The sequence below is a fragment of the Polypterus senegalus genome, chromosome 1 (genome assembly GCF_016835505.1).
Source record: "Polypterus senegalus isolate Bchr_013 chromosome 1, ASM1683550v1, whole genome shotgun sequence".
Classification (NCBI taxonomy): domain Eukaryota; kingdom Metazoa; phylum Chordata; class Cladistia; order Polypteriformes; family Polypteridae; genus Polypterus; species Polypterus senegalus.
Window position 1 is genome coordinate 99,461,266 of NC_053154.1, and position 72,089 is coordinate 99,533,354.

Sequence of the window (72,089 nt, forward strand, 5' to 3'; positions counted from 1 at the left end):
GTCATAATAAACTTGAACAGAAACATCTTATTAAAAAAAAAAAAAAAAAATGGAAAGAGCATATGTGGGCAAAACATTAAAAGACTAAACTGTCTTTTCTCAACAATAAAGGCATTCCTCCCAGGAGAAGCAGCAAACTCAGGAGAAACTTTTTGTGTGACAGATATTGCCTGCTTGTCTTTAGTAGGTTTTTAAGTTTGAAAATAGCAACAGCAGCAGCAACAGCAGCAGATTTATTTTTGCTCTCAGCTAGTTCCCTTAAAATAACTTAAAATGACCGAAAGATGCCAATATCATTCCTAATCTCCATTCATTCTGATATGTGGGCTAGCAAATTATTTTTAAAATGCTGAGTTAAGGATTCTCACTTACAGATATAAATAAATATCCTTGCTGATGATGATGCTGTTTGAATATCACAGCAAGGGAAAAACAAAAAAAAAAAATGATGGAGCAAGCACCCTTTGGCAAAGACACAATCCCCTTTCCCTGATTCTAAAACTTTCAGGTGTCATAGTGAGCACAAACTATTTCAGCTCTAAAAATATTTCAAATGCAGCTGGCCTGTTTTTGCTAGCTGCCTGCTTATATTATATTCACTCCATCTGTCAATACATGAGTCACGCACTCAGCTTTCCACATTTCTAAGTTACTCAGAAAGGCAGGCTGGTAGCCTATTCAGGCACCCGAACACACATCCAGTCAAACAGGGGCTTGCTGTTCTCTTTTTAGCAGGGGGCAGCCAAGGATACCTAGTTTGCTTCTTTCTTAGGACCAGTCTTTGTGTATCTGATCTATGATGAATACAGGTTCAAGGAAGGAGATATTATAAGTGCACTCAAGCAACAGCTATGGTTTATTAAGATCTAGATATTGCATACACATCTGCAGCCGACAGGGCTCACCTGCCCGTCACGGCCATCATCAGTCCTTTACAGCTCATAAACAATTATTCATGGGCACTCACAGGGATTTCCTTCAGTAATGAGATTTAAACACCATGCTGGATGAAAACAGTAAACACATACTCATTTCTCTTAATAACAATAAAGTCTATAATTAATGAATGCATAATGCCTAATTCTTGTATTGCACTGGAATTTAATTACAAGTGTCAACATCCATTCATTAAGTGCCTTTTAAAGATTGTGCTACAGCTTAATTTTTTGCTACTATAAGCATAGAGTTCCTTATATGGTATTAACACAGTATATAACTTTGCCTATAAGGAAGTCTTTACTCATTATTGGGGTCAGTGCCCCATAAACCATAGAAACATCATCCCCAAAAATGTGTTTTGGGTTAATTGACTACTCTAAATCTATAGAATATATACTTGACCAGTCAAACCTTTAGAACATCTTGGTTTTTCCAGTTCTTCTTCAAATTTAATCAGGTAAAATTTAATGAATGACCTAATATGGTGAAATGGTAAGCAGTAAATTGTAAGAGGTTTAAATTTAGCAAAAACTGAAGAAAATGAAATATCAGAATATTACAAATGGGCCTTCTTCACAGAGCAACTAAAAGATTATGAACTACAGATGTTCTGCATTAATTAAAGTAAATTAAAGCTTCAAAGTTGAAGCAAACAATTTGCACTGGTGTCCCAACTTCTTTTGATTACTTAAGAACCCTCTGTGAGTCTTAAAGTAGTGTTGGAACAAACTGTGTTACTACACCCTCTGAAGTACTACTTGGGCAATATTCAAGTGATAATGGCAAGAAAATGGCAGTTAACAAATGAAATAAGACAGACCATTATTACCCTTCGAAGTGTATGCCTTTCATTAAGAGAGATGTCGAAAAAAAAAAATTAGTGTCAGTGAGTACGGTGTCTTACATAATCCAGAAGCAATTGGAAACTGACGGAAAGAGATCTCGCAGACCCAAAGTATTAACCTAATCAGAAGGCAAGTTTCTGAGGGTCACCAGCTTACAAGATAGGCACCTCACAGCACAACAGCTTCATCAACGAAAACATTATTTCCCATTTAGGTAAAAAGCTGAAATTTGCCAGAATGTTAAATCTATGGTTGTAGTTATCCACTGCGAAAGGATATTTCAATATATTAATATTGTCACAGTTGAGCGCATGGAAGGCAGCTAAAGGGCTTGAGTAAGGGCAATTCCGAATCAGACTGGGATGTGGCAGAGTACACCGATTCTTTTTCTCCCTTTCCTGCAGACCATTCACGGGAGATTCCACCTGGCCCTTTTGACATCACTTCCAGGTTCGAGCCTATGGAAGAATACCTTGCTGGCTCCATCCCCTGTGATGTCATGTCTGGGCTCGAGCCTATCGTTGAAGACCCTTATGAGCCGCACCCCCTTTGACCATTTCCTGTCTTCCCCTTTAAAAGCCTCGACCTTTTCCCTCTTCCCTCATTTCTGTTTTGGACTTGGTTTTGTGCACATCAGTGTGGTGTAACATATTCACGACTTTGCAGCCAGGATACCAATTATACAGGCGGCTGCCCCAAGCCTTGCAATGGCTCTGTGTTAAGTTTCTGACAATATGTAGAGTAAACCTGCCACAATAGAAAACGAAAAATCACAAAATCTCAAAAAAGCTTTAACTAATTTGATTCAAACTTGATGACTTCAAATAGAAGTTTGAAGTTGTTGAAGTTTAATTAGTAGACATGCATTTTTTTTGTTTGTCGATATTTATTGATAACAATGTGGGCTATTCTTAGGCACAGCATCAGTTTTTTGTCTCAGTGCAGAGAAATGGGGTTTGCTATTCATGCAAATGAAAGCCACCATCAGAAGTAAAGTGAAAGTTAGAAAGTTTGTTGAAGCTCAAAGTAGACATGTTTATCAAATTTCATCATTAGGTACACATAGTACTTTCTACTCTGTTAGCTTCTTCTGACAATTTATGATGCGGTATAAAATACATTCAAATTCCAAGGGGTTGGGTTCTGCCCTCTGTATTGTCAAGTGCTTATATACATATACTTCGAACAATGGCTGAGGGACAACAGGTTATTTGCGATGAAATAGAAATATTGGAGAGAACTAGGGTGTCCACTTGGTGGTCAGACCACGATGAGCTGCTGCATTCCAGTTTGCAAAACAGAAACAGAGAAGTGCTACTAAAGTGTATCTGCTCACTTCAAGCCCAGGGTACAACATGAGCTCGGAGCAAAGGTATGTTTTGGTCAGTTCAAACACTTGCATAGCTCACTAAAGGGTCCTACATGGACACAATATGGAGGATTTGGACATTGTGCATAGTTCACCATATTATTTCTTTTCATATGTTCTTTCCTGCACAATGCTTAAACTGTTCAATTCATTCCATTACCAGCATAAATTTACTGCCTATATACATTAATACTGTATGTAATAAGTTAAAGTTGACTATGATTCAGTATATATTGCTTTTGATCTAAATCATCCAAAACTTTGTAACAGTAAAAAAATTCAAACCTGATTGAAGTTACCATTTTTACAGTATGTGCTGGAGGGTGAAATTAAAGTTATACCCATGATTCCCACTAGTTTTCTGGTTCAATTCAAAATAATACAGTTTCCTATAAAAGTGTGGTTTCCCATGACCATCAAATAAAGCTAAATAAAGTCAATATGAAAAGCAGGAATTCATCTATGGCACAATTTTTTAAATCATGGACAATAGTAAGTAACTTATTCATGCCTAAGGAGTTCCTATGTGCTAAAAATATTAGCCCATAGAAAAAAAAATAGAGCAAAAGTAGTGAAAAGTCTAGTAATCACAAAAACAATCAAAAATAGCAATGAACACAAGAGAACTCAATACCCACTTAGTACATTCAATAAGCCACAAAAGACTGGGCTTTCCTTAACCTTTAGAGTGCTGAGGGCAGTCCCTTGCAGTGATGGACAGGTGACCCACCTCTTGGGGGACCACCCGCAAGTCCCATGGAGCACAGCAATAAATACATAAATGTAAAGAAATGACATGATGAACACAACAGTAGATTACTATTATAGAAACAAAACAAATGGACTGTTTATGTCCTGAACTTACAGTTAAATTATGAAATAGTCCTCCACTTCAGCTTCATATTAAGAAAACATCTCTCAATGAGAACATTTTAAAATGCTGTTGGCTAAATAGTTGTTTGTTAATTTGCATTATGGTATGTAAAAAGTCTTGTCTCACTCTTTTGTACTGAAACTTGCTTTAAAGATGTAGTCACCATTCCCCTAATGCACACCTCTCCTAACAAGCTATGCAAAAGTTAATTTATTTGGTCCTAGTATGGTGACCTGGTAATGTGCACAGCACCAAGTAAGCAAATTAAGCCATAATGAGCCATAATTATTATGATTCGCTTCAAGTTGTTAAAAATATACATTCAATTGTTAACATTTTTAAACCTGTAAGTTTCTATCAGCATCGGGTAAATACAGTATATGATAACAGTTTTAGTGAAGCTGAAATTATCCAAAATCCACATATTATCTTTTTCATATGCAGCAAACATTAACCTCTCACATTAATTCACTATAAAATGTGTACTTTCTCTGACTTAGAAATATAGCAGATAGATTGTATAATCAAGCAGTTTGTTATTTAAAAGCTGTCCAAATAACCACATTTTCAGTTTTTTTCAAAATGAGTGAATGTGTTCCCATAAATAGAATAGGAAACATGATCAAATAATGATATATGTGTAAACTTTGTAGCCAGTCTAATGAGACCATACTATATAAAATAAACCAAACTAAAACCACACCACCCGGATTTTCATTAGAAAGTAACTGAAGTAAGTAAACTGATAGGTGTACTGAGAACTTTTTGGCATGAGCTGCAATGTAAGAAAATCTATGATTAGTGATTTCTGTAATTGGCATTGATTGTTTTAGTTATTTTAATGTTGTTATTAATTGTTCAAAGGAAGGAGAACCGTCAGTCCCCAAAACAGGCTTAATTTCAAATGTGTTTATTAAAGAAGAATATACGATAAAGAAGGTTCAACTTTTCATAGGCCCAGGAAATCAGCAAATCATATCTTAACAAAAAGGTCCAAATTATAAACAAAATTAACAAATGCTAAAAAATACACAAATGGGGAAAACTTACAAACGCAGGACTAATAAATACAAAAAAGGAAAACATTTAAACGTACAGTCTACAAAAGCAAACTGACCTGAAGAAACCATAGCACAAAAACTACGAAAAGTCTCGTCAGTTAGCTTGAGGTCAGTGTAATCTCTAATGAGAGCTGCACAGCTAAGGGGCCCCACCCCCTAGGCTGAAAATCTCAACCAATCAGTCTTAATTCAGTACCTTTTAAAGTAGTGAAAGAAAATAAATGATAAAAAGAAAATAAACTTGATAGTAGCTCTGCTCTCTAGGCTTAACAAACTTAACTACTCTCAACAAATCAGTCTTACTTCAATAACTTCTAAAGTGATGTAATAAAATAAACAGTAAAGAGAAAGTAAACTTAGAAGTGAAACAATACAAACTGTTTCCAAATTACTTTCTTTAATATTATTACAAGTGTAATAGAGAGATCATCCTCTAATTTTGAATGTCAAAAAATTTCAAAGCAAGGGTTTAATTTTGTGATGGGCTGCAACCTCCTTTAGCTCCTCTCAAAATTTGATGAGATCTGGGGCCACACAAACCATACTTCAACAAACCTGATTTCTGATTTGACAAAGCTCAGGGCTGAGGACAGAGTCAAAGATTTTCATTTCATTATATTTATTTTTATATATGACTCCATGCCTCTGATATGGATCTATTGGATGACTTTTTAGAGGTCGTCAAGAAAATACTGTTTCGTTTTTTTTTTAAGTTGTGAATTCCTGTCTACAATTACAGTGACAGACCAGCTGGTGCACAGTGAATGAAGTTTAAGAGACAATTAAGGTTCACAAAAGAATAAAAGCCTCAACCTGTCATCTTACTGGGAGCTGCAGATCACAGTGAAGAACAAGGTCCCTGAAGACAATTGTTTTCTCTATTCCTTTTATCCATTAGCAGTGATGCAGTGCATCGTTTTCTTGTTCTGCTTTTTTAATCCAGTATAAAACTGTTTTTGCCATTTTTAAACCTGTATAGTACATACTCTATTTCAACTGACACCACATTTCTTACAGTAATAGGTATATTCTATCTGATTGCTCATAACAAAAAGCACTGCTTAAAACAAAAATTGATGTGATGGCCTAATCCTTTAAACGTGTTTGAAAAAACTTAGGTGGACAATTAAACCAAGTGTTCATGGAAGAACTGGAGTTTTCTATGTCAACAGAATAGAGGAAAAAATAAATTCCTAATTACAGGCAGAAGATGTAATGCCACTGATCACACTGTGACAGCAGTGCTAATAAAATCACAGACAAATTTTTAACAAAGTATATCCTGCTGTATCCCCCTGACTCCACAGTTTTACATTTAAATTAAAAGGTAATAAAGAATGATTGGGGGAGTATTATCCTAAGGTGTTGAAATAAATGATTCTTCCCACACTTAATATTAAAATAAATTTAATTTTGGTGCCCACACTAAATTAACCTTCTGTAATTAATTTCCTGATATAAACACATTTAGCAAGTGGAAAGAAAAAATGTTCTTTTCCACGGTTCATTAAACAGTGACTCCTGTCAGAGAAAAATGCCAATGAACGTGACCACATAGCAGGCTGAGAGCTGGCGGGCAAAGCTGCCGTTTAGCCATTGCTGTTTATTTTAGCCGGAGTTGCTTTGTCATTCAAGACTGGCATGACTCTATGCTGGTGATCTTTACAAATGAAGTGCTTGACACAGTGATAGATGGGCTTAAGCTGGATGAAGTATTAGTTAAACTTATTCTTAAAAAATATGAAATGTGACACTCAAATCAATCAGTTTCAAGAAAAAAAAAATTGCAATATATTTTATCAAAGTCTTTAACTAAGACATTCTATTCAAATATAAGGAAATACTTTGAAAATGCTACTGACTCATCCATTGCTGGTATGAATAGGAATTCACAGAATCTGAACAATATTTAAATTTCAATTCTTTATTGTCATGTGTACAAGTACCATGTACTGTACAGTTAAATGCTTGCTTGCATGTGCCTCTGCAGACAGTGAACCTAGACAAAAAAATCCCACACACAATAAATAAATGAATATAAATAAGTAAATAAATAAAACCACAATTCTAGGAATAAATAGAGACAGTGGTAGAAGTATATGTGCAGGTAGCAGTGGAGGTGACACAAGGTTACTGATTATTCATGAGTCTGATTGCAGTTGGGTAGAAACTGTTCCTGAACCTGGAGGTGCCGTCCGAATAGACTTTAGTCGCTTCCCAGATGGGTGGAGAGTGAAAAGTGACAGTGCAGGGTGGCTTGATACGGTTCACTTTCCTGAGACAGCGTGTAGTGTGGCTGTCATGGATCGCAGGGAGCTGTGTGCTCGTGATCTGATGTTCACCAATCCTGAACTGAGCAGTTTCTGTACCAAGATGTGATGCATCCTGTCAGGATAGATTCCACAGTACACCTGTAGAATCTGCACAGGGTTGTGATAGACATCCAGACTTTACTCAGTCTCCTGAGGAAGTAGAGGCGTTGTTGGGCTTTCTTGACTACTGCCATAGTGTGACTTGACTATTTAAGGTTATCAGTGAGGGTGACTCCGACGAACCTAAAGCTGCTGACCTGCTCCACGGCCTCATCTCCGATATAGATGGGGCCGTGCTCTGTTGCCTGTTTGCGGAAATCCACAATCATCTCCTTAGTTTTGCTAACGTTGAGGGTGAGGTTGTTGTCCTGACACCATTCTGCCAGGAGTCTGACCTCCTCCCTGTAGGATGTCTCATCGTCCTCGCTGATCAGACCTATTACATTGGTATCGTCAGCAAACTTGAGGATGGTATTAGAGCTGTACTTAGCTATGCAGTCATGGGTGTAGAGAGTGTAAAGCAGGGGGCTCAGCACACTGCTCTGCTGGGTGCCAGTGTTGATGGTGATGATGGAGGAGGTTTTTCCACCAATATGAACTTGTTGAGGTCTGCCGGTGAGGAATTCCAGTACCCAGTTGCACAGTAAAGAGTTAAGCCCAGATCCAGGATTTAGTGATGAGCTGGGATGGAATGACGGTGTTAAATGCAGAGCTGTAGTCCACAAACAGCAGCCTAGCATAACAGCTCTTGTTCTCCAGATGAGACAGGGTGGTGTGAAGTGTTATGGAGATGGCATCCTCAGTGGACCTGCTGCAACAGTAGGCAAACTGGAGGGGGTACAGACTGTCAGAAATGGTGTCCTTGATGTGTTCTAGCACCAGCCTCTCAAAGCACTTCATGGCTATGGGAGTAAGTTCTACTGGGCGGTAATCATTAGGGCAATCTACGTTATTTTTCTTTGGGACAGGGATGATAGCTGTGTGTTTGAACTGGGTGGGGACAGATGAAACTCTGAGAGATGTGTTCAAAATATCCGTAAAGACAGCAGCTAGGTGGTAGCAACATGTTTTTAAAACGCATCCTGAGACTCCGTCTTGGCTGGGTGCTTTGCAGATGCTGAATCAGGAAAAAGTCTTCCTCAAGACGTCCTCAGAGAGCCTCAGGCTGGAGTCTTGCGCCGCTGCCAGGGGTCGCACGGGCCTGTCCATGTTAGCGAGCTCAAAGCGAGCGAAAAACATGTTCAACTCATCCGGGAGTGAAGCGGCGGTAGCTGTGGCTGCATGTGTCCAGGGTTTGTAGTCTGTGATCAGCTAAATACTCTGCCACATCCGACGAGTGTCTGCTGTGCTGTTAAACTGAGAGTCCAGTTTGTGGGCGTTCTGGCGCTTTGCGTATTTAATGGCTTTTCGGAGATCATACCTGCTCTTTTTGTATGCCTGTGTATCTCCAGAGGATCCGTTGGCGTACTTCAGCACACATCCAGGGCTTCTGGTTTGGAAATATGCGTACAGTCTTTGTGGGTACGCAGTCATCCACTCATTTCCCGAAGAAGCCTGTTACAACTGTGGCATACTCGTCCTGATTCTCAGAGGACTCTTTGAAAACATCCCAGTCCACATATTCAAAGCAGTTCCTAAGTTTCTCCTCAGCTTCCAGGGTCCAACAGTGCACCTCTCGCAAGACCAGCTCTGTGCACTTCAAATGCTGCTTGTAAACAGGGAGGAGCAGCACAGAGCAGTGGTTTGACTGCCTGAGGTTCAGCCGTGGGAGCGAGTGATACACGTTTTTGTGTTTGGTGTAGCAGTGGCCCAACGTATTAGCACCCCTGGTGGGACAGGAGACGTGTTGGTAGTATTTGGTGTAAACAGACCAGAAGCTTGCTTTGTTGAAGTTCCCGGCGATGATAACCAAACCTTTGAGGTATGTGTTTTCACAGTCTGTAATGAGGCTGCACAGTTCCTTAAGTGTAGTGCTGGTGTTTGCTTGCAGGGGGGATGTAACAGCCACCATGTGTACAGCTGTAAACTCCCTATAGGCAGGTGTAAACTCCCTATAGGCAGGTAAAGCGGCCGGCACTTGATGATCAGACACTCGAGGTCTGGTGAACAGCTTTGTGAAATGACTTCCACATCCGTACACCATGCATTGTTGATGAGGAAGCAAACCCCGCCACCTCTCTTTTTCCCAGATGAGACCGACGGATCAGCATGGTGGATAGAGAAGCTGTCTGGCTGGACAGCCAAATCCGGTGTGCAGGCGTTGAGCCATGTTTCTGTGAGGCAGAAAACACAACAGTCACGCAGATCTCACTGAAAACGAAGTCTACCACAGAGATTGTCTAGCTTGTTGTCCAGACACTGGGCATTGGCCTGGAAAATGCTAGGCTGTCTTATTTTGCAGTCCTCGGTGTTTCGTCCTCGCTTGGATGGCACGCCAGCCATGTTTTCTCTTCTGTGTCCTCTAGGCGTGATCGGGTGGGTCGCGTCTGCCACCTTAGTCTCGAGTTTTTGTGGCGAGCAGCCCCTGGTCGATAACTTCAAAAGTAGCAACTTGTGCCTTTGTTGCTCCGATGTTTACCAATGTTGTACGATTGTATTTAATAAAACAGTGACAATAACAAAAATACAGACACAGAAACGAAAAGTCTGCAAGGAGCAGAATGCAACACGTCGCCTCTCTCCAGCACCATGTGTCTAACAATATGAAGGTTGACTAACCTGACAGCATGCTTGATGCCATCTATGCTGCCTATAAAATGCATTCATCCCCTTAGAAGTTTTAAAATGTTATTGTTATGCATCATTAATTCACAGTGGATTTAATTTGGCTTTTTGACACTGATCAATAGAAAAAGACCCTTTCTTCTCAAAGTAAAGACAAATCTATGCAAAGTGGTCTAAATTAATTACAAATGTAAAACACTAAATTAGTGATCCCATAAGCATTGTCCACCATTGTTATGACACATTGAAATCAGTGCTGGTGTAGCCAGTCAGTTCTGAAGTCACATAATGGTGATGACCTGTTTGTACTCAAGAGTTTAATTTGATTGTACTGTAGTATAAATGCACCTTATGTGGAAGTTCCTACTTGTGTTTGCTGTAACTTAGGAGTGCCAAAGCATGTACAGTGCATCCGGAAAGTATTCACAACGCATCACTTTTTCCACATTTTGTTATGTTACAGCCTTATTCCAAAATTGAATAAATTAATTTTTTTCCTCAGAATTCTACACACAACACCCCATAATGACAATGTGAAAAATGCTTACTTGAAGTTTTTGCAAATTTATTAAAAATAAAAAATATTGAGAAAGCACATGTACATAAGTATTCACAGCATTTTTGTCATGAAGCTCAAAATTGAGCTCAGGTGCATCCTGTTTCCCCTGATCATCCTTGAGATGTTTCTGCAGTTTAATTGGAGTCCACCTGTGGTAAATTCAGTTGATTGGACATGATTTGGAAAGGCACACACCTGTCTATATAAGGTCCCACAGTTGACAGTTCATGTCAGAGCACAAACCAAGCATGAAGTTAAAGGAATTGTCTGTAGACCTCTGAGACAGGATTGTGTCGAGGCACAAATCTGGGGAAGGTTACAGAAAATTGTCTGCTGCTTTGAAGGTGCCAATGAGCACAGTGGCCGCCATAATCCATAAGTGGAAGAAGTTCGAAACCACCAGGACTCTTCCTAGAGCTGGCCAGCCATCTAAACTGAACAATCGGGGGAGAAGGGCCTTAGTCAGGGAGGTGACCAAGAACCCAATGTCAGAGCTCCAGAGGTCCTCTGTAGAGAGAGGAGAACCTTCCAGAAGGACAATCATGTCTGCAGCAATCCAGCAATCAGGCCTGTATGGTAGAGTGGCCAGACGGAAGCCACTCCTTAGTAAAAGGCACATGGTAGCCCGCCTGGAGTTTGCCAAAAGGCACCTGAAGGACTCTCAGACCATGAGAAATAAAATTCTCTGGTCTGATGAGACAAAGATTGAACTCTTTGGTGTGAATGCCAGGCGTCACGTTAGGAGGAAACCAGGCACCGCTCATCACCAGACCAATACCAACAATACAGTGAATCATGGTGGTGGCAGCATCATGTTGTGGGGATGTTTTTCAGCAGCAGGAACTGGGAGACTAGTCAGGATAAAGGGAAAGATAACTGCAGCAATGTACAGAGACATCCTGGATGAAAACCTGCTCCAGAGCGCATTTGACCTCAGATTGGGGTGACGGTTCATCTTTCAGCAGGACAACGACCCTAAGCACACAGCCAAGATATCAAAGGAGTGGCTTCAGGACAACTCCGTGAATGTCCTTGAGTGGCCCAGCCAGAGCCCAGACTTGAATCCGATTGAACATCTCTGGAGAGATCTTAAAATGGCTGTGCACCGACGCTTCCCATCCAACCTGATGGAGCTTGAGAGGTGCTGCAAAGAGGAATGGGCGAAACTGGCCAAGGATAGGTGTGCCAAGCTTGTGGCATCATATTCAAAAAGACTGAGGCTGTAATTGCTGCCAAAGGTGCATCAACAAAGTATCGAGCAAAGGCTGTGAACACTTATGTACATGTGATTTCTCAGTTTTTTTATTTTTAATAAATTTGCAAAAACCTCAAGTAAACTTTTTCACATTGTCATTACGGGTGTTGTGTGTAGAATTCTGAGGAAAAAAATGAATTTAATCCATTTTGGAATAAGGCTGTAACATAACAAAATGTGGAAAAAGTGATGCGCTGTGAATACTTTCCGGATGCACTATAAGTCCACCAAAGCACTTCCAAATAGAGGAAAATGGTCAAACCCATCTAGTAGCAAGGGAAAATACTGAATTTTATAAAAATAAAAAGGATTAATTTCCTCAAAAATGCTCTGTCAAACAGTGAAGCTATGTAGTGCACAAAAGGCACAAATGATTTGTCCAGATAATAAGACAGACACAGTCCCAACATTCACAAATCCAAAGCGATGGCAGAATGTCAGAAATCCATAAATATCAAAAAGCACATTTAGAAACACAGAAACTTACTTAAACTCCCAAAAGCATGCAAATGAACCACCAGGAACTGTGGGAGAACATCCAGATTTAAAGGCTGAAATATTACAATGGTGAGTCAGTATGATGGTCCAACCCACACAATGATTGAAAAACACAAGTAAGGGGATGGATGCAAAGAGATATCCAAGTTGCTGAGTATCCCTTGTAGTCCAGTTAAATAAATCATGAAGAAATGGAAAGAGCACAGCAGTAAATTGGCCGAGAGCAGGCTGTGCACAAAAACAGAAGACTTCTGAGAACACAGAATCTATCATCTATATTTATTGAGATTGGAGGGACTGTGCATACAACAACTGTGCTCTTATGCTTTACCAGTTGTAGCTTTATGGTATGGAGAAAGTCACCGTAGAAAAAAAAAATCTCAACTAGAGTCTGTCAGAATGCACAACGGAGACTCTAATGTAGGTTCTATGGTCTACTCTAATCAGGTTCTACTCTAATCAGGTTCTGTGGTTTGATCAAACCAAAATTAAGCTTTTTGGCTCATGGACTAAATGTTATGTTTGCCGTATGTCAGATACTTTTCATCATAAAAAACAAACCATGCCCACTGTGAAACATGGTAGTAATGGTAGTGTCATCCTGTTGTGATCCCTCTCTTTAACAGGAACTGGAAGTCTTGTTAGGGTAGTGGGTCATAGGAATGCAGCAAAAATAGGGAAATGCTAGAGGAAACCTGATGTAGTCTGCAAGAAACATGCACCTTGTGAAAAGACTTGTTTTCCATCCACAAAGCGACCCCAAACATAAAACTACACAAGAGTTAAAAACAAAAATGTTAATGCCCTGGAGTGGCCAAGTCACAGTCCAGACCCAAATCCAATTCATAATTTTTGTCTAGATTTGGAACGGCTGTTCACTCATAATCCCCATGCAACCTTTCAGAGCCTGAACAAAGAAGACTGGGAAAAAACTGCTGTGTCCAGTTGTGCCAGGCTAATTATGACCAGTGCACATAGATTTAAGGATGTCATGGCTGCCAATGGTACATCTACTAAATACTGACTTGAAGGGGCTGGATACTTACAGTATATAATCAAGCATTTTTATATTTTATATTTGTGATCAAATTAGACCATGTCATTAAAGAGTTTCAGCTGATCTAAAGCCAGATTAAATCCACTGTGATTCAATGTTGTCTAACCAAAAAATGGGAAAACTTTTAAGGAGTGAAACATTTGGATAGACACTCTATCAGGGCATGTGAGAGACGGATGGGAACCCGGCCTAGGATGCCCTCAGATGAGAAAGACAAGGGGAACACAACATATTCTCCCCCGTACTGCCAGATGGCAGCCCCCCGTGGGTTGTGTCAGTGGCATGGTTTCCCATAAGACATAATAGGAACTTGAACTCAGCCTTCTGTGTTCAGTGGGTGCCGCCGGGGGGTGATGTGGGGACTAACAACCCATACCTTGTTGGGCTCCAGCCTAACCTGGAAGTGCTCCCAGACCAAAATTATGGGACATTGGAAATACTCCCAGGTTTTGAGGATGCAGATGTGGGAGGAATGAGGACCAAGCCTGCGTGCAGGAGTGGAGGCAGACAGAGTGATAGAAAGAGTTGCAGAGTGCTGTATTGCTGTGTGCTATTTTACTGTGCTTTGTGTTTTGGGAAATGCATATTGGAATGTTTCCCACAATAAAAAGATCTTTGTGCTTTTATACTTGTGTCTGAGCCTTTGTGTTGGGTATTTGGGGAGTTGGAGTGCCCCCTGGAGGCCACTGGCATCATACTACATCATAAAAAGTGGAGTGAAGTAAGTCATGTCTCAGCAATAAAATCATTAAACTTACATTGCTCTATAGCAAACTTTAAAGGCTAAAATGACAATGGTCACATTTAAATGCATTCTCTGTTTTATCAGTTTGTGAAAATTATGCCATATGCTTTAACTTTTTGGTGAATCTTGTCACAAATTAAACTGGCCTTCACTTATTTGCATTACCTTGTCAAAATTAAACACTTGACTATGCCTATCATTTAACAAAAGTGTATTCTTTCTTATGCTTTCTCACACCACTGGAATGTTGTATCTGCAAATTATGTAGGAAAATTCTGCATTTGCTTATTTAAGTCAAATAAGAAAGTTAATTCAAATTCATTAATCAGATTTAGACTTAAGCTGAGAACACATGCTTTGAAACATGGTAAATTCTAATATAAGACTGTCATTGCTGCAGTATCAGTACAGAGAATATGATGCTGGTGTTGTTAGGTAATGCCAGCTCATCTTTATTCAGGAAAAAATACTTACTGGATAAAGCATCAGCCATGAACCTAATGAAAACATAAACTCTCATGACTTGAGTAAAGAGAAATATATTCAATGAAAATGTCACGTATTTTACTGACTATCCTCCCTTATCCCACCTCTGCCCACTGCAAGCTGAGAGACATTACCTTATACATTCAAAGAAAGTTTACTCTGAAGTAAAGATGAGAGTACTTTTTAAATATTTTGGTGAGAGGGATGCCTAAAAGGCATCCTTTATTATCAGTGCTCTTTACAACACCTTTTTTTTTTTTTACTGGTTTTGCTTTCAAAAAATCACATGCGTCCAAAGTTGTTCTTAATTGTTGGAGTAGACAAAACTGTTCATAGATATGTCAAACTTCCCTTAACAGGTTTCCTCTGTTTAACCTGGGTGGTCTGGAGGTATTTTAATTTCCCCCTTACTTTATAAATTATAGCAGGTTATGTTAAGAGATGTGTCACTGTAATGGACATAAAAAGGAGAAATTGGATCAGCAGATTGAATGGGTGAAGGCACCGAGAAGTACAAAAAATCCCTTCCAAACTAAGTGATAGGCAGTGGAACAATTCCAGCATGAAGTCAAACTCAGCAAAAACATCTGCCTTATAATGCTGAATTTTATAAAGTCAAAATCCTTGCTTGAGGTACATAGTTTACAAATTATTTTGGTTTCCTTATCAGTATATATCCAGGCTCATGCTTTTAGCATTACAGGAAAATGACACTTGTCACACATGTGAGAGTAAGAGGAAGCTGTAAGGACCAAGTGAGGGTAATTCCACACCAGGCCGGGGGTGGTAGGGTGCAGTAAAACTTCTGTTATGTCTAGACCAAACACGGGAAAACCTGCCTGACTAATCCCTAAAGATGTCACTTCTGGTTCTGGCGCCTACAGGAATATCACTTCTGGCACCTAGAACAACATCACTTCCAGTTCTGGCTCCTAATTAGACTGGAAGTCAAACCTGAACAGAAACTACGCCACTGTGAAATGATCAGACTCGAAACACTTGAAAAGGTGCACACTTGAAAAGGTTTCGGGCAGCCACCCGTGTAATATCCCCGGCTGCAATGTGTTTTGAGAGTAAGACATTAGTGTCTTTGATAGAGTCCAGAAAAGAACTGATGCATAGCTGTTAAGATGGTGGCTTTAAATGCCAAGACTGGAAGTAATGTATGGGAACTGGAAGTGACCTCCTTTTGACATCATAACCGGAAGTGAGGTTCTTCTAGGTGCTGGAACCAGAAGTGACATCTTTAGGGATGAGTCAGGCAGGTTTTCCCGTGTTTGTTCTGTAGGGATAACAGAAGGTTTAGTGCACCCTGCCACCCCCTGGCCTGGTCCATACAGCTCCCTCCTACTTGCACATATGTGGCACACTATAAAAATGGCTTCCATCTTGCATCTTCCTCTCCTATGGTTTGTTTTTCTTTTTCTATTTTTTCTAAGACATACTTTCCTACCATTCCAGCCTGGTTGTTCAAGATCCTTTTCTGATGAACTCTGATATTGCTCTGCACTTGCCCAGAGTCTGAACACATACCTGAACAATACCAGGAGACTCAAGCTGTCGACAGCAGTGCAGGTTGTGAACTGCAGTCACCCTGTCACCAGGAGCATCAACTAGTATGGGAACACAGTGAGCTTTGGAGAGCTGCATAATTGGCACCAATGGAGACACCTTTTTAAAATTCCTAGGGGGTGGGCTACTTGAAAAATAGCAAGACTCCTATCATTTTCATAGCATTGTGAATGGGAGCACTTTTGAATCAGAGTGCACAGAAGAAATGTGATTATTATCACTACTTTTTTTTCTTCTCTATTTGTCGTGTTCTAAATTTCTGATATTTTTACATACTCTGCTCTTTTTTTGCCATCCATGTGCTTTAAAAATAAGAGAGAGAAAGCAGATGACAGTATGAATTTCAATGTACTTTCACTTGCATTTATTATGTATGGCAATAAATCAAACTAATGAAATAGTGGCATCATCAAGAAATATGAAGCCAAATAATTTTTCTGACATTAATAAGTTTTAATCACAAAGAAAGTTTTCAGATGCTTCCCTGCTGTAATGGGAGAAGATATACAAAAAATGTGAAAGGCTGTCTCACTCCTGAGCCCTGCAGACACCTAATGCACAGAACGGTGAATTGAATGAACATCTAGCATTAAATACAACATTTAGATATTTTTTTTTGTTAGTTTTTTTTTGTTACTAGGCATCTTTGCGTGTTTGCTTCATGTCTTGCAGAGAAATGGCAAGTATCATTGAACTTAAATTGTGCCCCACATTCTCAAGCACTCAAATGATTACCTGATACGCCTGTCAAAATTCCATTGTCGTTAAACACACAATTTGAAGAACTGCCATCTACTCCATGGTTGGAGTGCTAAAATGGAAGGAAGAAGTAAAGCTAAGGAAATAAATTGCTTCTGAGTAAATGTCCCAAGGCAGAGCAAAGTGGATTTCCGATATTAGATCCTACATGAAACTGGTGTGCTTGAGCAGTGACTTAGTATCTACTGCATGACATATAGAGAAAGACTAAGAAACGGTGATCTTCTTTACTTTGTGTTGAACAGCAGCACAAATCTTTTATAATTTATAAAATGTTCCTCTTCCAGGCTCCCTTTTATTTTCCTAATTTAGTAAGAATGTACTTGGAAGTATGTGCCGATCAATGCTCTCCAGCCTACTACTAACATTTGGAGTGAACACCCACTTAGGTTGTTGTTTCTAATCATTTTTATCTTTGTGATTGTAATGAATTGATTTTGCGAGTGTTTTTATTGCAAAACTCAAATCACAAGTCAAGCAAATTTGAGCAGACAGACTTTTAATGTCTCTGTTCAGTCATACTATAGGAATGTTTTAAAGGCAAATGTATAACTGCTGAATGTGGCAGAACACCAGTGAGAAAGCCTTGTCCAAAGAACAGCTGATACAACTACATCTACAGTAACAGACCTGAGGTACAGTAAGCCATACACTTAGAACTCTTTTCATCGTGCTGTACAAAAAAAAAACCAACAAGTTAGAAAATGTACACATGGCATAACGTTCAGATTTGTCTGCCAGTTAGGCAGGCCACTGTAGCCTTTGATGGACTGAGTTCAGTGGACAGGTTCTAGGATCTTCTCAGTTCATTTCAGGGTTGTGGGAGGCAAAGTCAATCACACCAGGACTGGGTAAAAGGCTGAAAACAGGCATGGACATGACTGTAGTCCATCACAGAGACCACTCTTTCTCACACACATACCCTATATTAGTTTACTGTGACAACTTGCAATTGCCTTTAACATAACTTAAATAAATAAAAACTTGTATTATATTCCTTCTGTATGTGAGCATGTCTGGCCATAGTAATTTTTATGAAATAGGACTTGCAAAGCTATTCAGTCATGACAAATGTTAGGGAGTTACAGAAGTGATAGGCAAATTTTATTATAGCAAGTGACCATTAGGGTTAGGGTTCAGGCAAATGTGGTACTCTGATGGTAAGTTATAGGGTGACCTGATTTTCAAAGTACATGTATATAATAATAGTAATAGTACAATACGTTATATTTATATTCCCTTTCTCATGTTCAAAGCACTTCACAAAAGTTCAGAAAGAACAACAGGGCATACACAACACTGGATACAAATAATATTCACAGATAAATACATGCTATATAAGGCATTGTAGCAGAATAAGAGACAATAAACCAGAACAAAATACAAAATATGAATACTACAAGAAAACCCTGAATAAATCAGTAAACAAGTTCAACTGAAAGAAGGGTCAGAAAGTCAGGGTACGTTTAAATGGCTTCCTGAAGAAATTAGTTTTAACTTGTTTTTTGAAAGAATAAATTGAGTTGGATGACCTCATTAATTTAGGAAGATTCTTCCAAAATCTGGACGCTTTAGAGGTGAAGACCCTGTCAATCATACAATGCAGATTAGTCTGGGGTTCAATGAAATTGCCAGAATCAGTGGACCTTATCAGGTGGACAGGAGCACAGTGATGGAGGAGTTACTGATGTAGTCTGGGGCAAGGCCATGTAAGGCTTTACAGGTTAATTATAGAATTGTATATTCCATCATGTAAGACACAGGAAGCCGGTGAAGGTGGTGCAGGATGGGTGTGATGTCCTCACTGTTGCCTGTTTGTGAAAAAACCCTTGCAGCAATTTTCTGATCCAACGGGAGCTGTGATAACAGCTTAAAAGGGGCACCTGCCAGTAGGGAGTTTCAGTAGTCGACGTGGGAAATACAGTGATCCCTCGCTATATCACGCTTCGACTTTTGCGGCTTCACTCCATCGCGGATTGTAAATGTAAGCACATCTAAATATATATCACAAATTTTTCGCTGGTTTGCAGATTTCTGCAGACAATGGGGCTTTTAATTCATGGTACATGCTTCATCAGTTTGTTTGCCCAGTTGATTTCATACAAGGGATGCTATTGGCGGACGGCTGAGAAGCTACCCAATCAAAGCACGTATTACGTATTAAATAAAACTCCTCAATGCTTCGCATGCTTAAAAGCCCAAACAGCACGTATTGATTTTTGATTGTTTGTTTTTATCTGTCTCTCTCACTCTCTCTGACATTCTCTGCTCCTGACGGAGGGGGTGTGAGCAGAGGGGCTGTTTGCACAATGGCCTAGAGGATACGGATGCTCCTCTAAAAATGCTGAAAGACTACTTTCACATTGCTCCCTTCCTTGCAGCTGCTTTGTCCGGTGGTGCTTCGCATACTTAAAAGCTCAAACAGCCCTATTGATTTTTGATTGTTTGCTTTTCTCTCTCTGTCTCTCTCTCTCTGACATTCTCTGCTCCTGATGCGCACTCCTTTGAAGGGAAGATATGTTTACATTCTTTTAATTATGAGACGGAACTGTCATCTCTGTCTTGTCATGGAGCACAGTTTAAACTTTAGACTAAAGGGTGTTATTTCATGTCTAGAGGGCTCTAATAATGTTACAAAATGCATTTAGAAGATTGTAAATAGGTTTTCTATGCTCTAACTGCGAAAATATTCGATTTATAAATAAGGAATCCTACTTCGCGGAAATGCATTTATCGCGGTAGAGTCTGGAACGGATTAAACGTGATAAATGAGGGTTTACTGTAATAAGTTTACTCTCTGCAAGCAGCCGGCTATTCCATCCCCCCACCGACTTAGAACGTACACAAACTTCTCCCAGCTCATGCCTTGATTGATTATCTGGGAGTGAAGTGCTGGAGTTTTAGAATGGAAATAATAGATCGTTATTTGAAACACACGCATTTCATTTATGTTCATTTTTAAAACAGAATTTTTTTTTACATTTTAGTAGTAAATGACAAAATGTAGGCATAAACTATATCATGTAAGAAACTGGAAGTCCAAATATCAAAGAAACACTTTCACAAAAAGTACAAACATAACAAAACAAGTGCACTATTATTCAAAAATATAACTGCAGAAAAAAAAAAGTCACGTTAGTATACCACTTTGACACACATTTACTTCAACTGCCTCGGTGGTGTAATGGTATCAACATCTGACTGGTAATCAAAAGATCATGAGTTCGATCCCCATAACTCCATTTTGAGAAGTGAACTGGTCTTATTCTTACTATTTTGGAATAAAAACATACATTTGATTTTAGTCTGTAACAGCCAGTGTAATTTATGATACTTGTAAAGGTTAGCTTTGGTTTTTTTTTTTTATTCAGTTTTCATTCTCAGTCGCGGTCAAGATCCTTCCCTACCCTTAACCCAACCCCATCTGACAGTGCTGTTTTCACATAAAGAGGTGCTATAGCTCTGCAGTGTATCACAATACATACTGGCACCCCCCCCCCAGGGATCTGACACACAAACACTGGTGAATCTGCCTTCTTCGTATCTCACTGTCACTTTTTTTTATTCAGTTTTATTGAGTGTTCCTGCTCATGCTGAATTAGTCTGCACCTTATGGTCTATGATTTAAAAAAAAAAACAGAGACATAGGTACAGTGGTGTGAAAAACTATTTGCCCCCTTCCTGATTTCTTATTCTTTTGCATGTTTGTCACACAAAATGTTTCTGATCATCAAACACATTTAACCATTAGTCAAATATAACACAAGTAAACACAAAATGCAGTTGTTAAATGATGGTTTTTATTATTTAGGGAGAAAAGAAATCCAAACCTACATGGCCCTGTGTGAAAAAGTAATTGCCCCCTGAACCTAATAACTGGTTGGGCCACCCTTAGCAGCAATAACTGCAATCAAGCGTTTGCAATAACTTGCAATGAGTCTTTTACAGCACTCTGGAGGAATTTTGGCCCACTCATCTTTGCAGAATTGTTGTAATTCAGCTTTATTTGAGGGTTTTCTAGCATGAACCGCCTTTTTAAGGTCATGCCATAGCATCTCAATTGGATTCAGGTCAGGACTTTGACTAGGCCACTCCAAAGTCTTCATTTTGTTTTTCTTCAGCCATTCAGAGGTGTTTTTGCTGGTGTGTTTTGGGTCATTGTCCTGTTGCAGCACCCAAGATTGCTTCAGCTTGAGTTGACGAACAGATGGCCGGACATTCTCCTTCAGGATTTTTTGGTAGACAGTAGAATTCATGGTTCCATCTATCACAGCAAGCCTTCCAGGTCCTGAAGCAGCAAAACAACCCCAGATCATCACACTACCACCACCATATTTTACTGTTGGTATGATGTTCTTTTTCTGAAATGCTGTGTTCCTTTTACGCCACATGTAACGGGACATTTGCCTTCCAAAAGTTCAACTTTTGTCTCATCAGTCCACAAGGTATTTTCCCAAAAGTCTTGGCAATCATTGAGATGTTTCTTAGCAAAATTGAGACGAGCCCTAATGTTCTTTTTGCTTAACAGTGGTTTGCGTCTTGGAAATCTGCCATGCAGGCCGTTTTTGCCCAGTCTCTTTCTTATGGTGGAGTCGTGAACACTGACCTTAATTGAGGCAAGTGAGGCCTGCAGTTCTTTAGACGTTGTCCTGGGGTCTTTTGTGACCTCTCGGATGAGTCGCCTCTGCGCTCTTGGGGTAATTTTGGTCGGCCGGCCACTCCTGGGAAGGTTCACCACTGTTCCATGTTTTTGCCATTTTTGGATAATGGCTCTCACTGTGGTTCGCTGGAGTCCCAAAGCTTTAGAAATGGCTTTATAACCTTTACCAGACTAATAGATCTCAATTACTTCTGTTCTCATTTGTTCCTGAATTTCTTTGGATCTTGGCTTTTGAGGTGCTTTTGGTCTACTTCTCTGTGTCAGGCAGCTCCTATTTAAGTGATTTCTTGATTGAAACAGGTGTGGCAGTAATCAGGCCTGGGGTGGCTACGGAAATTGAACTCAGGTGTGATACACCACAGTTAGGTTATTTTTAACAAGGGGCAATTACTTTTTCACACAGGGCCATGTAGGTTTGGATTTTTTTTCTCCCTAAATAATAAAAACCATCATTTAACAACTGCATTTTGTGTTTACTTGTGTTATATTTGACTAATGGTTAAATGTGTTTGATGATCAGAAACATTTTGTGTGACAAACATGCAAAAGAATAAGAAATCAGGAAGGGGGCAAATAGTTTTTCACACCACTGTATATATGATAATCATTTTATGACCTGTATAGTACATTTCAGAAAACTTTGTGGCACGGAATGCAACATTATTCATATTATTAATATTCATTCGCATAACATCTTGCGGTTTGTAATCAGTGACTGCGTGTTTTTTTTCCCCGATCTTGCCAGTCCCCACATGTTGCTGTATGCTGTTTCTTTTGTACTCCAGGACATGCAGAGGAAAGAATAGTAAATAGCAGACACTTCAGTTCGCAAGCATTGGTACGAGAATGCAGTCACAAGTACACTGCAGAGCTATAGCCCGTCTTTATGTGAAAACAGCAGTGTTAGATGGGGAGTGTCTGATGATTGCATATAGCACTGAAGTTTTTTTTCTGAAGTTATATTTTTGAATAAAAGCATACTTGTTCTGTTATATTTGTACCTTTTGTGAAAGTGTTTCTTTGATATTTGGACTTCTGGCTTCATACATTATATAGTTTATGCCTACATTTTGTCATTTACTACTAGAATATGAAAAACGTTTCTGTGTTAAAAATGTGTTTACACAGATTCCTATAGAAATGGAACACACATGAAATGCGTGTGTTCCAAATAATGATCTGTTATTTCCACTCTAAAACTCCACTTCACTCCCAGATAATCAAACATGTCATGAGCTGGGAGAAGTTTGTGCACGTTCTAAGTCAGTGGGGGGATGGAATAGCCGAGTACTTGCAGCTTGTCTTTATTGGCACATTTAGAGGACAAAAAACGCTGGCGGAGAGGTGCGAACGGATTTAAGAAGCGATTTAAGGTGGGACGGATTTTTTAGTTTTTTCGTAGGCTCCGGTAATTCTAGTGTTAAAACTGAACCATTTTGATGTTCTTCAGTTAATTATCGTGATGTATTGCCTGAAATCAGGTCTGTTACTGTCACCACAAAATCTGGTCAACCTAGTAAATTGTAGTGTCAATGAAGTGGTGAGTTCAATGTGGAGAGTAGTGTTAATGAGTGGTGGCTCTGAGGCTAAGGATCTGCGCTGGTATCCCGAAGGTTGCCAGTTCGAATCCTGGTCACTGCCAAAAGAGATCCTACTCTTCTGGGTTCTTGAGCAAGGCCCTTAACCTTCAATTGCTCCGGGGCACTCTGACCGCAAGGGGTATGCGAAAACTAACAAATTCCTAATATGAGAAATTGTATATGGTGAAATAAAGAACAAAAAAAAAAATTTTGACTCTAATGAACTGTAGATAATAGAGCTGGTTTAGCGTAAGGTAAATACTGAAAAAAATGTTGTGTTTGCTTGCATTGTTAGGAAGGTCATTTAATTTACATGTTATGAATTACTGTAGAGCTTCGGGAGGAATGAAATGCTGATGCATTGGTTCTTTTCCTTTTGCCCTCATGCAGCTGAGAAAACATCATAAAGCAGAAGCAAGTTTATGATTCAGTGGTTTCCATTTGTGCACAACTGGACTTGCCAACAGAGTACTGATGGGCAGGTCCTCATAAGCTGCTCATGACTGCGAGTAATTTCTTATTCCACACACACAGTCTGCTGGTGTTTCATTAACTCGTATTGGGGATCTATTTGACGTCAGTAGCAGCTATCAGAGGTGAAAAAGAGGAAAGTATGCCAAATATACAAGCTGGTGTAAGTGCTGCCAAGGGAAAATTGAAACAGTAATCTAATTTGTAGTTAGAATTGTACAAAACATTTTAAGTTAGATGAATTCATGGATTCTCTAATGCTTTTCAATGGAAGAATTTGGGATTTCAAAACTTTGTATAGCACAATCTGTTTGAGATATCTCAATGAAAATTAAATTGTCTTAAATTTTCTTGAAGAACAGCTGTGCAATATTTCAACAAGATTAGTCCAATGGTGGCCAATTTGTTTCATTTTGAACAGACAGACAGACAAATAGACTTGACTAGCCAAATAGGTGTTTGGCATAGCTAAAGAAATTACATCCATTCAAACGACAGCTCAAGGAAAGTTTAAGAGTCATGAGGAGAGGATGCCAATCTCAATAGGTAAAACTATAAGATAAAAATAAGCCGTTCCAGAAGTGACCTATAGATCAGGTTTGAAGCCACCTTCATGTCTCAGTTAAGAGGAAGCTGGGTGAATACTCAACTGGTCGGAGGAAGATACACCAGTTACTGCACCAGTGGATACATAATTACATTTAAATACCTACTTTGACATGCACAGCTACTATCACCTTTCTTCTTAAGACTCCTCCAGTTTACTGTCTGTGTATTCAATACATTTCTGGTTATCTTTCTATAGAGTCCTGCTCATTGGACTGGCTCGGAGAGCTGTAAAGATTTACAGTAGTGGCATATACCACAAATATACAGAGACATGCAGATATTAGTGAGTTCCTACAGTCATTCTATTTATTAAGGACTCTAGTACTGGTAAGGTATGGTCATCTGTCAGGGGAGAAGAGAAAAGCCTAAAATGTCCCTTGGTGTTGAAAGATAATCCCTGGGAGATGCACAACACATGGGAAAAGATAAAATCAAATTTATATAACGTTGGTCAGCTAGCTGTCCAGCCTGTGAATGGGCACTGGAGCTGGGTATTTTGTCATGGTTATAATAGAACCTCATGATAGTCTGAGTTTGACACTGATGATGCCATTTTCTTTCAACTCCAATGTCCAATTCTGCTAACAGGATACATTTTATGAATAGCCTTGGCTTTATTTTGGCCAAAAAGATAAGTCAACAGTTATGAATGCAATTTGAACAACTCAATCAGCTGCTCTAAAAGAAATACACTTATCTTGAGCAATGGGTCTACTGTCTTAGTATAAAAGCTGTTACCATAAAGCATGTCTTTACCTGGAAGTTATCAGGCCCACAACTAAAGACTCTTCTGCCTTTCCTGAAGAAATTGGAGGCCATTTGTGGTTTTATGGGTCAATAGGAAGATTCTGAAATTGTCTTTAAAATTTGAAGGCTTATGAAGTTGAAATGTTGTACATTAATGAAGAACTAGTTAAGATCCTTACTTCAAATTTCTGAATTAACTGCATGGTGGACACAAAGCTATTTGAATATAGTGTCAGTAAAGTAGTCCAATAGATTCTGTAGCTCTGTTCAAAACAGATGAATGAAATAAACTCTGTATAATAACAATTTACCTTATATTTGCTGTTGTATATTAAAAAAGAGAAAGTAAATATTAGATTATTGACAACGCTAACAGTTATAAGTACATTGAAACAGACAGGAATGAAAATGGTTTGGTGCCACAAGGGAAGGATATGAACTTTCCATAAATGTCTGGGGCAACTTGAAATAATATATAATTTCCAATAAGTGTCCTATATAAAATATTGTCATTACTCTCATAATGACTTAATAGCATATTTCATATGATAGAAATTGTTGATCACTATGATGTGAGGTTTGACTAAAGCTGCCTTGCCTCGTGTTTTGTGTAAGGGAAATAAAGGAGGGAATAATAATTTTTGCTGCAGTTTGGTTCATGCAAACTGGTCAACCTCAAAAATGGCAGAGAGATAGAGAAATCAGAGAAAGTGGTGGCACAGTAATATAATGGTTTGTTCCACAGAACCAAAGCTTCAATAATCTTACTTGAAAATTTGGCTTTGATACTGTGTGTCAGTAGACATAGTGGAGAATGTAAAAACTCAAGACTTTTTTTGGTGCTCTGATCTTTTCCACATTCCTAGGTTGACCAGGTTTGATTGGTTAATATCTCTATAAAAAGGACAGAGAAGAGCGACTAGGGATTCCAGGAGTACAGAGGATGAATTATGAGGAAAGATTAAAAGCAAAAGGAGTTTAAGAAGAGACATAATTGAAGTTTTAAAAATTGTGAAAGGAATTAGTACAGTGGATCAAGACTTTTATTTTAAAATGAGTTCAACAAGAAAACGGAGACAGAATTGAAAACCTTTTAAGGGTAAATTTTGTTCAAACATTAGGAAATTTACACAGTGAACCATAAACACTTGGAATAATCTGCCAAGTAGCATGGTAGACAGTAGGATTTTAGGGACTTTCAAAACTCGACGTGAGTCTATTTCAGAAGAATTAAGTGGATAGGACTGGTGGGCTGAATGACCTGTTCTTGTCTGGATTGTTCTAATGTTTTAGTATTCTATATTGGCCTTACAAATTAATGAGTGTATGTGTATGTGAGTGAGTGAGGAACTGAACATGTGTGCAAAAATGCTTGTGACTGACTGGTGCCTGGCTCAGGGTTTGGTTGCTACCTTGTGTCCAAAGCTGTCCCAACCTTTAAAATAAAATACAAAAAAAAAAAAAATACCTTGGTTACAGTTAGACTTTATAGAGCCTTACAGACCCTGAAGCTAATAGTTTGGAGTAAGTGGGGATAGAGTCGACGCCAAGGCCCACTGGCTCAAACACAAGGTGGCCAGATGTTGAAGATTTGAGAGTTCTGTGTTGCATTGACAAGGTCAAATGGATAATCTGCCTTATGGATTTAGTTAGAAATTAACTAAAGAGAAACAACCAGGTCCATTATGAAAAGCAGGCAACTGTTTCATTTAATTCAGTTTATTTAAATATTGATTGCTTCTGTTGCTTATTATTCCATAACCTGTGCTCTGGTAATAAATCAATCATTCTTATTTTTTGAGAATTTGTTGGCAGCTTTTTATCTAGGATAAACACCCCTGTAAGACAGTGATTTGTTATAACATTATCAGCAAATCGTTTTTTCCTGTGACATTACTTGGGCCACATTCTTCACACGCTGTGCAGTATGAAAATCAAAAGAATAAATGAAAGTTGTCAACTTCATTATTGTATGTACAGGGGTAATAACAAACATTTAATGTGCTAATATAAAAATGTTTTAAATGAACCTGTACATGTTGTCGCAATTTATTAAAACAATAAGGTGGCAAAGCAATACTGAAACCAAAGTGCCTTTTTTAAAATGCATCACAACTGCTGCTGCTTGAAAAGAAATCAATAAAAGCAGTTTTGGCAATGAAAAGATGAGCAAGTGTACAAAATTGTGACAGAAAGTATAATTCTTGCATGACAGTTAGATATTTATATATTAAGCTGAAGAATGTTACTTCCACTTCATCCAGCATTAAAGTGAACACTGGAATAGGACTGAGTTACATGAAAATGTTAACAATGTGAATCAGAAGTGTCAGTACCAGTAAGTAGCACAACCATTTTGACTTACACTAGTATATGACCGTGGATGTAAGGTAATGGGAATAAATACCAAGAAATACAGTCCACTACAAAATACTTGGAGTGATTAATAGAACATCAGAACAATTTAGACAAGAACAGGCCATTCAGCCCAACAAAGCTCACCAGTCCTATCCACTTATTTATTCCAAAAAAACATCAAGTCAAGTTTTTAAAGTCTCTAAAGTCTTACTGTCTACCACACTACTTGGTAGCTTATTCCTAGTGTCTATGGTTCTTTGGGAAAAAAAATCTCCCTAATGTTTGTACGAAATTTACCCTTAACAAGTTTCCAACTGTGTCCCCGTATTCTTGATGACACTCATTTTAAAGTAACAGTCTCAATCCACTGTGCTAATTCCCTTTATAATTTTAAACACTTCAATCTTGTCACCTCTTAATCTTGTTTTGCTTAAACTGTACATACTTAGCTCTTTTAATCTTTCCTTGTAATTCAATCCCTGTAGTCCTGGAATCAGCGTATTTGCTCTTCTCGTAAATACCATTAGAATGCAAGATTTACAAATTAAGAAATATGCAGTGTTTCTGTACAAAAATTTGGCAATTGGTCATTATCAGAGTAAAAGTGGGATGAAGCTCAGCCAGAGTCCTTCACTTTGTCTTCCTAAAGCCCCTGGCCGCATCCCTCACTTTTGTTTGCTACACAATCTTTATTTTACAGCAGACACATGATGGAGGGACAGGGAATAAAAATTAGGGAAGCTCTGATGGTGCTTCACTTAAGCATTTGCCTATTATCCTTTACAAAAGACACGATTTGAGCTCCCCTGATCATTTCACACTCTTTTTAATTTTCTATTGTCTTTTAACCTTGTTTTTTGTTTTTGTTTTGGATTCGTAAATGTAGTCTTGCGCTGGAATTTGTTCATTTCTGCATGGTATTGAGCCTTTCCATGTTCCCAGCTCATTCCTGACAATAAGGATTTGTAGAACTACTCTGATATTACAATACAATGTCTGTTAAATGCATTTTCTGTGTAATTTGAGTACTTGTAGATGTATAAGGTCCCAGTTCATCATCTAGGACCTTGAGCATTGGACACAGGATTCAGTACCACAAGATGCTAGTGAAATGTCTGATGCCTCCTTATTTTCTTTCTCATTTTAATAGAACACCAAAATACAGGGCCAGGTTGAACAATGATTCAGCAGTTTGCTTGATGTACAGATCCAGAACAGAGACTCTAGGTATTACTAAGAAAAGAACCAAAATAAAGTAGCTGTGTATGTGTACCAAAAAATAAGCAATAGTAGAGTCCCTAATGAAGCTGTTCAAAAAACGTGTGCTTCATAAACCCTATAAAGAGTTTATGAAAATAACCGTTTGTATTTATAAATGTGTCCACAGAAAGGAGGATTTAGATTCTTCTCAAAATAGTCTGTCTTGGTTTGCTGAGTGCCACCCTAGAGGTTATCATATAATATACTGCATGAGAGTATACTGTATGTTTTCAGGAAAGTTACTGACCGTGCAAAGAGTTGCCAGTATGAGAGGTGGTATCAGAAAGGAGAGGGCCATGTATGCCAGTATGTTTTGGTAGGGTCTTCTAAATACTACAACTGAGAATGGTGTTGTGGAAGCATATATTTCCAGGGTATCATAAAAACAGGTAAATCATGGAAGGTTCAAATTATCTCCTGTCAGAATGCAGGAAAAAAAAGGTGAATCAACTAAGGTTAAAGTTACCTAAACAAGTGAAGTTCCAGGTCTCTAGGGAGTGACGGAGGACTATCAGTATTTCCCTAGCCTGTTACTGACCAGCTCACAGTTCCTGATTTAATTACATTTTGAACACAAGCAAGTGGTAACAAGATGATACTCTGATCCAATTGCTAAGTCGTTTCAGAAGTTAATCAATGATCACAGACATGGATTTAGAGTGGGATAAGCTTTAAAGGCAAAAGAGATAAGGGTCACATAATCATCTGGGCCAAGGTTCACTGGTAAAGAGAAAGAATATTAATATTTGGAAACAGCAGCAGAGAGAGAGCACTTTGGTATAGCATTGAGAACTGGGAGAATGGGGAACCTCCAAACAGATACACAGGGTTCAGGCCTTTGTAGGAGAAGTAGCTTTGACTTTGGTACAGTCATTCCCTTTTTGCTTTGTGATCTTTTTTGTTCATTGTTCTTTGTGTGTTTTTTTTAGAAAATGCCATCACCTTCTCATATTTTCCACTCATTAAATTTATTGTGAATGTGGAGTGATGGTGTACATACTATATTGATTAAATTCAAATGTCAGAAATTTACCAAGCAGTGATATATTTTCATTCGCAAAGCCTAATCATGTCACATTTTGATATCTGTGGGCTTATCTTCACCAAGACAGAGCTTTTCAGGTGTTAGTTTCCTGCACTTTTACTTCTTTAAAGCCTGATTTGCTGCATCTTCCTGTCCAGTTACAACTGTAAGATGTATCCTGGTAAAAAAAGTTTTTTATATATATATTTTTTTTTTGGTCCCTCCAAGGTTGAAGAGGGATCGCAGCATGATATTTTTCTACAAGATAAACTCATGTCCACTAAAGTGAGAGACAGTGTCATTTTTGTTAAAAGATATTATGACTTTGATGACTTCACCTTTTCACCTGCAGTACACCCACCCAGTGAGACTGAAGGCAGCATTTTTTAAGAACTTTACTGGCATTAAAACAATTCGTTCCAAGCAGCCTCAGAACTTTAGATAGATAGTCCTTTAAAATCAGCATAGTGCGCCGCTCTGAGTCTCTGAAGCAAATTAATCTTCTTTAAGCTTTGTCTTCCCACGCAGCCAGCATCATTCACAAAGCTGTGTGCAACACCCCAGCCAACACTAGTGGAATATTTATGAGCCTGACATGATAGTTAGTCAATTGACGTAAGTCATCAGACTCTAAAACATCTCACGTCTTTAGGTGAGCCTTTGGTTTTGCGACGTGCCTACTGGATGAAATTAAAGAGCAAGTAGCTTAAGGAAAAGCTGAATTTAATGTAATCTATGTCTGAAGCACTGACAGGCCACAATAAACCAACCCAGGGACTGGGGGATGACTGTTCCAAGGGTAAACACACTTCCCACATTGTTGGAGGGTAAATATGTTTAAAGCAATAGAGAAGCAGAGAGGCTGAGCATCAAATTTAATTGAAGGGGATTTCCGGTCAGTGAGAGCTGAATAAACCTCATATAATGGAGGACTGGCTTCAAATCTTGAGAATAGTTCAGCTTCTGTGGCTTTCATCTGCTATACTGGTACATGCAGTAATGATCAAGCTCTTCCTTTGAACAGCTGGATATTTAAATAAAATGGCTGATAATGTATGCCCATAGACAAGACAGCCTAGACAAGTGTTTGACTCACCTTTATTACCTTAATTAAAGAATGGACCTTATGAGTGAAATTTTGCTCACGATACTCTATCTGTGGTCACATTCAAAGCACACTTAAATTAATAGGGCATGCTTACAACTTTATTCTGTTTTGAATCTCATTTACCATGCATGTATCTTTATTGCTTTCTAAAGTGCCTTCTGTTGATTGATTGATTGTGTCTTTCATACCGTCTTTCTTACGTGTTAAGCATACACAGCAGGATCACATATGTAGTTTGGTAATCATTCCAAAATCATGAAAGTGCTCTCTTAATTTCTACCCTATTGCGCCCCTCCACTATAATTATGCTTTGTTCTGCTGAAATGTGATACTTTAGTGTTGCCACTTGGCTTATTTTGAATAATGTATACTCACAACGTCAGACTTTGTCCAGGTTCAGTATCCAAGATGGATGAACATAAGGAATGGAACTGTCCCACCTTTTTTCTAATATAATTTAAAGTATTGACAAACTTACCAGCTTGATATCTACTGTCTGTGGTTTAAACCTTAATAGTCTGTACATGTGACAATAATTAACCTATAAACTTGCTTGAATGCTTAAATGGCCATAGCTATGGATATCTAGGAATGTGAATGTAGAGAGGGTCACACTATTAATCTTTTATGAACTTTCATCTAATTTATTGTAGTTTATTTTTCAAAAGGCTCATTCGTAGCTTGTGTAAAAACACACCTGGCAAGTTAAAACTTAAGGGATCACTTTAGCTGGGACAAAAGAAAGCCCTGCACATTCCCAACATTTATCAGCTTAATAGGTGCTTTTATTCAAAACACCTTACAAAAGACTTCAAGATAATTAAGTAGACATCAGTCTCAGCAAATGTTTTGGAATAGGTAAAACAGGACATGGTTACAAAATTGGTCATCACAAGTGAAGAGCACTAAACAAAATGCAAACTTGTTACATTTCATCAGCTACAAGAACCTGTCAAAACCATTACTAATTAAACAAATTCAAAGAACAACAGGGTATTGAAATGCTACTTGGACACATTGAGTGAGTCAGTGGTTTGTCCCCAGACAGTTCATCAGCAAATCTAAGTGAGACAGAAGGAGCATAGGACCACAGAAGTGTCTCCATATACATAGGCGCTGACTCATAGACTGCTCTGTAGGCAAGGCTCAAGGATTTGAACTTTATGTGTGCTGCTACAGGAAGCCAATGTAGTGAACACCAGATGTGCCACTGCATTTTGAATGAGTATGTAACACTGTGATTTTGAATAAAGGTGTCAATGAAGCAAATAATATATATCAGGGTCCTCAATCATGGTCCAGGAGGACCACAGTGGCTACAGGTCTTTGCTCCAACCCAATTGCTTAATAAGCACTTATTGCTCAAGTAACACTTGTTACGATCTGGAACCCTTATTGTTTGTTTTAGTATTAAACAGATGTATTCTTGGTTTTTAATCGCTCCTAATTAGCAATTAATGCAAATGACAAAATAGACCAGCATTTCTCTATTTTGCTTGTTGCCATTTACACATGTGTGTATTTATCATGCACTATTTGGTGTAATTCAATGCTTGGAAGGAAAGTGAAGAGAGAAAATTGAAGGACTAAGAATTAGTCATTCATTTTAGCCTTCAAATAATTTGGATGATATCCTTAGAAAGGGGTAGAAAATCTAGGATATGAGAATTATCTGACATAGCAGAGTTAAAGCACTAACAAGCCATGAAATTAAATTATTGGCAAGCATTGCTTTCTAATTAAGCAACTGGGTTGGAACAAGAACCTGCAGCCACTGCGGCCCTCCAGGACTGTGATTGAGGACCCTTTCTGTATATGGTACGTTTATGTATGTATGTGTATATATTGTATATACTATAGTTGTTAGGTAACAGCCATATAAAAACTGCTCAAAAGAATTTAAGGAACACTTTGAAAACACATCAGAGCTTAATGGGAAAAAAATCATGCTGCATATCTACATTAGGGTGGCATGGTGGTGCGGTGGTAGCGCTGCTGCCTCACAGTTAGGAGACCCGGGTTCGCTTCCCTCCCTGCATGGAGTTTGCATGTTCTCCCTGTGTCTGCGTGGGTTTCCTCCCATAGTCCAAAGACATGCAGGTTAGGTGGATTGGCGATTCTGAATTAGCCCTAGTGTGTGGTGGGTGTGTTTGTGTGTGTCCTGCGGTGGGTTGGCACCCTGCCCGGGATTGGTCCCTACCTTGTGCCCTGTGTTGGCTGGGATTGGCTCCAGCAGACCCCCGTGACCCTGTGTTTGGATTCAGCGGGTTGGAAAATGGATGGATGGATGGATATCTACACTAATATGGACTGGCTAATGTGTTAGGAATGAAAGGATGCTACATTGTTTGATGGAAATGAAAACTATCAACCTACAGAGTGCTGAATTCAAAGACACCCTGAAAATCAAAGTGAAAAAATGATGCGGCAGGCTAGTCCATTTTGCCGAAATTTCATTGCAGCAACTCCAACTCATACTCAGTAGTTTGTATGAACCTCACGTGCTTGTATGCATGCCTGACAATGTCCTAATGAGACGACGCATGGTGTCCTGGGGAATCTCCTCCCAGATCTGGACCATGGCATCACTGAGCTCCTGGACAGCCTGAGGTGCAACCTCGCGGTGTCAGATGGACTGAAACATAATGTCCCAGAGGTGTTCTGTTTGATTTAGGCCAGGTGAGCGTGAGGGCCAGTCAATGGTATCAGTTCCTTCATCCTCCAGAAACTGCCTGCATACTCTCACCACATGAGGCAGGGCATTGTCGTGTACCAGGAGAATCCCAGAACCCACTGCACCAGCATAGGGTCTGAAAATGGGTCCAAGGATTTTATCCCGATGCCTAATGGCAGTCAAGATGCCATTGTCTACCCTGTAGAGGTCTGTGCGCCCCTCCATAGATGTGCCTCCCCAGACCATTACTGACCTACCAACAAACTGGTCATGCTGTTACAGGCAGCATAACGTTCTCCATGGCTTCTCCAGACCCTTTCACATCAGTCATATATGCTCAGGGTGAACCTGCTCTCATCTGTGAAAAGCACAGGGCACTAGTGGTGGTCCAGCCAATTCTGATATTCTATGGCAAATGCCAATCGAGCTCCAGGCAGTGAGCACAGGGCCCACTAGAGGACATTGGGCCCTTAGTTCACCCTCATGAAGTCTGTTTCTGATTGTTTGGTCAGAGACATTCACACCAGTGGCCTGCTGGAGGTCATTTTGTAGGACTCTGGCAGTGTTCCTCCTTCCGCAAAGGAGCAGATACCAGTCCTGCTGATGGACTAAGGACCTTCTACAGCCCTGTCCAGCTCTCCTAGAGTAACTGCCTGTCTCCTAGAATCTCCTCCATGCCCTGTGCTGGGAGACATGCTGACTGTGCTGGGAGACACAGAAAACCTTCTGGTAATGGCACATATTGATGTGCCATCCTGGAGAAGTTGGACTACCTGTGCAACCTCTGTAGGGTTCAGGTACTGCCTGATGCTACCAGTAGTGACGCTGACTGTAGCCAAATGCAAAACTAGTGAAAAAACAGTCAGAAAAGATGTCAGTGGCCTCCACCTGTTAAACCATTCCTTTTTTGGGGGTTTTCTCATTGTTGCCCCTCTAGTGGACCTGTTATTCTTTTCATTAACATCAAAGCAACTGAAACTGATTAACAATCCCCTCTGCTACTTAACTGACCAGATCAATATCCCAGAAGTTTTATTGACTTGATGCTATACTCTGCTTTAAATGTGGTCCTTTAATTTTTTGAGAAATATGTATAGTGTATATATATCATGTGATGAAAGTTCTTGCATATAATATGTCTAATTTTAAACTGTATTTGCATTGGAAATTGTGTTGCAGTGGTGCACTACATTAAATAAAAACCAGTTGCTTCCTCGATTGACAAATTTATTGATCATTATTTTTCACTGAACATTTTACAGCACCACATTCTACACCTATATATTACTTCTGTTCTCTTTTGTGTGTTGTATTCACCTAGTTTTTTTGACAAGGATTTTCTCGGAGATTTTTTCTTGTTTTTTTGGAGAGTCAAGCCTGGGGGCTGTCAAAATGCAGGACCTGTTAAAGCCTACTGAGGCATTTTGTATGTGATTTTGGGCTATACAAGAAATAAATTATTGTGTTGATGCTGGTACTCCTACAGCTGCTGTTAATTATATCTTACAAAACCAGACATTACAATTGAGTTTTCTTTATTTTTGTTATTTTGGCCATAGTTATGATAAAGTGCAGCCTGGCAGCACATGGGTTCTTCTTAACTTGTATCCTGTACTGTGATGAAACAGACTTGAGAGCTTTGCAAGAGAATTGGTAAAGCTGTCTTGTGTGTTCAAGCTATTTTTTCTTTAGTTTATAAGAATTTTATAAATTAGAAGCTTGATTTGCAAACTTTAACTTAATTAATTAGTTATAATTGTATTCCTTTGTTTGAAAGAGCTTTTAATTCTTTTTTACTTTATTTCTAACTGCATTACTTGCGCACATTGAAAGTCTCTACAAGCAGGCAATGAGTTGTATTGTGTCCTTGCCCTGGTTGCAAGAAACTACCCTTCTGATACAAGTTAATAAATTGTGATGCAGCAGTATCAACTGCCTTGTCTAAGATACAAATTCAAGCAGTGAATTAGTGTTTGTAGAACATTCAGTATTCGATTTTCTAGTTTTAACTGTCACTATTTTATACCGTTTCATTGTTCATCTTAGTGTTTTGGGTCTGGTTATTTAATAAGATATTTTGGTGAATAATATTTGTAATTCTATTCTGACTACAATCATTGGTAAAACTACTTTTTGTATTTTTGTTTTGGAGTTCCTTTGTTAGTCTTTGTGAAAAAGAAATCCTTATATTTTGTTTCAAAAATAAATATGCCTCACCTGGTGACAATGGAAAACTTGTGCTGGTTGGTTTGGGAAAGAAGACGTTTTGAATTTTTTTGTTTGCTTGAGGCTATATACTGTAACTTTGTGGATATGTTATAATTGTCATGGATAATGTACTTTGCAAAGAAGTACACAAGATGACGTGCAGTGTTGGAGAACCACAGGCTACCCTGTTTTATGATAATGTTGCTAGGTGAACATTACTATATCTTGCTCCTTGCCTGGTCAACATGCCTCAGGCTTCCTTATCTGCTGAAGTTCTAAAAGATAATGGACTGGAAGGGATGGAGCAGGAGGTATCATGTCAGGGGTCTTCTGGTGGTTCAGCTTCTTTGTGACTAAGGACAGAAGAACAAAATGGACGAGTGGCTACAAGTTTCAGATTCTACCCACTGTACTAGTTACTTTGGTCCCTATAACTTATTAAGAGGGAGAGGTTGAGGCATTGATAGCTTGTTGCCACACCCACCTCAGGACAAACCACTCGGATTGGGAGATGCAAATAAATTAGGTTTTGATTGAAAACTTTCCAAATTGATTAATACTGTTCTCAAATAATATAACCATACCTCTGTTAACCTGTTTTATATCTCACTGTGTACTTCATATTGGTGTCTTTGATCTGAGATAGCAGATGGACTTTGAGACTAATGTAAAACACAAATCGATAGGATGTTGCACTGATTGTATCCTTATTGTTGTATTTGATTTAGCACAATTTATATTTAATTATTTATTATTATATTTTATTATTTATATAATTCCCACTCAACCTTTAATAAAGTGGACCATAATCACAAAAGAAGTGAAATTTTTTCACGTGTAAACCTCCGCAGCCATTAAGGCACAATATGTATTTGCCAACTTGGAATTCTGCTCACTGCTTTCCTGTGTTTGAAGAATTTGAATTTCTTGCTACTGTAATACAGAAAAACAAACAAAAAGTAAATGGCTCTGTCAATACCAATTATCTGTAAAACAAGAAACACAACAAAACAATAGCCATCTTCACTGTCTTCACTGAAAATGACACCATACTAGTGAGGTGCTTACATATTTGCCACTCTTGAAGAGCTTACCATTTTTCCAAGTACTATCACGTTTCTTCATGTTCTCTGTCCCTTGCCAAGAAGAACCTGGTGATCACCTTATATTAGGTGACACTGATCCCTGGAAGTCTCTGTGGATATTCCATATAACTTTATTTATTTATTAGGGCTCAGTGACATCTAATGAGGACCATTAGATGGTCCTCATTAGATGTCACTGAGGACCATAGCAGCTAGTCAGCATTTCCTGGCATGAGTATGTCCTCTCCCTATCTTGAGCACACCCTGCTCTAATGCCAGTTTTGTCTCACAAAGTTTGCTGCATTAAATTCCATCCTGGCAGCTTGTACTTGCTGCCCTTCTGTTCCTCCACTGACTCAGGTGTATGCTGTAAGTGCTCCATTTCTCAAGGGGATGCAGACATCACAGCTCTCTCCTCCTTTCCAGATGTCTGAAGGAGAGCTCATTAGAAACAGAGTTTTGCTCTCAACAGTAGAACCCTGTCTCTGCCTCTCTACATGTGTCAATAATTGTGTAACAAAATGCACAAGGTAGAATTGAGAGCGAAAAAGAAAGCAGGTTCGCAGAAGAAATATCAAGAAAAGGATTAATAATCCACTGCAGTTTGTATCTCCTTTGCTGTCAAGGAGCCTGGTATACCCTGGTGGTTTTGAGGAAGACCTGTGCTCGCCTCGTTTCCACACCCCAGTCACAACACCCACAGATTCTCTGAAATATTTCCAAGGGGCTCGGTGCTGCAAAACGGATTTCCTTGCTGGCCAACTGCCAAGTGTAAATTACCTCTAAACAGCATGCAGGTAATGGCCCTGCTGTCAAACAGAGGAAGAAACAGCGTGGGATCTTTTGTAGGTGCATAATTAAAATGTTGCAATACAAGACAGTCCATCTTCCACGCTCGGTGGTGCATGCGTACATTCTAGACCATGTGACAGCACTGCTGCTCAGAGAATTAGGGCCATGGCACATTGATGGTATTATTCATTTTTGGTAGTTTCAGCTGTCACTGTTAAGGGCCCGCTGGACACAGGGCTGTGAACCGCAAGCCCTGCTGAGCAGACTTTTTTCCTGCTTCCAAGGCAGCCAGCTAGATGCCTTCTACTATCTAAAAAGAAAATACTGACCATTTTTGATCTGAAATCATTAGCCTCTCAGAAGGAGCCTTGTTTGTGTTATGTGCAGCACACGCAACTGATGGACTACTTTGTATAACTGTGTAATGCTAATATGATAACTAACAATCCTTCCACTTTCTAATTTCTTCTTTTGTGATTGCGGAGCAATAGGACAGTCAGCATAGTCAATCATATGCAATTCAGGTAATAGCACTATTTTTCCAATTTCAATGCTTGTCTTTGATTTATCATAACAGTAATAACAGTTGCTAACTCATGCATTTTTGCCTAGATTCATACTTTGAACCCTTTGCTAATAGCAGTGTAGGATGGTTAAGACGGAGTTGCTCTAAGCATGCTGGATACCCATTACAAGGGTTTGGTTTACTGCACATTTTATTTTGCTGTAAAACAACACTTAAAATCGCAAACACAAGGAGAAACTAGAATATGTAGCTGGCTACATCATTCACTTCTTTCTGCGAGCATGGACAAATGTGAATAAAAAGTAATGGTACAAGGATTAACCATCCCAACTGCCAGGATGAGCTGTGGGGAGTCACTCTTCACACCACAAGCTTCCTATGAGGCTATTAAACCAGGCAGAAGGCCAGCAAGCACAGACCGATCAGTTGTGTTCCTGAGGGAAATCTGTTGCCATCATCACATTAAATTGAATATTTGAAAGGCTGTACGGCATCCTGTTCACATTACACACCACAACTAATTTTATTAACTGAGGAAAAGAGGCCAGACTGATGTGCTGTCATCCATTTGGAAATGGTTCTTTTCAGCTCCTTCTGTAGTTAAGCAATATACCTGTAATTTAGATAATGTCTTTCGCAGAGGTAGCTGCTTCACAAAAATCTTAAAATATATCTCATTAGACATGGAAATGTAAATCTGGAAATTGAGTGATCTGGATAAAAAGGAAGCGTAAAGACTATTAAAATGAAGAGACAAGTCTTTATGTGATGAATGTTACAGAGTATAAGCTCCATAAAGGTGAATTAAATCCTAGGAGACTGCAGACTTGCCATGGGGAACTGTGGCCACAGTGTCACAGTTTAAATGTTACTTCTTAAAAACAAGTCCAATATATATCTCCCCATGGAGATCCTGCTATATCCAAAAAATCATGCTTCCTTTTGGATTTTTTGCAACAAAAAAGTCCACCAGGCCTCATGATGGTAATCCCCCACTCTCTTATCAACTGTGTGTTGGTTTGATTAATTAATTTCCTTCTCATTTAATCTGTCCGGAGAATAGCATGTTCCTCTAGTTTTGTCAGCAGTTTCTGTTCATGTGCATTTCTTAAAAACCTAAAAAAAAATGTATTGGTTCCTTAGGATCTTCTTAATTCCTCGGTTTGTAAAACTCTCCAGTTATTAAGAAGAAATGTCATTTTCTGAGACACGATGGTGCAGTGATTAGCACTGTAGCCAAAACAATTCAGCATTCTGATTTTGAATCCCACACTGTCCATGTGAATTATGTATGCTATCCCTGTGTCTGTGTGGGCTTTCCTACACCCACACTAATTTTCTTTTCACATCTAAGTATGAACTTCGTTGTATTATGTACATGTGACAGTAATCTTGACATGAGAGAATGTGAGTTTGGGGTGTGTACATGAGTGGATGCTGCTAGGATAGGCTTCAGTAACTCGATTACATGTGTTTGTGATTATTATGTTATGGTAAATCTTATGTTAAAATGGTGCCTTTCCCAGTAAGCACTTACCCAAAGCTATATGACTATGATAATAATAATAATAATAATAATAATAATAATTTATTTTATTCATATAGCACTTTGCCCATGCTCAAGGCACTTCACAGAGTCTCATAAAGGAACAACAGGTATATGTAACATTGGATACAAATGTTTCTTGAGTAGAACATCAAAACAGATAGATACAGGATATACAAAAGCATTAAAGAGAATAAAACACAATAAAATACTAAATTCAATACTAAAATAAAACCTAACAAATAACATCATTTGTGATGTAACACACACAAAAATAATACTGAGCATCTGGACAGATAGGAAGACTGAAAGAGGAGGCAGAATGTCCAGTTAAGTTAAAAGCCTTCCTGAACAGAAGAGTTTTACGTTGTTTTTTTAAAAGAATGAATGGAGTCAGCTGATCTAATTAATGTATGGAGGTCATTCCAAAGCCTGGGCGCTATTCAGCTGAAGGTTCTGTCGCCTATAGAGAGCAGGTTAGTGTGGGGATTCACCAATGGAGGCAAATCAGGATGGGTGTCACGTGCTTTCTATTGCTGGTCCATGTTAGGGCTCTTGCAGTGTAGTTTTGAATCAACAGAAGCTGTGATATGAGATTAGAAGGGGCGCCTGCCAGTAGGGAGTTACAATAATCGATGCAGGATGTGATAAAAACATGGACAAGTTTCTCACCATTTAAAAAAGGATAGAGATGAGCACATGTGGGATATGTTACGGAGGTGGAAGTAGGAAAGTTTCTTAATGTGCTTTATGTGGGTTGAAAAGGGAAGACTCAAAAGTGATACCAAGGCTCCCTACATCAGGAGAAGGTCTGATGAGATCACTGTCAGGAGTGACTTTTGCTTTATTGCCAATTTGCACGAGTTCACTTTGTTGAAATTTTATTTTAAAGTGTTATGCTCCATCCACTTTTATTGGAGCATGATGTGAGCTGAGAAAGCCCTGATGAAGTTTCACTTTTAACATTAAAATAGAGTTGAGTATCATTACATAGAAATGATAACCCAGTCCATAGATATGATCGATATGGCCAAGGGGAAGCAAAGAAGAGCAAAGGGCCGAGGACAGAGCCCTGAGGATCTCTCTGTGTGACTGGCACTGAGATACAATACAATACAATACAACACAGTTTATTTTTGTATAGCCCAAAATCACACAGGAAGTGCCGTAATGGGCTTTAACAGGCCCTGCCTCTTGACAGCCCCCCAGTCTTGACTCTCTGAGAAGACTTGGAAAAACCTTGTAGGGAAAAATGGAAGAAACCTTGGGAAAGGCAGTTCAAAGAGAGACCCCTTTCCAGGTAGGTTGGGTGTGCAGTGGGTGTCAAAAGAAGGGGGTCAATACAATACAATTCACAGAACAGAACAAATCCTCAATACAGCATAAAAATAAAAAAAATTAGAAGTACAAATAGAGATGGATCTGCTGTTGCCAAAACTAACAAACTCTTGCCTGTCAGTCAGATAGGACTTAAAACCACCGGAAGGCAGTGCCAGAGATACCCAGCGTGTTATTTCTCCATTCTGCACACTAAAATGTCATGTTTGACAATATCAAATGCTGCACTAAGCTCTAACAAAATTAATATGTTGGTTTGTCCAGAGTCTGCTGCCATAAGCAAATCATTGCTTACCCGAAACAGAGCAGTTTCACAGCTGTGCTATGCCCTGAAACCAGACTTAAAGGGTCCCATCAATTTATTAGAAGTTAAGTAATTGGGGAGTTGGGAAGCAACAACATGCTCAAGAACTTTTGATAGAAAAGGTACTTGAGAAATATGCTGAAAATTGTTAAGATTGTCAGCATCAAGACTAGACTTTGTTAACACAGAGTTTACACAACCGATTTTAAAAGTGACTGGTAGAAAGTCAGTGTCATGGGATGTATTTTATTATCGTTGTAACAGTCAGGATTATAGCATTAAGGCAGGATTTAAGAAGTGTGGTGGGGATGGGGTCAAGCGCACAAGTAGTGGGCCTCATCTTACAAAGCAGATAATGAATATAAGCTGATGTGGCTGGTGAAAATTTAGTAAAAGAGCTGGATGGAGTGGGAAGACAGGGGAAGATATAAATGGATGAAGGATTTGTGTTAGTTGAATTATTTAGGTCTTTAATTTTATTGCAAAAAAAGTGGAGGAATTTTTCACAAACTTCAGTAGAGGAGCTAATTGTGCCAGATGCAGGTTGAAGTAGTTTATTAACTACAGAGAACAAAACCTTTGGGTTATCATGGCCACTTTCTATTATTCTGCCATAATGTGTGTTCTTGGCTGCAGTTAGTGCATCCCTGTAAGTCCTTTGATGGTCAGAGAAAGCCTGGATGTGCACAGTGAGGCTCATCTTATGTGACAATCTTTCAAGGCGTTTCTCAGCTGCTTTCATAGACCGTAACTCTGAATTGTACCAGGAGCTTAGCGCTTAAAGGAAACCTTTGAATGCACAACACATCAAACCTTGAAGCAGATGGGCTACAGCAGCAGGAGACCACCACCGGGTGCCATTCCTGTCAGCTAAAAACAGGTAACTGAGGTTACAGTTCTCACAGGCTCATCAAAATTCAGCTATATAAGATTAGAAAATTGTTGCCTGGTCTAATGAGTCTGTTTTTGTTATGACATTTGGAGGGTAGGGTCAGAATTTCACGTCAACAACATGAAAGCATAAATCCATCCTGCCCTGTATCAATGGTTCAGTCTGGTGATGGTGTAATGGTGTGGGGGGGATTTTCTTGGCACACATTGGGCCCATAGTACAAACAGAGAATCATTTAAATGCCACAGTCTACCTGAGTATTGTTACTGACCATATCCATCCCTGAGCAGTGTAACCATCAGATGGCTACTTCCAGCAAGATAACATGCCATGTCATAGCAGATTGCAATATAAATGATTTAAAAATGGCATTGATAGATGTGTGTTGGTGGTGGAGATTCTGGGAGTAATTGCTATTTAGTTTTACTAAACATAACATTTTTGAAAGAATATCCAATAGAGTAGCACCCATTAATAACTACAGTATTAATACAAAATGACTAGCATACTAATACTAGCATTAATTCCGTATCAAAATTAGCCTATGAAAGGAGAGAAGCAACTGAAATAGGTTCCCTGTCTAGCTGTTAAGAATAGTTAAAACACAATAATTTGTTACAAGTATATAAATAAAAAAGAACTTCGAAACAAACTGATTCATTGTATAAAGAGAATATGAATGGTACCTGATGGGCAAGAAGAAGGCTTATCGTGGTTGGTCATGTGTATCTTGGACTGAAGGATCAGGGGCTGGGAGACAGAGATTAGGGGCTTAAGCCCCTGAATCCTCCCACCTCCTGGCGTCACTGTTCATTTTTATACCCATTCCATGTTTAGAACAGTTAGAGGAGCTACACCTTTACGTGTTATTAATTAGTTCAAAGACCATTTAGCTACAGGTTGAAAACATTTGTTCTTTACAATAATAATGTGCATATAATATTCATCACTCGGTTCAGTCTTATTTGTACTTACATGTTTGGCTTCCTTTTGCATTTATTTACACAGAAGTGACTTTTTTGTAGCCTATTCGTTAACTTTCCTAAAGCAGCAGCAGAAGTCTACCATTTGTGTGCCCGTGTGTGCACTCATCCCAGTGTTTGGCTCACTTGCATTGGGTATCCGAGCAGCTGTCAGATGAATAAAAGAGGAAAACATGCAAAATAATTTCAAGCAACTGCTGTTAAAGTAAACTTGAAACAGTAAACAAATTCCTTTTCTTTTCAATGGGAAATATTGCAAAACTGCACAGTGCGATCTGTTCAAGATATCACAATGAAAACTGAAATGTCCCTACAAATTTCTTTAAAGAATAAGTTTCCACATCTCAACAAAACTGGTCCATGGTGGGGGCGCGTTGTTTCATGACAGACAGACATGTGCTTTCGCAAAATATTTTACCTTTTAAAATTTTCCTTTTGAATAATTTCCAGCAATCATTTTCCTTTTTTAAATAATATGTTAAAAAGTGACAAGACAGAAATTAATGCTATAATTTCCATGGCTAATGTTGGTGTTTCACAGCACTGACATCGATAGCTCAAATCCTGACCCAGTTCTCCTCTGTGTGCAGTTTGTCCATTCTTATTGTATTTATACAGGATTTCTCTTTCCCCCTGTTCCCCACAGCCAAAAGACATGAAGATAAACATGCAACGTAAAATATGGCACTGGGTTAAGTGAGTTCTGAATGAATGTTAAAGTTTTGGCATTCTCCAAATGTCTTTGATTAGAGTTTATTGGAAAACCATTGGAAAATTTTAGCTGTGGTCAAGGTCTGCATTGGTTTACCACCTCAATGCATCTTTGCATGTTCCTTATAGAGCATGTCAGTCATTTAAAAAACCAATATATCATTCCGAAAATCAATCATAACATAACATTACATTTCTGTCCAAGGCTGATTTCTGACTTGCTCGTGATGCTGCTGAGATAGGCTCTAGTCTGCCATGCATGCATTTGCATTAAGCAGGCTTGAGAATGTCATATTATTTTTTTTTATCAATCTTAAACTTTTTTTAGCTACCTTAATAGGGTAAACCATCACAAGCCACTTTACAAAGCAAACAAAAATATGTTTTAGAAAACACATTTTCAATACATGATAAATTTATAAGAAGCATACTTAACTTAGCACAAAAACTAAACGGAATAGCTCACTGGAGTAGATGAAGTGATGATATAGCTCAAAGAGGATTTCTCCACTACTGTTGGTAGTGCATTAAGCCTGAATTGTCCTAGGTAAATCTGTTCAGGGATGGAAGGCAAGATTGTTATTCCATTGTTAAACCCCCATCACACTACTCAACTTTTCCAGTGATTTTAAGTTGTAGTTGTTTAATTTGACATCCCCAATGATGCACCCGAAAAATGTTGTAAGAACAGGCTACTGTGTGTGTAAGAGCTGACATACAGTGAGTGAAGTACATTGGATACAATGCAGCCTCAATGAAAGAGGAAAAGTGGGTGTTTTGGATTGCGCAAACAGAAAAGTGGATTCTCTTTCACCTATCTTGCGTCTATCATACCATGACAAAATGAAAAAAAGGAAAAAGAAAGGAAAGAGATTGCAGCTGAACTCAGAACACCTGGAAAACATCCGTACAGGCATTGCTGCTGCCAGCTAACACAAGACTTTAGAAATTTGAAACTGTGCCAAAAAGATGTCCAGGAGTCGTGTCATTTTTCATCCTTGTACTCGTGTAATCCAACATCCTCAAGGCAATGAGATCTAGCAACTGCTTTTTTTAAGATTGATATGGTCATTGACTAGAAATTATGTAATGTGCCATTGGCTCAAGAAGTTACAAGATAAGTTTGTTATACTCACTAATCACGGTGCCAGAGAGTGACTCTGTGTTGCATGTTGATTAGCCCAGGCAAGTTAAGACTTTCATTTACTTTGTACACATGACAGTAATGGCACTATAAACCCATAATTAATTGACTTGCTTACAGTTACAGTACAAAAAAATGTAAGTAATCCCTTGGAAGAAAATACATCCCTTCCCAGACAATGAGTGCACATTGATGAGTGTTAATGCAGGAACACTCCATGGAGTAGAACAGTTAAGACCCAAGTTCACAGCAGGAAGATTTGTATGAACTGCTAGTATACCCAATCAGTGAGCTATGTCAATGAGTGTACGACGTTATACCTGCCCTTACTCTTTCACAGACAGTGATGGGTTGGGGAATGAAGCTATTTCTAGAATTTTATTTCTAAATATTGATATATTTTCCAAAAGAGGACGACTTATGTAATGACATTTATTTTGAAAGTAGATTCTCTCACCAAACACATGACTCAGAGTTTATTTGGTATGTAAAATATTTAGTTTTAAATGTAGAATTAGATCTGCTGAATTAATGTCACCCATGTAAAACAACTGAATAAATATGGAATTAGCTAAGGCTTTTAGCAGGATTTTTTGTGAGGGACAACAGGTAGGCAAGAGGTTACTAAGAGTAAGGCTACCACCAAGACCACACCAAGCAGGGTAAAGGTCAAGTTCATGGAGCAATGGTAGGAGTGTAGCAGGGTGGAGCACTTAGAAGAGTGGGACCCTACTGTCTTTTTAAGGCAATGGACAGCTGTGAAGACCTGTCTATTTAAAGGGTACTTACAATGAACGCTACACCCTGCATCAAATGAAGAATCAACCCTAACCTAAAAAGGAAGAGTTTTAAAACTGTATTATGCCAAATAAAATAAAACTAAGAAAAGGGATGAAGCCTCACAGATAAGATGAACATGAAGAATACAAAGAAAATTGGGAAGTTAGGAGAAAAAGAGCTTTTCATAGCACTTATGAGGGGGGTAAGTGGGTGACATGCCTCAACCTAACATGCACATGGCTTTAGCATTAGCTCATTGCAAGGCACTCTTAGGCCTAGCCATTCATCCAAAGTAAGCTATGACCCACATAATAAAAGCACACAAGGCCAAGGGAGAAGCCCCCAGAGCTTAAAGACAAGGAATCTACTTCCCAGAACCTACCCCTAATTCAAAGCCAGCAGTGCCAGGGGTGCCTGGAAGGATCAAGCATCAAGTCCCCAGGGCCTAACCCAAATCCAAAGCCCACAAGGCCACATGGGAGGCTGGAGAAAGACAACAAACAAGCCAATAACTCTAAGGACCCTATCCACCATCTGTAACCAGATATGGTGCATACAGTAATACCTCAAACAAATGCTAGGAGAAGGGATGATGGCTCCAAATTTGAATGGACAGTGCTTTCTCCCTTCCCAGGGAACCTCCTGTGCATTCCGTAATGACTTTGGGAACAGAGTTTACCTGACAAAAGATTGTAGAAAATAAACAGTAACATAAACCCCCAAATGCTGGGGGGCCAGAATATTCCAAAAGCATCTGGTGTGAAGTTAGAATGAATAAATCTTTGATGGTATGCCAAGGCATAACAGGGCGCATTCAGATACACACACACATACACACACACACACACAAGACCAAATTAGAGTCAGCCTAACCTACAATGTCCCCAGGGAGGAAGGCCTACAAATAATAATTTTTAATAACTTCCAGGGGTGGCATTCAGCCTCTAACCTTTAAAGTCAGAAACTACCTAAAAAGTAACCTAACTTGCACAACTTTAGAATTTAGGAAGAAACTGTAGTATTCTGATATAACAGATGCAGACACAAAAAGTTTGTATTGCAATACAAAAGTGGGCTTATATTTACAGGAGCAAGTCAAATAGTGCCAGGTGAGCTTTTTATACTGTCACCGCAACTGACACATAAAACAAGTAGAAGAAAGAGCCAGGCACACCAACTCCAAGACCATTGGATACAACGACAACTCACAGAGCCACGGACACCAACTGGGACGCGACGACACAGAAAAACCGGCGTCATTTATATTCGTCTGTCGTAGAGGTCACATGCAGCTCCGACCCACGTTGACTGTTAATAGAGGCATGTTTCTCGCGGAGGTGAATCGCCATATGCAGCGTGTAAAACTGTTTGCGAGGGGTATCCCATGGGATCCTTAAAACGTTCCTTTACAAAGGAGGTTAAAACACAATGAAGTGAGCAGTCTTTAAAAAACGAGTTTTTGGTTACGACGCACGACCGCGTGCACTATAGCAAACTGTTTTACACGCTACATACAGCAATTCGCATCCACGACAAACATGCGTCTTCTTAGATACTCCTGTACTTTGTATACACCCCCCTCCGACCGTGGTCGGGTGTCTTGGTGGATTATATATAGAAAGCAGCCAAAACCGCACAGAGCAATGAAAAGTCTACGTGAGTCACAGGTGCATCTGGACTGTACAAAGACGACAACGACTCGAGTGACGAGTTGGAGGTGGGCACATGAGCAGGCAGTGTATACTGAACGAGAAATCAGCAGACTAGCATGACGGAGGGAGCGGAGTGGATGTCCTCCTCTCCTCCCGTTCCACCCTGAGTGCCGCACGGACGATTGTGTGTTGGTTCGTTCCGTGCATTGGTTAAAACAATGAAGGAAGCAGTCTTTAAAAAACCAATAAGCCCTGTGCCTCTGTTTCATTACCGTCTCACCTGCTTCATCAATGCAGGCCCCGTAACAGGCAGCCAACCGGGTAACCAAAGTCTTTGGGTTCAGGGGGGAGTATGGTTACAAAGCTGAAACTTAAAGGAATTGATGGAAGGGCACCACCAGGTGCGGAGCCTTTCGCTTCATTTGACTCAACACAGGAAACCTCACGCGGCCCAGACATGGACAGGATTGACAGATTGATAGCTCTTTCTCGATTCCGTGGGTGGTGGTGCATGGCAGTTCTTAGTTGGTGGAGTGATTTGGCTGGTTATTTCCGAAAAAGAACGAGACTCCCCCATGCTAAATAGTTACACGACTCAACAGCGGTCGGCGTCCAAAATCTTAGAGGGACAAGTGGCTTTCAGCCACATGAGATTAAGCATTAACAGGTCTGTGATGCACTTGTATGTCCGGTACTGCACGCGCAACTGAATGGATCAACGTGTGTCTACCTGGCGTGGGTAAGCCGTTGAACCCCATTCGTGATGGAGACCGTGGCTTCCAATTGTTCCCCACGAACGAGAAATTCCCAGTATGTGCGGGTCATACGCTCGCACTGATTACGTCCCTGCCCTTTGTAAAGCCCCCCATGGTCGGGTGACTTGGTGGATTATATATAAAAAAAAAGCAGCCGGAACCGCAAAGAACAATGAAAAATCAACGTGGAAACCGACTGAGGCGGTGTTTGGAAAATTAACAGTCAACGTGACTCACAGGTGCGTGTGGACTGTACACAGACGAAAGCGACTGTGTAGGGAGTTGGGGGCGGGCACATAAGCGGGCAGTGCATACTGAACAAGCGCCGTTCAACCCCGTCCTTCGCTTTGGAAGGAGAAGGCGCGACGGCGCTCCTCCGGTTTTCAGTCACGGACAATTGTATGTTGGTTCATAGCGTGCATTGTTGCAATGTTACTTTTCTTGGTGGTTTACTAAATTACGGATTTTTCAAATGTTTATTTTTTCCTCTGTGCTTAAAAATCATTTAAAAAGCGGCCTGATTATGCGGCGTATGCTACGCCGCGGGTTGGCTAGTACAAATTAAAAAAGAAACAAGAACAATAAATGTGTATACACAAAAAATGGCTGTCATCCTCAATAAAAATGAAGACAGGAAGATATTGCACAAAAACATAGTCCATGCATATATACTGTATATACTATGCATATATATAAAGGACCACTTTTTAATTAGAGTATAGCATCAAGTCAATGAAACTTCTGGGATATTGATCTGGTCAGGTAAGTAGCAGAGAGGGTTGTTAATCAGTTTCAGCTGCTTTGGTGTTAATGAAATTAAGAACAGGTGCACTAAAGGGGCAACAATGAGACGACCCCCAAAACAGGAATGGTTTAACAAGTGGAGGCCACTGACATTTTCCCTCCTTATCTTTTCTGACTGTTTTTTCACTAGTTTTGCATTTGGCTACAGTCAGTGTCACTACTGGTAGTATGAGGCGATACCTGGACCCTACAGAGGTTGCACAGGTAGTCCAACTTCTCCAGAATGGCACATTAATATGTGCCATTGCTAGAAGGTTTGCAGGTTTGCTGTGTCTCCCAGCACAGTCTCAATGACATGGAGGAGATTCCAGGAGAGCTGGACAGGGCCTTAGAAGGTCCTTAATCTATCATCAGGACTGGTATCTGCTCCTTTTGGCAAGGAGGAACAGGATGAGCACTTCCAGAGTCCTACAAAATGACCTCCAGCAGGCCACTGGTGTAAATGTCTGTGACCAAACAATCAGTAATAGACTCCATGAGGGAGACCTGAGGGCCCGACATCCTCTCGTGGGCCTTTTGCTCACTGTCCGACACCGTGGAGCTCGATTGGCATTTGCCATAGTATGTCAGAATTGGCTGACCACTGGAGCCCTGTGGTTTTCACAGATGAAAGCAGTTCACCCTGAGACATATGACCTGAAAGGGTCTGGAGAAGCTGTGGAGAATGTTATGCGGCCTGTAACATCGTTTAGCATGACCAGTTTGCCGGTAGGTCAGTGATGGCCTGGGGATGCATATCCATGGAGGGACACACAGACCTCTACAGGTTAAACAATGACTGCTGTTAGGTATCAGGATAAAATCCTTGGACCCACTGTCAGACTCTATGCTGGTGCAGTGGGTCCTGGGTTCCTCCTGGTGCACGACAATACCCGACCTCATGTGGTGAGAGTATGCAGGCAGTTCTTGGAAGATGAAGGAATTGACACCATTGACTGGCCCCCACGCTCGCCTGACCTAAACCCAATAGAACTTCTCTGGGACATTATGTTTCGGTCCATCTGACATCGCCAGGTTGCACCTCAGACTGTCCAGGAGCTCAGTGATACCCTGTTCCAGATCAACTGTAGGAGAAGATCGCCCAGGACACCATCCATCGTCTTAGTAGGAGAAAGCCCTAAAGTTGTCAGGCATACATACAAGCACGTGGTAGCCATACATGCTACTTGGAGTTACTGAAATTAAATTTCGGCAAAGTGGACTAGCCTGCTGTACCATTTTTTCATTTTGATTTTCGGGGTGTCTTTGAATTCAGCCCTCTGTAGGTTGATAATTTTCATTTCCATCAAAAGATGTGGCATCATTTCGTTCCTAACACATTACCCAGTCTATATCAGTATAGATATCGAACAGGATTTTTGTTCCCATTGAGATCTGATGTGTTTTCTAAGTGTTCTTTAAATTTTCAGTGTGCATGACTATGTATATATATAAACTGCTCAAAAAAATTAAAGGAACACTTTGAAAACACATCAGATCTCAATGGGAAAAAGAAATCCTCCTGGATATCTATACTGATATAGACTGGGTAATGTGTTAGGAACGAAAGGATGCCACATCGTTTGATGGAAATGAAAATGATCAACCTACAGAGCCCTGAATCAAAGGCGCCCAAAAATCAGAGTGAAAAAATTATGTGACAGGCTAGTCCATTTTATAAAATTTTATTGCAGCAACTCAAAATTGTACGCAGCACTTTGTATGGCCCCTGTGTTCTTGTATACATGCCTGACAACATCGGTGCATGCTTCTAATGAGATGACAGATTGTGTTGTGGGGAATCTCCTCCCAGATCTGGACCAGGGCATCACTGAGCTCCTGGACAGTCTGAGGTGCAACCTGGTGGCATTGGATGGACCAAACATAATGTCCCAGAGGTGTTCTATTGGATTTAGGTCAGGAAAGTGTGGTGGCCAGTCAATGGTATCAATTCCTTCATCCTCCAGGAACTGCCTGCATACTCTCACCACATGAGGCCAGGAATTGTCGTGCACCAGGAGCCACTGTACCAGCATAGGGTCTGACAATGGGTCCAAGGATTTCATCCTGATACCTAATGGCAGCCAAGGTGCCTTTGTCAAGCCTGTAGCGGTCTCTGTGACCCTCCATGGATATGCCTCCCAAGACAATCATTAACCCACCACCAAACTGCTCATGCTGAATGATGTTACAGGCAGCATAATGTTCTCCATGGCTTCTCCAGACCCTTTCACTTCTGTCACGTGCTCTGGGTGAACCTGCTCTCATCTGTAAAAAGCACAGGGCACCAGTGGTGCATCTGCCAATTCTGGTATTCTATGGTGAATGCCAATCGAGCTGCATGCTGCTGGGCAGTGAGCTCAGGGCCCATTAGAGGACATGGGGCCCTTGGGTCACCCTCATGAAGTCTTTCTGGTTGTTTGGTCAGAGACATTCACACCAGTGGCCTGCTGGAGGTCATTTTGTAGGGCTCTGGCAGTGCTCATCCTGTTCCTCCTTGCCCAAAGGAGCAGATACTGGTCCTGCTGATGGGTTATGGACCTTCTATGGCCCTCTCAGCTCTCCTAGAGTAACTGCTTGTCTCCTAGAATCTCCTCCATGCCTTTGAGACTGTGCAGGGAGACACAGCAAACCTTCTGGCAATGACACGTATTGATGTGCCATCCTGGAGAAGTTGGACTACCTGTGCAACCTCTGTAGGGTCCAGGTATCGCCTCATGCTACCAGTAGTGACACTGACTGTAGCCAAATGCAAAACTAGTGAAGAAACAGTCAGAAAGATGAGGAGGGAAAATGTCAGTGGCCTCCACCTGTTAAACCATTCCTGTTTTGGGGGTCATCTCATTGTTGCCCCTCTAGTGCATCTGTTGTTAATTTCATTAACACCACAGCAGCTGAAACTGATTAACAACCCCCTGTGCTACTTAACTGACCAGATTAATATCCCATAAGTTTCATTGACTTTATGCTATACTCTGATTAAAAGTGTTCCTTTAATTCTTTTGAGTAGTATATATATATATATATATATATATATATATATATATATATATATATATATATATATATATATATATATATATATATATATATATCACACACGCGAGTTGGAGGCAGTCAAAGAGCCCAAAGGTGAGTGAAATCTCATGAGACAAGAATTTATCACGTGGTACTTACCTGAATCTCTTTCTACCTACAGAAAACTGGAAGAAAAATAAACCCATCCATTTTCAGTTCCAAAATGGCGCGATGACATCACTTCGGTTCCCATCCAATGACATCACTTCCGGTTCCACACTCAACTACTCCTGTCTGCTCACGATGGCGTTGGTTCCGTGGTCCCGCCTCAATCGTCACTTCCTGCCAACCATTTCCTCTCCCATCATCCCATCTGTTATTTAAACGCCATTTTGTTACCATGTATTCATTCATTCTGTACTGAAAAGTCATTCTGAATCAACCATTTTTCACTTTGTCTGGACGACAATATATGGGGACGATCCCCAAATCTTTTTCTATTTTTGAAAGACTCTTTATTTATTACATTGGCGTAGTCGGCAGGATACTTGTTCAACATGACAGAAGAACAGGACCTCAACGCTGTACTAAGTACAATTGTGGGAGATCTACAAACTCTGAAAATTCAGATGGGGGAAACCAGGACCCAATTGGCGGAAGCGAGGCTCGTTCCGTGCTGGTGTACGGACGGAGGTAGCTCGGTCACAGCCAATTCAGTTAACCCCCTTGACTGAATCTGATGACATTGAGTCTTATTTTTTGATTTTTGAGCGTGCGCTAAGCGGAGCGTGGCCGAGGTCGGAGTGGGCGTACCTACTGGCTCCCTATTTGAAGGGAACAGCGCAGAGGGCTTACTACGACTTAACTGAGGAGCAGGCGGCCAATTATGATGCGCTAAAATTGGAGGTGTTCAAACGCTACGGCGTTTCACCAGAACAACAGGCGAGAGAGTGGAGGGAGTGGCAATTCGATCCAGAAAGGCCGTTAAGATCGCAGGGCTTTGAAGCCTGGGGCAAGGTGTGTGCTGGCTACGGCCCGACATCAACTCCTCCCACAAAATGGCTGAGCTCCTTGCCTGCGAGACATTTGTACATGCCCTCCCTGACCACATCGCCCAACAAGTAAGAAAGCACAGTTACGAAGATATGGACACCTTAATCCAAATAGCGGAACGTCATTGGGCAGCCTGTAAATCAGGGCGGTCGGAAAGGTCCTCTCCGAACCCAACAGATCGTGGGGCAGCTCCTGAGCCCCTCGACAAACTCCGAACCTGCCGTTCAGTAGAAGGGACAGACTAGCGGTCCCCTCGCTGTTTCAAGTGTGGGGAGATCGGACATCTGTCCCGAACTGTGCCTACGAGCCTATGGATTGCTCGGTAGTAAGGGGAGAAAGGTACTGTGCCACAGTGATTAATCCTCTGTCTCTTCCATATACAGGTGCAGTTATTATAAATGGCAGAAAGGTAAGGGCAATGTTTGATTCGGGAGTAACATTTCCATTGTTGCTACCCGATATTACGCAACAGTGGACTCAAGGGAAAACCAGTCTAAAATGTATACATGGGGATATTAAATATTATAAAACAGCCAGGTGTGTAATATCAGTAGCTCATAAATTAACCAGTATGGCTATGGCTGTATTACCCGATCCCCCTTTTCCAGTCATATTAGGAAGAGATTGGAATAAAATTAACAGCGTAATAACGTAACTGCATCTAATAAGAATTTGGGCTTAGTGATGGAGAATAATGCTCCGACTGCCTCCACGCCGTGTCCCTCAGTAGCACGGATCCATACGGGTACCCAGTGCGAAAGTTTTGATGTCCCATCGTCCTCTGCGGGAGCTGATACAGTCGACGAGAAGACGTGAGACAGTAGCCCCTCCCATTGAACTCGAAAGAGATCCTATACAAAACTTAACGTCCCAGTTCCTATTAACTCCATCGCCATTTAAAAGAGAACAATGGAATGACGATTCATTAAAAATGCTAGAAATGCAGTAGTATCTACTGGCGGTTATACAAACCTAGATCCCATGCCACCGATGCGTTCTTTGTAATTAAAAATGATTTATTATATAGAGTGGCAGAACACGAGGGTGAAGTGCGGGCTTTGTTGTTAATTCCACGTACTTTTCGTGAAAGGTATGTGAGTTAGCACATGCCCACCTTCTAGGAGCCCATTTAGGCTCCGAAAAAACTTTGGAGAGGATAAAACTCCGATTTTATTGGCCGGAGTTAATGAGGAGGTCAGGCGATTTTGCACTTCATGCCGAGTGTCAACTTCGCCAGATACCCAGAAGGTCTAAAGCTCCTCTTATTCCCTTCCCTGATTGACATCCCGTTTGAGCGAGTTGGTATTGATCTCGTTGGTCCATTAGAACCCTCGTTAAAAGGTTTTAAATATATTCTAGTTCTAGTAGATTATGCCACTCGCTTTCCAGAAGCTGTTCCGTTCGCGCTCAGCTAATTCAAAAAATATCGCGACGGGAATTAGTAGGGATATTCGCGTGTTGGGATCCCCAAGGAGGTCTTAACAGATCAAGGGACTCCTTTCACTTCAGAAACGTTCAGGAAGTGGCCAAATTACTCAGGATAAAACATCTGAAAACATCGGTTTATCATCCCCAAACTGATGGATTGGTTGAACGTTTTAATCAGGCGTTAAAACAGATGTTACGCAAGGTAGTTAACGAGGACGGAAGAAACTGGGATCAGTTGCTTCCTCTCGTTTTGTTTGCCTATCGGGAAGTCCCTCAAACCTCAACAGGATTTTCTCCTTTTGAATTATTATGGAAGGCAACCCAGGGGCTTTTGGACATGTTAAAAGAAGGATGGGAGGAGGAGGTACTCCTACTTCAAATATTCTTGAATATATCGCGCAATTACGCGATAGACTAGAGAAGATCAGACCTATCCTAAAAGAGAATTTAGAAAAGCGCAAGCAGCACAGTCACGTTATTATAATAGAAACACCACCATTCGAATTTGTCCCGGTGATCGTGTTATGGTATTAGTCCCAACCTCTCATTATAAATTATTAGCTCATTGGCAAGGACCGTATGAAATTAAAGAAAGAAAAGGTCTGCCGACTATTTAGTTAAACAACCTAATTCGACCGACGAAAGAGTATACCATATTAATTTGCTGAAACCGTGGAAGGAAAGGGAACCCGATCCCTCCTCCGGACAGCCTAGTTCACTTTTATGTCCTGTGCCAAACTTAATTTTGGTTCCAATTTGACTCCAGAACAGCGACAAGATCTCGAAAAGGCTATCTTGTCTGTACCGAGGTGGTGGATGAATTACCTGGGCGTACTGCGTTGATTGCGCACGATATTATTACGGACCCTGGAGTGATTGTCAGGGAGAGACCTTACAGACTCCCGGAGGCAAAGAAAGCGGAAGTGGAATTGGAAATTAGGCGAATGCTGGATTTAGGGGTTATCGAAGAAAGCTATAGCCCTTGGTCTAGTCCAATTGTTCTAGTTTCTAAGCCCGATGGGTCTTGGAGGTTCTGTAATGACTTTCGGCGACTCAATCGGTCTCCAAATTTGATGCTATCCGATGCCGCGAGTGGATGATCTGCTCGATCGGCTAGGAAGCGCAATTCTAACTACCCTTGACATGACAAAGGGTATTGGCAAATTCCTTTAACGGATTCTGCAAAGAAAAACGCATTTAGCACTCCCAGTGGACATTGGCAATACCGGGTCCTTCCTTTTGGTTTGCACGGGGCGCCAGCTACTTTTCAGCGTCTGGTAGACACACTGCTACGGTCCCACAATTCCTATTGTGCGCCTACCTAGATGAGCGTTGTCATCTATTCCAGCACGTGGAAGGATCATGTATGGCAGGTGAAAACGGTACTTTCCACACTGGCAGCTGCAGGACTTCGTATTAACCCAAAGAAATGTTTCTTTGGATTAAGAGAAGCCAAATATTTGGGCTACCTAGTGGGGGGGGGTGTCGTGAAACCACAATGTCTTAAAATTGATGCCATCATAAATTGGCCCCGTCCGATAAATAAGCGGCAAGTACAGGCATTTTGGGATTAGCTGGTTACTATCGTAAGCTTTGTGCCACATTTCTCAGAAATTGCTGCCCTTATCTAATTTGACAAAGAAACGGGCACCTATAAAAGTGGTATGGGATGATACAGTAGATAAAGCATTTGTGACTTGAAATTGGCCCTTACATCAGCACCTTTATTAAAATCCCCTGATTTTTCTCTTCCTTTTATTCTCCAGACCGATGCATACGCCACAGGATTGGGTGCCGTGTTGAGCCAATGTGTCGAGGGTGCTGAACACCCGTTATGTATCTGAGCGGAAACTGCTGGACCGTGAGATGAAGTATGCTGCGGTGGAGCGAGAGGCCCTGGCGATTAAGTGGGCTATTACATCGTTGAGGTACTACCTATTGGGGCGGGAATTCACTCTGGTGACGGACCATGCCGCTTTACAGTGGATGTCCCTTCATCGGGAGTCGAATCCTCGTGTCACTAGGTGGTTTTTGGATCTCCAACCATATCGTTTTAGCGTTACTTATCGGGGTTCCTTGCAGGCCAACGCAGATGCTCTCTCCCGGATTCACGACCTCTCGGTGCAGGTCGCCCGACCGGATGGGTCTGGGCTGAGGGGGGGGTCATGTCACACACGTGCGAGTTGGAGGCAGTCAAAGAGCCCAAAGGTGAGTGAAATCTCGCGAGACAAGAATTTATCACGTGGTACTTACCTGAATCTCTTTCTACCTACAGAAAACTGGAAGAAAAATAAACCCATCCATTTTCAGTTCCAAAATGGCCGCGATGACATCACTTCCGGTTCCCATCCAATGACATCACTTCGGTTCCACACTCAACTACTCCTGTCTGCTCACGATGGCGTTGGTTCCGTGGTCCGCCTCCAATCGTCACTTCCTGCCAACCATTTCCTCTCCCATCATCCCATCTGTTATTTAAACGCCATTTTGTTACCATGTATTCATTCATTCTGTACTGAAAAGTCATTCTGAATCAACCATTTTTCACTTTGTCTGACGACAATATATGGGGACGATCCCCAAATCTTTTCTATTTTTGAAAGACTCTTTATTTATTACAATATATATATATATATATATATATATATATATATATATATATATATTGTGAGCTGGAGGGCTGATCGCACCCTAAATACAGAAAAAAAAAAAAAAGGCCCGGCCCTGGGAAAACCAAAAAAAAATTTTCCCGAAAATTTTTTCCCCCTTTTTTTTCCCCCTTTTTGGGCCCCCCCCTTATTTTTTAAAAAAAGGGGGGGCCGGGCCCGGGGGGGGGTTTTTTCCCCCCCCCTTTTAAAAAACCCTTTTGGGGGGGGGGGGCCCAAAGGGGGCCCCCCCTTTTTTTTTTGGAAAAAATTTTTTAATTTTTTTTTTTTGGGGGGTTTTTTTACTTTTTTTTTTTTTAAAAAAAAATTTTTTTTTTTTTGGGCCCGGGGGACGCAAAAACCCCAGGGGGGGGGGCCCCCCCCCCCCCAAAAAGGGGTTTTAAACCCCCCCCGGGGGGGGGGGTTAAAAAAAAATTTTTGGGTTTTTTTAAAAAGTTTTTCCCCCCCCGGGGGAAAAAATTCCCCCCCTTTTTTTCCCCAAAAAACCAAAAATTTTTTAAAAAAATTTTAAAAAAGGTTCCCCCCCCCCCCCAAAAAAAAAGGGGTTTTCCCCCCCAAAAAATTTTTCCCCCTTAAAAAAACCCCCCCGGGGGGGGCCCCAAAAAATTTAAAAATTTTTTTTTTTTTTAAATAACCCCCCCCTTTTCGGGCCCCCCAAAAAAAAAAAAAACCCTTTTTTTTTTTTTTTTTTTTAAATTTTTTTAAAAATTTTTTTTTAATTTTTTGGGGGTTAGGGGGAAAAAAAGGGGGGCCCCCCCAAAAAAAAACCCCAAAAAAAAAAAAAGGGGGGCCCCCCCCCAAAAAAATTTTTTTTCCCCAAAAAAATTAAGTTTTTCCCCTTTAAAAATTTTTTTTTTTTTAAAATTTTTTTTTAAACGTTTTTTTTTTAAAAAAAACCCCCAAAAAAATTTTTTTTTTTTTTTTTTAAAAACGGGAAACCCCCCTTTTTTTTTTTTTTAAAAAAAAAAAAAAAATTTTTTAAAAAAAAAAAACCCCTTTTGGGTTAAAGGGAAAATTTTTAAAAAGGGGGGAAAAAAAATTTGGGGTTTAAAAAAAAAAATTTTGGGGGAATTCCGAAAAAACCCCCCTTTTGGGGAAAAAAAGGGGTTTTTTTTATTTGGGATTCTGCGGGGTTTTTTTCCCAAAATTTTTTTTTTTTAAAAGGAAAGGGTTTTGGGGTTGGGGGAAAAAAGGGGGGGGAAAAATTTTAAAAATTTTTTAATTTTTTTTTTTTTTTTTGGGCCAAAGGGGGGGGAAAAATTTTTTAAAAGGGGGGAAAAAAAATTTTTTTTTTTCCCCCCCAAAAACCCAATTTTTTGTTTTTTTTTCCCCCCTTTTTTTTTTAAAAAAATTTCAGTTTTCTCTTTATTTAACTTAGAAAATTACTATTCATCCATTCAGATACAAGTCAGACATTTGTTAGTGAATCAATAGAATGGGGGGCATCGGTGCTATTGATAAGTACAGCTTTTCATCAACATAACTGTGGGAGCTCACGTTGTGCCCTGAGATAATCTGACCTAACGGAAGATCTAGATTGAGAATAACAACGGGCCCAAGGGTGACCCCCCTGGGAAAACCATATTGGATATCATGTGTTTTTTAATTGTAATTCCCCCCAACTAACAAAAAAATTTTCTCCCCGCCCGGTAGGATTTTAAACCAATTTAAGACCCTGCCAAAAGGCCCACCCATTGACTAAGGGATTTCTAAGACTGTTTTGATCAATGGTGTCAAATGCAACACTTTAGATCTAAAAAGGATGAGAAAAGATAAATGGCCTCTGGGTTGATTTTCCCCCAAATCATTTTCTACTTTTTAAAAGGGGTGCAGTTTTTTTGCTGTGATTTGGGTTTTAAAAACCGGGAAAATTTTTCGAATAGATGTTTATTTGGGTGGTCATTTAACTTTTCATAATGACTGCCTTTCTAGAACTTTTCTTAAGAAGGGGGGGTTAGAGATGGGTCTAAAATTTTTTTAAAAGCCCAGGGGGCAAAATTATGTTTCTTAAATAGGGGTTTTAAATACAAGATCTTAAAACAGTCTGGGGGAAAACCCCAGTATCTAGTAGGAATTTAAATGTCCAAAAACTTAAAAATTAGCAACCCCGATCTTCTTTGAAAAAACCCTTTTTGGTTCGGGGCCCAAGGGCCCGGGTGGAGGGGGTTTTTAAATTTAGATTTTTTTTTTTGTAAATCAAAATCTATCCAATTTAAAAGTTTAATTTTTTTATAAAAGGGTGTTGGGGTTTTGGGGGGGTCCTTAGTGTTGGGGGGGTATACCATGTTATTTCTAATATCATTAATTTTTTATTGAAAAATACACAGGGCCCCACAGGGTTTTAATTTGGGAAACACTTAGGGGGCATTCTTTGGGGCTACCTGGGTTTGGGAGGCGTCAATTTGAAAATAAGACTCGGGGTTATTAGCATTGGTATTTATAATCTTGGGGAAATAGCAGCGCCTCAAGACGGGGCAGTGTGGGTTGTATTCTGGGTTTTTTTACTTTTTAAAATTTCGTGGTGGATGGGAAGTTTAGTCTTCCTCCCTTGACACTCAGGCCCCCGGCATGTTCTCTTTAAATCAGACACTCTTTGGGTTTTTCCATGGTATACCAATGCTAGAAGATTTTTTTTACTGTCTAACAATTTTTGGGGGCCCAAATTTCCCTGGGGCCAATTGACTAAGTCAAGACTTTGGATCAGGTGCAAACACCTAGATCAAAATTTAAAATCCGAAAATAACCGGGCATTTGTTTATGTTCCCCGGGTTTCAGGCATGTTTAAGGTGGTCATTTACGCATAATGATTTGCCTTTTTAGAACTTTACTTAAGAAGGGCGGGTTAGAGGGTGGGTCTAAACGGGGGGGGGGGGGGGGGGGGGGGGGGGGGGGGGGGGGGGGGGGGGGGGGGGGGGGGGGGGGGGGGGGGGGGGGGGGGGGGGGGGGGGGGGGGGGGGGGGGGGGGGGGGGGGGGGGGGGGGGGGGGGGGGGGGGGGGGGGGGGGGGGGGGGGGGGGGGGGGGGGGGGGGGGAAAAAAAAAAAAAAAAAAAAAAAAAAAAAAAAAAAAAAAAAAAAAAAAAAAAAAAAAAAAAAAAAAAAAAAAAAAAAAAAAAAAAAAAAAAAAAAAAAAAAAAAAAAAAAAAAAAAAAAAAAAAAAAAAAAAAAAAAAAAAAAAAAAAAAAAAAAAAAAAAAAAAAAAAAAAAAAAAAAAAAAAAAAAAAAAAAAAAAAAAAAAAAAAAAAAAAAAAAAATTTTCCAATTTTTTTTAAATTAGTTTAATTAAGTCAAAAATTTCCCCCGGGACATAATTTTTGGGATCTTTTTGGAAGCTTGAACTTAAATCCCCATGAATAAAAGGTTAAAAACTTGCTTAAAAATGCTTAAAAATTTTTTAAATTTTCAAAAAAATGTTACCAATCCCCTTTTTTTTCCCCCGGGTTTAATGAAAAATTTAAACTAGCAATTTTTAAAAATTTTCGTCTAAATTTTTCCCTTTTTTATAAAGATCATTTTTTTTTAAAAGATCGGGTAAAAGGGTTTTGTTATTCCCCCTTTTTCCATAAATTTTAGATAAAAAATCTTTTCTTTTTTTATTTAAAAAAAAAATTTTTGTTTCGGGGGTTTCTTTTAAATTTTTTTAACGGACGTTTTTATTTTTTAAAATTTTTTTTAAAAATAGTATTTTAATTAATTATTAGTTTATCCCTTTTCCCTATTTTCTTGAAATTGTTATTCGTTTAAGGTTTTTAAGGGGCCCCAAAAAAATTTAAATTCCCGGGAATTTTAATTTGGGGGGGTTAACGGGAAAAAGGAAAAACAATTAAAAGGTTTGGGGGAACCCCAAAACTGGGGGTTTTGGGGTTTTTAGGCCCAAAAGGAGATTCCAAATTTGAAAAAAAAACACTTTTTTTTGAGAAACCCCCCATTGTTAACCCCTAGAGGGGCAAAAATTTGTTTTTTAAATTGGGGCCCCCAAAAGGGGTTTTCCGAGGGGCCCCCCTTTTTTAAAAAGGGTCACCCTTGGATTTCTTTGGGGTCCTTTTCCCCTTTAGGGTGCGGCGTTGCCTGTTTGTTTTCAATCGGGCCCGGGTTTAAACCCCCCAACGAACCGGAAAAAAAACTTTTGCTTGGGGCTGACGGTTTCAAACGATGTTCCCCCAAATCCCCAGGTGCTGGGGAAATGGGGGCCTTGGGGGGTAAACCGGGTTTTGGAAAAAGCCCCCCCGGGCGGGGGTTTTTTAAACCCGTGCTGTAAAAAAGGGAAAGGCCCCCCAAAAATTTTGGGGTGGGGGGAAAGTTTATTTTCCCGGTTGGAAACTAAACATGGATGACCCAATCCGTGCGCAAATTCAAGATTTGATACATAAAGTGCACTGTTGGTTTGAAGGAGACGTGATGGAAACAGTTGTCGTGATTATATTGCTGGCCGGCATACCTGATCTTCTTGAGATGAATTTCTACGCCATGATATTAAATCATTACGATTATGTCCAGGCGATTAGAGGGTTCACAGTCCGCTTGGAGAAAAGGCGTAGATTTCATGCTGCCGCCAACCTGTGAGCGAACGTCAGGACATTCTCGACAAGCTGCAGGACCTGAAAATCGAATGGGGTCAGGTAGGACCCGGAAATCCAGTCGTAGATGGGGCGCCTGTTTCTGGGGAGACAGCGCCAACAGCAGGCTGAGGAAACCGTGGACACTACAGAGCACATCGACGTGGACGTCGCAGAGGATATTTCGGAAATGGAGCCAACCGTAGATGTTTCCAATGTGATCAGCTCGGCCATTTGGCAAGAGAATGTCGCTTGTCTCCAGCTCATTCAATGGAGATTGGACTGGCCAAGGTTTGTTGCTCAACTATTACATATCGGATGGAAAAGATGGCTTGTTGATCCGGTGAAATTGGGGACAGAGAAATCTCAGCATTGTTAGACTCGGAAGTGACCTTTGTATTGTGAGACGAGACTGTCTTAATGAACAATGCCTTAGAGACTGTGAGACTGTAAAAATACACTGTGTACATGGTGATGTTAAAGATTATCAGACTTTACTTCTTCCTTTAACTTATAGGGGTCGCCACTTTAAGGTTTGGTCTGCCGTTTCAGACTCGTGCCCTTGGCCATTACTCATAGGATGGAAAAATGACCAGTAGTCCAGTCCACTAATGAACTTAGTGGGGGGGAGAAGAAGAAGAAAACCAAGACGAAGAACTGGTAGCGGCCGGGGAAAATCTAGAGCCCAACTTAAATATTAAACCCATCTCTCCAGCGAGGCGGAGGAGGTCACCCCGACAATCTTCCAGAATGGGCTGGTCCTTCTACATCTTCCCAGATTGCAAACGCCTCGAACACAAACAGGTTACGAACAATCAGATTTTGTGCGTTTGCAGCATACTGATAGCTCATTAGAATATGCATTTAAACAGGCTCGCCTTGCTAATGACTCTTATTACACAAGGCGTAATTCAGGGGTATGAAAACCCACACTTTATAGAAAAGGAAGGTTGTCTTTTCAGAGTGATCTCAGATCATTTGGAGGGGGAATTTATTGAACAACTGGTGGTACCTGAAGCACATAGGGAAACTGTTTTGCATCTGGCACATTCACACATCTTGGGGGGGCACCTCGGTGCCGACAAAACTAGAACCGGTTATCAAAGCGATTTTATTGGCTTAATATGGGAAAAGATGTTGAAATTTTTGTACTTCATGTCCAGACTGCCAGATCGTCTCTGCTTATAAGCCTCCTCGGGCTCCCCTTTGTCCTATGCCCATATTGGAAGTTCCCTTTCAGCGTGTGGGATTAGATATTGTGGGACCATTACCTAAGACTAAGGATGGGTACCAATATTTGCTGGTGTTGGTTGATTATGCGAACGATATCCAGAAATGATTGCTGAAAAGGCCAACTCTTCGACTGTAGCCAAAGCACTATGTGAAACTTTTACTCGTATTGGTATCCCTAGAGAAATCTTAACTGATCAAGGCACACCTTTCACTTCTCGCGTGATGAAACAATTGTGTGACAGCTTTGCTATTAAGAAATTGAGTACTACTGTTTACCATCCTCAAGCGAATGGTTTAACGGCGATTTAACAAAACATTGAAACAGATGATCAGGCGAGTTGCTCATAATGATCGCACAACATGGAACACTGTCCTACCTTTTGTTTTGTACATGGTGCGAGAATCACCACAGGCGTCCACTGGCTTGAGTCCTTCAGTTGTTATTGGCAGGCGGCGAGGCATCCTGGATGTGGTGCGTGAGGAATGGATAGGAAGCGAAGAGCAGCTAAGGTCGAAGCTTTGCAGATCGACTAATTTCGTTGCAAGACAGAATTTCTATGCTTTCCTCTATTGCTGTGGAACACCAACAACGAGAACAGGAAACTCAGAAGCGTCTTTACGATAGGCGCAGCAAGCTCCGTGAGTTCAAACCTGGCGATCGTGTTTTGGTACTGGTTCCCTCGGATCCACACAAATTCTTAGCTAAATGGCAGGGCCCGCCATTATTGAGGAGCGTATGAGTCCGGTAAATTACAAGGTTAGAATACCAGGCCGGCGCAAACCATTCCAGATTTTACACATTAACCTCTTGAAGGAATGGCACGACCGACAAGAGGTTAACACTTCCTTGGCTGCTGTTTCTCAGACCGATGTTACCATTGGTAATGATCTTACTGACACGCAAAAGACAGAACTGTTATCTTTGATAGAACGGAACACTGATGTCTTTTCAGATTTACCAGGCAAGACTAACATTACAAAACATAAAATTACCACTGAACCTGATGTTCAGCGTACAGATGCGGCCGTTCGGATACGGGCGCGAAATATTGTTTTGTTGAAGAGGTAAAAAGATGCTGACACTAGGTGTAATTCGTGAAAGTAGAAGTGACTGGTGCAGTCCAGTCGTATTAGTCCCAAAGCAAGGCGGTTCGGTTCGGTTCTGTTTTGATTTCAGGCGCTTGAATAAGGTCTCTAAATTGATGCTTATCCCATGCCCGTGTCGATGAACTGTTGGAAAAACTGGGTCAAGCGAGCTATATCTCCACGCTAGATCTCACGAAGGCTATTGGCAGGTGCCTTTAGAGGCTAGCAGTTGTGAGAAAACGGCATTTGCGACTCTGACGGACTCTATGAATTTACAAGACTCCGTTTGGTCTTCAGGGGCACCTCTAACTTTTCAGCGTATGATGGATCAGATCCTCGTCCTCATTCTGAATATGCTGGGGCATACTTTGGCGATGTCGTGATTTTTAGCAATGATTGGAAAACACACTTAGAGCGGCTTCAAGCCGTTCTTGAAAGCTTGAGACAGGCTGGCCTTACTGCTAACCCTAAGAAATGTAAACTAGGCATGTCCAAGACTCATTACTTAGGCTATTCTATGGGCAAGGGTTTACTTAGGCCACAATTAAGGAAAATAGAAGAAATGCTTGTTTATCCGAGACCTGGGACACAGAAACAAGTACAGCGCTTTCTGGGACTCGCTGGTTACTACAGAAAATTCATTCCAAATTTTGCACATAGAGCTGCTCCTCTTACAGAACTTACTAGAGGCAGAAAAAACTGACCTATCTTGTGGACAGAAAATTGTAAACGTTCTTTCAACGATTTAAAAAAAGCATTGTCTTCTTACCCGGTTCTAAGGAACCCGGATTTCACAAAAGATTTTATCTTGCAAACAGACGCAAGTGCATTTGGTGTGGGCAGTCCTGTCACAAATTTTGATGGAAAGAACATCCAATCACATATTTGAGTAGGAAATTACTTCCTAGGGAACGTAATTATTCTACAATTGAGAAAGAATGCTTGGCAATTAGGTGGGCTGTGGAAGCGCTTCGCTATTACTTGTGGGGACGAAACTTCACTTTGGTAACTGATCATGCTCCACTTCAGTGGTTGTACCGACAGAAAGATACAAACTCTCATCTAATAAGATGGTTTTTGGGTTTACAACCTTATAGTTTCACAGTAAAGCACCGACCAGGTTCTGAACACGTCAACGCAGACGTATTATCACGACTAAATGAACCTGGTACAGAGAGTCGCTTGATTTACAGGAATGTGAATAAAGCTGAGGGGAAGGGTGTGAGCCGGAGGGCTGATCCCACCCCAAATAGAGACAAACGCCCCTGGGAAAACCACAAACCCTGAAACACTGACTACCCTCACTTTGCTCCTTATCCTTGCACTATAGCGTAATACAAGCCTCATGCGGTACTCCACCGACTTATAAGCCTTGCAGCGCCTGTCAGTTTGGAATTGATTGTTTGCTTTTATCTCTCTCTCCTCCTAGCAGAACTGTCATCTCTGACTTGTCATGGAGCACGTTTAAGCTCTTGTGTTTGCGGTGTTTGAATAAAAATCCTTCTTGTTTCTACGACCTCCTGTGTCTCTGTGCAAATCTGTGACCCAAGCATGACAATATATATATATATATATATATTGGTATATGGCCGGCTGTTCATCCCGGCCAATACCCCCACACCGATAGATGGAGCCCTCCCGGCAACATCGAGGTGCCCCGAATTCAGAGCAAGGCATTATGGACCTTGGAGTCTTTCTTTACAGCCCTGCTGGATACCGTGGGCGCCACCAGGGGACGCTACAGGGAGGCCCAGGGACTTGTACTATCCATACAGCCCGGTAGCAATTCACAATAACGGAAACAGCAGAGATGATATAATTCCGGGATGAGGAGAAGAGGAGTTTTGATCTGACCGGGATCAGAAGCACTTCCAGTCGAGGACTATAAAGGATTGTGGGAAACCCCAGAGCGTTGAGCTGAGCTGGGAGGAAGGGAGACAATACATCTGGGAGTGGAGGATTGATTATTGATTTGATTATTTTAATTATTTATGAGCATAGTGGAGTGGAGGGTGCATTTTATTATTGTAATAAAGTCAATTATTAGACTTTTATCTGGTGTCTGGCGTCTGGTCTGAGGGTTCAAGGGGACGACAGCACCGCCTATCTGTCACAATATATATATATATATATATATATATATATATATATATATATATATATTCATACATACAAAAAATAGGCACAAGCTGGTATGCTTGATGCATTTTAAAGCTGAGCTACACCAAACACTTACAAACCAAGACTCCATCAAAAGACGACTCGTGCAGGCAGAAACTGCCTTTTATACTTGGTGCCATTTTGACGACCAGTCCTAAATCTCTGTGTCACACTGAAGAAATCACAGGTGACACGGACAAGTTTCTGCATCACATCACTTCTGCCACTGCAAGGTCTCTATTAAAATACAAGAAGTCTCACGGGTGCTCGCACACACACAGGAATCAAGCTCAAGCACTTTCCAATTCCAAACCGAAGGTAACTTAATACCTCTCTCTCTAAGCCTATACAAAGGTTAACCTTCGGGATCCCTTTTAATTTCTGTGATAAACTAAATTAAATGCTTTGCATCTCCGTTCTTACTTCAATGGCAGGTGGTGAAGAGTTGCTAGCGAGGAACCAGATTGAGTGTGAAGCTATGTAGGCCTCCATGGTGACACACAGCCGGACAGCCAGTCCCCTGCTGTGTTGCACCATTGAAGCAGTGCTAAAACATTAGCAAAAATGTAGTCTTACCTTCTCGTCTGCTGAACAAGAAAGGTAAATGCCATTCTCTCTTTTCTGTTCTCCTTTTCTTGACAGTGCAGATACATAAAAAGTTATTTTTTTCTTTCTTTGGTGATACCTCGGTAGGCACATTACCAAATGACCTCATTGACACAAAAGAGAAGAGGTGCTTTTTAAAATGTAACGTCACTTTAATCCTGACCAGGGTTGCAAGGAAGCTGGAACCTATCCCAGCTAGCATAGGTCACAAGGCAGGAACAAATCCTGGACAGGATGTCAGTCCATCACAGAACAAACACACAAACTCACACACCAAACACACCCTGGGGCCAATTTAGCATTGTTGATATACCTAACCTGCATGTCTTTGGACTGTGGGAGGAAAGTGGAGCACTGAGGGGAAGCACACACAGACACGGGGAGAACATGCAAACTCCAAACATGGCAAATGCAAGCCTATGTCTCCTTACTGTTAGGCAGCAGCACTACCACTGCACCACCCACTTTTTAACATGATTATTGCTATCATCATATGGTAAAAAACTGTACCCAGAGTAACTTATTGTTTCAAGATAGTTTTCTGTAATTCTCTGTGTATCATTTTCAGAATTGGAGCTCCAGCCATTAAAATATCCTGTTTTGGCTTAAACCATGAGCTGGAAGTGGTGACTGATCCAATGGCTCTGGGCTTTAAGGTTCAGCACAATGTATTGCAAGTCTGTCCTCACAGATTGTGTGTTTATTTGCATATAATCTTTTTACTTTCAATACTTGTACAGTCCATTTCCACAGATATTACATACAGTATAATCACAAAACTCTTAACAAACATTGAGCATGTAGTAGGATTTTTAGCCTGTTAAATATGAAGGCAACACAACCTGTATGGCAGAACCAACAACAACTACATAAGAGGGCTTCCAAAAATGGACAAAATGGGGCTGTCCAGCTAAGAATAAACCACCACAGCCAAAGCCTCCTCTGTCAGACATTTTGCTGGGTAGCATACTAGATAATATTCTTTTAATATTTCATTCTACTCTCACTGGTCTGTAGAAGACATGCAAGTAAGGATCAGATTGTGCTGCATACAAATGGCAATAAATTTGAACTTGAACAGTGCCTCCTTTCCTGTTGTACATGAATGCCGGTAGGTCTAAAATTGGGCATCATGAAAGTGATGCATAATCATTTATGTTGTTTCCCATTTGGCCTTTACTTGCTTGCTTACTGTTGTTTTAAAGCAGGCATATGGAAAGAATCTCATATTAATGAAGAAATCATTACCAGTAACTGCAGTATAACTGTCAATGCAATACTCTTTGACTCTTTCTAATTACTGTCATTATTGATCAGTTTAGGTAGGAGACAGTCCTTGCAAGGGGGGATGTTGCAAAGGACCAACACTCTGCATCCATAAATGGCTGTCTCTGCTAATTGCTCCCAGGTGACACACAAACCTGCTTTCTCACTGGCTCAGCAGAGAGATCCCCACGGCTATGCTGACGGAATGCCAGCCGCTTCATTTTCTCCAGGATGAATGAAACTGCCTTTTGGATTTATCTGAAGCTGACATATCAGGCTGTTATTACTCTCAATCAATCCTGTGGCTGAAGCCCATTCAAAATTCCAGAATATGCCAGCTACACGTGCTACAGTGACAGGCAATGAGAAAGACAAATAGAACAGTGCATTTCAACCCTGGATCGCAGGGGTTAAGGCCACGGTGTGTGTAACTGACAGAGTGCAAAATGATATGAGGTGTGGCCCCAGAGGCCCGCTTACACAAGATGAGAAAGCAAGGTCATGCACAGGGCTGTATTAAATGCACACAAGGGAGACAACTGGATCTGAGGGCTTCCTTTTCTGGGTTCCTGCTTTCTGGACTTTGGTGCTTAAGAATGACACCTGAGTAGCTGGGATCAGGCTATAGTGACACCTGAGTAACTTAGTCTGCTCTTACTCCCTGATGGGTGCATGATACTCACGTCTGACAGAATGTTTGACAACATGTGGGGAAGAAGTGGCCACAGTTTCATATGATGACACTGACACCCAGGCCAATTTAGGATCACCAAGAGTTGGAGCCTCAACCCAAAGCTATAACAGCAAGACAGGAATTTCCACCAGATAAGGTGTCAGTATGAGTGGCACATGACCTCCTAATGTAGTATCGAGGCTTTAGAATGAAGCTGAAGGTCAAACAGGAAAACTAAACTAACATATGTGGTTCATACTGAAGGTGTTCCAGTGGCCACCAAGATAAAATTCAGGTTTGCTTTATTTAAAACAAGCATGGGAAAGTGAAACAGAGAGAATACAAGTACTATTTACAGAAAAACAACAGCCTTTTGATTTGGGGAGGGTGCTTGACTACTCAAAAATAGATCTTCATGCCTGTCCCATTTACAAAAATGCCAAATCTCACTTTGTAGGATACCATGTCTGTTAAATATGCCATATTTCCACATCTACTACACACATAATCCTTATGAGATGTTGTTAAGCAACTTTCCCAAATAGGTACTTATAGGACATTCTCTTCTATAGCCTCAATAAGCCCACACTGGTTGGTTGTGTCTTAACATTTGTCTCAGCCAATGTCACTTCTTATGATATTTCTTGCTGATGTGGGACCAAAAAAGTTGGATCAAATAATCCCATTGGAATAAACTTGCCCTCGTTTGAGGCATGACTTTGTTCATTCTGGGAGATGTTTAACTAAACAGATGTCACTCTTGGAGGGTCTCCAATGTTACTGATAATTTTCAATCCAGTCAATTCCTGTTTTTGGCACTGCAATATGGGATTGCTTGGTCTAACTGGACATTTTGCAAGTAATATTGAGGTTTATTGTCAATAAACCCACTGCAAGCATTGAATCAGTAATTCATTCATGTAATGCTGGTAATCTGACACCTCAGGGTATGCAGGGATTGAACAACACAGTATTTTAAGCACCTTTTTGTGATGTGAGTGGGGTTAACATGGAGACATAAATCACTCTTATGGTGGCATATCAACATTAGAGTTAAATGTATGCTGCATATTTACTGTGGCTTGTCCATCTGTTTTGTGACCTACTATTTCAAGTTAGGACTACAAAGAACTTGACACTAGAACTGGATGGTGCACCAGTACAACAGCCATAAACATTTAAGTTTTTTGCTTAGCAGTAGCTTTTAAACAAAATGACGTAGAAAATAAATCAACATAACAGAGGAAACTTCAGTCTGGGGGTGTCTTTGGGAACAAGTGTTGCAGGACAAAGCTATAAAATTGATAAACTCAAGTGAAGAGCTCAGAACAAAATAGAACCTATTTACAGTTCCTAGGTTACATGAACCGATCAAAGCCATTGTCAATTAGACAGGAATTCACAGAGCAGGAGAGTCTTCAAACATTTCTTAAACACATTAAGGGAGTCAGTAGTTTGAATGATGGTGGACAGCTCCTTCCACCAGCTAGCAGCAACACATGAAAATAGTCTGGATTGAGATTTGGTGCTAGGCAGAGGTGGCATCACTAGATGCCATTCATCAGCAGACCTGAGCAGTTTTGAAGAGGAATAGGAACTCACAAGTGTCTCCATATATATAGGTGCAGACACATTGACTACCCTGTAGTTAAATATCAAGGATTTGAACTTAAATGTGCTGCTATAGGAAGCCAATGTTGTGATCTGAAAAGGGGAGTGAATCATGCACACCTCAGCTGGTTGAACACCACACATGCCACTGCATTTTGGATCATCTGTAGTGACTTGGTGATACATGCCAGTACTCCTGCTAGCAGAGAGTTGCAGTAGTCCAGAAGTGACAGGACCAACGCCTGGACCAGGAGTTGTTGTTGTCAGATATGGTTTGTTCTTGCAGATGTTGAATAAAGTGAATCTGCAAGACCAAGAGACTGTTAGAGCATGGTCAGTGAAGGACAGCTGGTTATCAATCATCACTCCAAGGTTGTGTGCAGACTTGCTGGATGGGGTTCTGAATTTATAGACAAGCTGGGATAACAAAAGTGTCCAACCCTTCCTGAATGAGCTGGAGATGGTGCTCCTTCATCCAGGTTGCAATATCAGTGGAACATGCAGAGCTTCAAGCTGATACCATGTTGTTTTTTTGAGGAAATGACATGTACAGTGGTGTGCCAATGGCATAGCACTGATAAGAGAAACCGGAAGAGACAGGAAGATAGAGAGGAGTATATAGAAAACAGGACAGGACCTAGCATTGATCCTTCGAGCATCCAATTGGTTTCCTGGTGCACCCTTGACATCTCTCCTCACTGGAACACATGGTGTGTCTGCCCAAAAGGTAGTACTCAATGACGTGAGGGCATTTCCAGTGATGACAAATCCAGAGTGGGTGTCAAGGAGCATCTGATCATTATATAAGGCCAAGGAGAGATTGAATACCTCCACAGGGTTGCCTATTGACCTAATCTACATGTCTGAGATATGGGAGGAAAGGACTTACCAACACTAGAAGAACATGCAAATTCTACACAGGCCCATGGTCTAATCCATGGCTTTGATGGTCTGAAGCAACAATACCAACTATTGCACTACTGTAATATCCTTAGTGTAGCTTGGGGAATGACACTTTTAAGAGTGATGGAGTGTCTTTGACTTCTATTTCATGTGCCTTAAAAGGTTATACCAAATGAAAGAAGTCCTTTGTAGTTCCAGCAAATGGAAGAGTAACAGAAGTTGAATTTCCAGTTGGTTTCCCATCTTTTTAATGGGCAGCTTTTCATCACTGCAATTTCAGACACAGCTAACCAATATCTGAGAGAAACAAAACACAACACAAGAGGAGGCCCACTCTCTGCCACTTTGCAGGACATTTTGCTGGCTGTTGTCATCTCTTACAAGCATTCAGCAGTTCATCTGCACTCTCCAGCCAAATTCAATTTCACAGAAAGGGCCTCTTGCCAGACAAGCTCTCTTTGAATACCAAATTTTTGCTGAAATGTAATTACTTTTTCAATTGCCTTGGGAATGAATCCATAATAGTGTGACCCATTAATTTTTAATAAAAGCCTTATGATACATTTTTCTCCTTTTCTTTTTTCCTTTTTTTTGTTTTTGCTTTAATTTTTATTTCAGGGCATTGAGGTTTGTTGCAGGTGTCAGTGTGAGCCTTTTGTTACGAGTCTTCAAGAATGCTGCGGACTAATCTGTCGTGGAGTCCCACCCACACAGAAAGTAATATTACTTGGGCAATAAAAATCTCATTTGGAGCTGTGATAAATCAATTAGAAGGAAAGACTGGTTAT